General features: G+C 36.0%; 1 protein-coding gene across 1 annotated transcript; it reads left to right on the forward strand.

Annotated features, from left to right (window-relative positions):
• The first annotated feature begins 29,406 nt into the window (after nt 1-29,406).
• LOC131067093 (pentatricopeptide repeat-containing protein At3g12770) lies at nt 29,407-32,076 on the forward strand. Its single transcript, XM_058002027.2, has one exon. The coding sequence runs from the start codon at nt 29,577-29,579 to the stop codon at nt 31,701-31,703; it is 2,127 nt and encodes a 708-aa protein (XP_057858010.2). The 5' UTR covers nt 29,407-29,576; the 3' UTR covers nt 31,704-32,076.
• The last annotated feature ends 40,013 nt before the right edge of the window (nt 32,077-72,089 follow it).

Raw genomic sequence — 72,089 nt, forward strand, 5'->3', positions numbered from 1 at the left:
ATCTAAGAATCATTCTCAAAAACTTACCAATTGTGCTTATTTTTTGGTATTGTTAGCCTTACTATCATTTGTAATGAACTTTCAGTAGTTAGTAGATCTGTAACAATGTTGAACTATGATACAATTAATGCTAATTGGTCAACCTCTATATTTTTCTTTCAAGGTACAACCTAAATGTTGAATACTTCAAAGCCTTCAATTAGATCCCAAACACGAGGTCGATAAGATCTCATCTATACATTCTTTGTTGTAGAAGCATTCCTTACTTGCCTAATTACTAGCTCCAAATCTTCAAAAAGTTTTAACTATTTGACACCCATACATTCAGCAAGGCAAAGTCCTCTAACCAATACTTTGTATTCAACATTATTGTTAGTGTGGGGAAACTGGAATTGAAAGCCTTTTTGGTTTCCTCCTTGCTTGGTGAGACCCTACACCTTGCACCATCAAAGTACATGACCCACAACTTTGGTGCGGAATCTTGCTCACACTTAGGAGCTGCTTCTTTTACTTTTGTGATCTGAGGAATGGGTTGGTCTTCATAAAAAATGACATATATTCCCAAACCAATTGCATGATAATTACCAAAAGGGTCATTATCAGTGAACTGATTTAGTAGGCCTTCTTCCTTCTCATCTCTATCTCCAATAACCTTTTCTTCTTATAACATCTCAACACAATACATTTCACCCTTTGTGATAGATATATGGGCAGGCTCAAAGTTCATCATAGCATCATTCACTATGTGTTCATTATGCAGAGGCTTTGATAATATCTTCATTTTTTACCCATATTTAGTTTTGAGAATCAAATGGGACCAGTCTAATGACATATAACCACCAATTTTAGTTGTAAATCCTCAAGATAAACAAAGGCCAAAAATGGGAGGAATATCAATTATGACCACCACTTAGGGAATAGTAATGTTGGGTAGGAATATAAGTTAAGAGGTAAATTTTAGAATTCCTGAAGTCTGCACCCTTTTGCCATCTAGTTGCTAGATTCCATTATCCAAAGGTTCATATTGCATCTAAAGGATCTCAGCAATTTGCTTAGGCATAACAGTGGTACTAGCCCTTGAATCTATCATGGAATTATGCAGCAGTTTATCCCCAATTAAGAGTTAAGAATAAGGACATTAGTTTTGACTTACCTATCTCTTCCTTCTTTGGGTCTTCACTAGAGTTGACAAAAGGTGGCAGATGGTTGATTCCTACATGAGACACAATGTTTTTTTTCCTTTATCTTTTTCATCATTGCTTTCGGATCAAGCTTGTCTTTCGCAATTCTCTAATGCTTCTTTCAACAAAGACTTCTACTCAAGGATGGCTAAAATATCCTAGAGAGACATATTTGCAGGGGCTCTTTTCAATTGCTCCACCATATTCATCTCCATAGGTACCAGTATTTTGAACACCTCTAATTTACTTTGAAATGTTTCTCACGGCTTCTAAAAAGGTTGAATTGTGATGTTCTCCAAAGGCTTTTCAAAGGTTGCATGGGATTTTGAAATTTGTTGAACGGGTTCTCCGATGAATCTTCTCTTTGACTAGGTATTATAATCTAATTGAACCTGAGGACCCTTAGAGGTAGAGGCTTTATTAGAAAACACAACATCCTCTTCCTTCATCCATGAAAAGAGCGCATGATCAGGGGCAATTTCGCTTTCTTTCTCTAAAGACATACCCTACATTTGCATGGTGAGTATTGCATTATCCACACCTAGGGATGAATAAGAATAATTCATAGGATTTGGTGAGATACCTTGTGCACATTTCTCTACCACCTTTTGTTGCAAATTACCTCATGGGCAATTTCTAGGCATGTGTGCATCATTACACAAGAAACACCAAGAATTTGTATCATCTACATAGTTGTATTGTCTCGCTGCAAGCTCTATGTTATTGTTTGGAGGCACAAATTGCAAGGGATTTGGGACTGCTACAATTTTATTAAAATCTTTCCCTTTCTTATAACCTCAAACTCCTCCATGATTTTGATTCTATTGATGCGATGGTCTTGCCAACTGATAATTCTGAAAAGAATGTCTAGGAGGTGCGGCTTGTTGTCGCTTGATGTTAATTATTTCATTTGAAAAGGTCTGCAGGAGTTTCTTCATGTCATTCATTTCTACAAACAAGGCTAATTGTGTAACTGGGCTAATTGTGTAACCACATGGCCTAGGATCTTCGGGTACACATGCATTGATGGTGGTGTTGAAGATGTTCTCAACTAAGGATCTCCCATTTTTTGGAAAGGGAATTTTGAGAATAGATGTATGGGGAGTCTTGGGGGAAGCTTTCCTATATCAATTAGACTATTCTCTGCTTGTGCCATAATTTTGTATGCTTGAGGTAAGGAATTCCCTCTGAGTGACTAGATCATTACCATGATATTTGAGTTAAAAGCCTTCAATTAAAATACAAAATCCATATCTACTAGTGGTCTGTCAGTAGCCAAAATCATCTGCCAAGTCTTTTGAAATATCATGTTAAAGTCAGAGTTGGCCTCTTGCGGAGCTCACTTGATATTTATCAACTGGTGCAATAAGGAAGAATGATCTCCTTTCTCAATGAAACATGCAAAAACAGGTCCTCAAGTGCATCTCAATCTCTTATGGAGTTTGGGAAAAGGGATTTATACCAATCTAGAGTCTTTCCTTTAAAGAATGTATCAAGCAATCTTAAAGCTACGTCATGTTGGGTCACAAAGTGGACTCGGCATACATTTGCAATGTCTTGAAAGTGTTCTACGAGAGTTTTGCCTTCCTCTCCACTGAATTTAGGCAAGGTTTTCAATGTATATGTGGGGATAGGGTCCCATTGGTCAGATGGGGTAGGAGGCATTAAAGGACTTCCAATATCCCAATTGATAAAATTTTGAGGTGGTCCTAGAAGAGCCATTTGGATCTAATGTTGGATTTGTGCCTAAGAAGCCCTTGTTGCAACATGTCGCAACCAAGGAATATTTACCAGGGGAGGGAGTACTAAGTGTGGGTTACAAGTATATTGTGACCTAGTTACTGACCCTTGTCTCATACAACTCTATTCTAACCTCTAATCAAGCGATTTGGTCCCATGGGGTATGCCAAAAAAAGAAATTATTGATCTTGAAAATTGCTTCTCGAGAAGGTAACCGAATCTTATGGGAATCTTAGCAAATGGGGACCTAGACTTGTGACTTACTAAGAAACCTCCGAGATTTTAGAAGCCATCTCTTCTTTTCTTTTAATTTTTTGAGGAAAAGGGGAAGAAGGAATTCAAAACAACATATAATACTAAGGTTGTTCGCCACAATATTTTGATAACAAGCATCACTACATGATATTTCAAAAGAAGTATAGAATGCCATTACCCCTTCATAAGCTGAGAGAGAGAAAAATGTTTAAGGTTTACGAACATGAAAACTAGATATTTATTTCTCTCAATGGGGATATCTACTAAGACTTGTCAAAAGACACATCATTTATCCATTCATGAATACTAAAAGATGATCTGATCAAATTAGCATGATACAATACCAAAATATCTATCATAAGTAATCAAAAGAGTTAAACAAACATGATTCGATTACTCATACTAGTGAAATCAAAATTATAAGAATTAGAAAGTCATTCATCATTAATCTCATTGACATAAAATTCAACATCAAGATAAAATAGAATGACCATTTGAGCATAATTTATTTATGTCTTTTTTATCAAATAGAAGTCTGAGCATGTATAAAACTATCAGAGTAAAACTTCAAGATCTAATCCCCTTCAAAGAAACCTAGCCTTCCCTATATAAGCTCCCAAAACAAACTATCTAGAAAAAAAATAAAAAATCAACAACCCCCACATGCCTTTAGCATGTCTTTACCTCTCATGATGGTTATTGTAACCATCTACCATTCAGTTTGGTCACGATCATTATTCCTTTTTTGTGCACCTATCAAAGACTTTTGATGTTGCCACTCATTTCTCTTGAATTGGCTCATGATATTGATTCATTCAATAACCTTGTACTATTCATATTTTTTGGATTGACATGACAAGTGTAATTCCTTGGAAAAGATACAGGTTTTGTCCCCACTTCGCCATTCCAAACACATGGCAACCAGGCCTAGATCACAAAATGATCTTCCTTTTGAGGTTTTTAGAAATCTTGCAGGGAAGACACATGGTCATCAAAATAGCTCCTGAAAGTTGATGGGCCCTCCCTTTTGGATTTGAATAGAAGACTTGGCATGCAGTGACATAGTGAAGCTTTTGGGAACACCATACTTGTTAGAAAATAGAATATTGATATCAGTAGAGAAAAAAAAATTTCATATTCTCTTGACATATTCCTACCAATGTCTATAACCATCATCGGCACAATTTTTGGTTCCTTTTCCTACTCCATTGACATGCTACCCTAGCTAGGTAGCCTCTGCTTCACTAAAATCCACCACCAAGCCAACAATACTACCATCCCACCATCCTTATAGTCTTGGGAGGCCCATTTTCATTTACCTAAGGGGGTAATTTTTTAAGGGCATAAATTTTCACTAGGTATCAATTTTTCAAGTTCTTATAGTTATCAAAAGCTTATTCTAAGATCTTTGTATTGGTATAAGTATTTTAGTTTAAATTCAATTTGTTTATCTTACATATCAAAATTTTAGTTAAAATTAAATTTGTTTATTTTGACACACTTCTTGTCCAAGAATTATTAAAATTCATGGTTGATTTGTGCATTGGAGCTATAATTTTATTATTCCTATATTAGGGAGCTTATAATTACTATTAAGGGCTTCGTTTTTTCATTTCATTCTTCAGTAATTATCTTGTAAAGGGAACTATTTAAGAAATGGAGAGATGGTATCTTGGACCAATTTCTTTGGTTTTATATTTCACCATATGGTCTTGTTCCTCAACTAGGTAATTTATAGATAAATTTTGTTTAAAATTATAAAAATGATCATGTCATAGGATTGATTGGTCTAGAAATTGATGATAACACTTGGAGTTCTCTTATGTGTACTAAATGTCCCCATACTCTTTGGACCAAGGGGGGAGATTCACGTAGCCACTTTGGGATAACTTATTTCATATTATTTTGTACCTCTTGATGATTGAAACATCTACCATATGACTATGATAAAAGTCAGGATGTTTCTTCTATAGAAATTCTTTCATGTTTAATGGATTATCATGATTAGGTTTCTTCCTTATCCTTCTCCTTTAGAGAGACTTGTTGATCCTTCACCTTTACTGATTTCTAGTACAAAATTATTGATTGATGCTCTCATTATTCTTTCTTCTTTGTATTTTACTAATGTTTCATCTTCTACCAATTAAGTTCAATAGGATTCTTCTAGTCCTTTAGATTTTTTCTTTGTGGGATGATGTTTCAATAGATATTATGTATTTGTTTAATGATTCATATCCTATAGGCTGAAAAAAATCTTGAGGATATCCATTTTCTCTTTGATGATAGTCACAACACATCTATTATCATATTATCTTTGTCTATGGAATTGTTCTTCATGATTCTTTATAGGTTTTTGGATGGGTTTCGCCTCATTATATTATGATATCCTTTGATTTTTGCATGTAGAAAATTGAGCTATTTTTATAGGAACACATAATGAGGCATCTTCCCTCATCTCTCTTTTAGGAATGTGATTTTCTTCTACATACCCCATAGGATTTGTTTCTTCCGAGGGGGAGAAATATTATTTTCTAATTTTAGACAATCTTTCGTAGTTACATTGCCACACAAGATACTTCTTTGTGGGAGACTTATATAGCCTATATTTCTCTCCTATGCAGGAATATTGATTGTATATTCATGATGGATGTGGTCCTTGGGGGTCATTTTGAGTCCTTTTTTCATCGCTTATACATATTTGTTTACATGTTTTCTCTCATTTGGAGAGGGGTTTCTCCTTATATATTTTCCTCCTTAACTCTATTTATGAAAGAATTTTTGTATATGATATCTCATTAGGATTTTTTGTTGAGATCATTATTTGCATGTTTTCATTTATTTTTTCATCCATAAGTTTCACTTAAAGGGAGGTCTTGGTATGAATGGGGTATATTACCTAGTTAATTCCCATCTTGTTCATATTCACAATTATTTTACTCATGGAAATTTTAGTTAATTTGCTTTGTATGTCTCGTATCATATGATTATGAAACTTCTTCTAATCTCATTTTGTCATGTATTTCACCTTAACTATATAAGAAAGCTTTCCCTTGTACATTATGCATAGGTCATTATATCCTAGATGTATCGTGTATTCATTATATAACTTTACATCCATTTCTTGACATTCTCTTATGGAAGGTTTATTTTAATTATATAGGTGATCTTAGCTACTTGAGTCTTATGTGACTCTTATAGAATATTAAAAAAAAAATATTAAATCTAAATTGGTTCATAAAATATTAAAAAATATATCTTAAATCTAAATTGGTTCACTCATAGTGAGAAGAGTACCAAGATCTATATCTTTCCATGTTGGATATTAGGAAGGCACATCTAAACTGATATAGTGTCTTATAAAAATTTTATAGTATTCATTTTCCTCAAGCCGCCTATGAATCCATTTAGTACGCATGTAAATACCTTCTTCATGAACTAGAAGATAATATAAATAACTGACATCTTGGGGAAGACAAAAATATTCTCAAGCAACAAAATGAAATCCTTGGTTCCCATCACTAAAGGCATAAAGAGTTTCCTTAAGATTGCTTTTATAAATTTTGAAGAGACTTTCAAGGAACCCAAGAAGAATAGTAAACATGTGTAGCAACCAACAATTTAAAACAAATTTGGAAATTTTCAGCCAAATAAAGAGGTCTCTTGATCTATTAATTAAGCTTTTTCCCAATCCTAGCAACAACAACTTGCTAAAGAGAAATGAGAGAAGATTGAAAAGCGAAGGGGTGCTAATAAAATGGAAAAAAATTCCATCATTGATCCATTTTCATTCAATATCTAACCATCTTGGATGATGAAGAAAGGATTGCTTGTAGCACTAGGTAGTTTTTCATTGGATAATTGAGCCAAAGGCATTGCAAAATGTATCAACACAATAAATAGCCTCCTTAATATTATCTTCATATTTACTAATGATAAGAAATTAATCATCAAAAACATGACCATTGACCAACGGATTGGGAGAATTAGGAAGTGAAATCCCTTTCAGCAAGGTTTGAAAAGCCACATGAGATATGTAATGGTGAAAAATTAGTGTTTTCACCACTAGATGTAGTAGAAACCACTAATTTTAGACTTAGGGACCATTATATTAAAGAGGGTTGAACCTAATAGATCTAGCCTCGAGTCAGCAAGGACAGGGCTAAGAAATCCTATTAGATTCGTTGGGTTTTAAATTGATTCTCTCTTTTAAGTTGAATTGTGAAAATGTTGAAATCAAGGTAAATGTGTTGAAATTGAAGTAAAAATGCATAAACAGTAAGTTATTGTTGTTAGATCAATCCATGAACCTGGATCTAAGCAATGTAAGAGTGTTTGGATCCATTCCCAGAAGGTTCTCCTGAAATGTCAAGACCATAATGCTCGTCGCTCTCGACCTCCGCACTTTTCGCCATCTAAAGGAGAGTTTGTTCATCTTTGTGAATAAAGCCAATTCTGAGGATTTCATATCTATACTTCTTCATGTGCATAGTAGAGAAGGTAAATCAGTTGGGAATAGGGGTTTTCCTTAGGTCAAACCATGGTTTTGGAATTAACCATGAAATAGAAAAAAAATATAATTGAATTGCAGTGATGGAAATGATCTCCTTTTAAGGGAGATGCAAAATAATGTTTGAAACACTAATGATGTACCTTTTAATGAAGTTTTGTTTGTCTTCACAAGGAATTAGAATTCATGAAGTCTTCATAAACATATAACATGAATGTGTTAGTAGCAATCAAGAAGGAAGACTAAGAGGGGGGGTGAATCATTCTTCACCAAAATACAGATAATCAAACACCAAAGCATAAACTGATAAACTGCAGTAAATGAAAGATAAGAAAATGAACATCACAACACACAACACCAAGATTTATGATGTGGAAAACTCAATCAAGGGAAAAACCACGGTGGGAACCTACCCACAATAAGATGATACTCTGGAGTAGTATGTAAAAATGTTACAATGGGGAATGCACATGCATTCGTGCACACTGCCTAGGCCCACTGCCAAAAATATATATTCCTGGAAGGTTCCAACCCTCAGGAAAGTCTCACTAACTTACAAAATGAATTGGACTACAATCTAGAAGAAATGAACTGCAATAGTAGCATCTGCATATGCCTGATAATAGTTTCAGTTAAGCACACTTGTCTTCTCTACAACAACAATCTCACCACAACACTTCATTGAATGGTATATCTCTTTTTCGCCCATACAACTCTCTTTGATAATGCAGACATCACATTGACACCTAAATTACATAAGTATATCACCTATATATAAAAATAATCAACCTTGATAGCAAGGTTGGCTAAACCCTCAACCCTCAACTCATCAATACAAAAATTACATTACACGATACAAAGATTGACCACCAGACCAATATTATGATTTATATTACATAGCATGGACCTAATTCAAATTGTCAAACGATCATATCAGTCGTAAATTGTGCCAAGATCAACCACAACACACAAATCATCATCGATTGATGGAAATCACCAGAACTCGCACAACAATAAATGTTGATCACCAAAACAAATAGGACATGATTAGGAGACACCATAAAACATGTTAGAACCATCTGGAACAGTTGCACCAACACCTCAAATCAAATCTTCATCGGTCAATGTCTCAAAGCTCAAGAACACAACCAAACAACAACTGGCACAAAGAAAGATAACTTGCAGGTCACCAAATCATGAACCATCTTAAATAAAGATACACAAGATCATCCCAAACAACATCCCAAAGTCTCAGCACAAGATCTGATCATTCCAGAATATATCGAAGGGAATATCAATTAGAACACCAACGGGAGCACTAAGAACCGATAACCAAAGAACAACAAACCAGATCAGAAAATCTTCACAAGCTCACCGGAAAAACTCATAGGAATATGTTGACATCAATGATAACAACATATCCAAGTCCAACAACCAAATCCAACAAACTACAACAATCTCCCAGAAATCTCAACAACTCAACAATCTCCCCCTTTAGAATTGATGGCAACAGATGAATGTGAAAAACAATCAATGCAAAGAAAGAAGATATCACCAGCAAAACTCCCCCTAAGATCAAGATAATAATGCAATTTTTCACATGATCTCTCCCCCTTTGACAGTAATGCCAAAGCTCTCCAAAAACATAAAACCAAATATATTCTCCCCCTTTGAATATGAAACACATATCTCTCTCCACAAAAACATAGAAACATGAATCTGTCACGACCAAATCAACAGACTACTCCAGCAGAAGGGCAACACATCAATCCGAATAAGAAGAATAAGGCTTTAAAATCCACCGAATCGATGCAATTCAATGCATCTAGTTCTCATCGGGAGGGGTGGTTACCCCTAGCTTATCTCTCAAATAGACAAATGTATCTACAAGCAAAGGCTTAGTAAAAATATCAGCAATTTGTTCCTTTGTACATACATATTCCAGCTTCACCTTCTATTCACTGACTTGCTCCTTCAAGTAATTGAATTTTATTGATATATGCTTAATCGTTGAATGTTGTACCAAATTCTTTGACATGTTTATAGCACCAGAATTATCATAGTATATGACAGTAGGCTCATCATAAATAATTATGATAACTTTCAACATTTGCTTCATCCAAACTATATGAATGCAATTACTAGCAACATCAATGTACTCAGCTTCAACAATAGATAAAGATATTGAGTCTTGTTTCTTGCTATCCCATGAAACCAACTTCTTACCTAAAAAGAATGCTCCACCAGTAGTACTCTTTCGGTCATCTACATCACCTGCCCAATCTGCATCAGTGTAAGCATGCAACATAAAATCATCTTTCTTAGGATACCATAAACTATAATCCACAATTCCCTTTAGATATCTGAATATTCTTTTAACAGCAGTAACATGATTTTCCTTTGGATCGGCTTGATATCTAGCAGTCATACATATAGCATGCATAATGTCAGGCATAGTCTGGGTAAGATATAATAATCCACCAACCATAGATTTGTACAAACTCTGATTATCTCTACGAGATTCATCATTTTTAAACAATTTACAACTAGTCACCATAGGATTTCCAACCGGTTTTGAATCATCTAGTCCAAACTTCTTCAATAATTCCTTCGCATACTTAGTTTGAGATATAAAGATACCTTTCTCTATCTGTGCAATCTGCAAACCTAAGAAAATTTTCATCTCACCAATCATAAACATTTCAAATTCCTTTTGCATATCACCAACAAACTTCATACTCATATCATCATCACCACCAAAAATAATGTCATCAACAAAGACTTCAACAATTAGAATGTTATCATTTTCAATTTTAAAGTACAAATTATTATCAGTAGCACCTTTAGTGAATCCTAATTTCAACAAGTATTTATCTAATCTAGCATACCAGGCTCCAGGAGCTTGTTTTAATCCATAAAGTGCTTTCTTCAACTTGCATACCATATCACCATCATCTGACAGTGGAAATACATCAAGTTGTTCAATGTAGACTTCTTCTTCTAGATTACCATTCAAAAATACAAATTTGACATCCATCTGATATACCTTGAAATATTTATAAGAAGCATAAGCAAGCAATAATCTAACAACTTCAATACTAGCAACCAGAGCAAAAGTTTCTTCATAATCAATTCCTTCTTGTTGTGAATACCCTTTGTAGACCAGTCTAGCTTTATTTCTAACTACTTCACTGGCTTCATTCAATTTGTTTCTAAAAATACATTTAGTACCAATAACATTTTTATCCTTAGGTCTAGGCACAAGTTCCAAAGTATTATTCTTTTCAATCTGATCTAATTCATCTTCCATGGCCCTTATCCAATTCTCATCTTTACAAGCTTCAACAACATATTTAGGTTCAACTTTTGATACCAAACATACCTCTTATGCACCTAACCTTCTTCTAGTCAGCACACTTTTATTCTTATCACCAATAATTTGATTCTCCAGAGTGATTTAATTTAACATACGTCGGAGTCTTCTGATTCTCAGATTCATGCACAACATCACCAGCAGCAACAACATCTGGATTAACAGTCTTTGTCTCTACCAGATAATTCTTCTTAGGTCCTTCAAGCTGAATAGGAGCTAAAACAACATGTTGACCTTCATCATAAGCTTTGATCTCCTTTCCAAGGTTCCCATCCACCTTCTCACATGCACTCTCAACAATCTTTCTCAGTCTCATGTTATAGCATTGGTAGGCTTTACTCTTTGTGGAATATCCCAAAAAGATACCTTCATCACTTCTAGCATCAAACTTTCCAATATCCTCATCTCTCTTGATATAACATTTGCTACCAAAAACTTTGGAATATTTCACAATAGGAAGATGACCAAACCAAATCTCATAAGGGGTCTTATCGGTATAACCTTTGATATGAACTTTGTTAAATGTGTAGACTGCAGTGTTAATGGCTTCTCTCCAGTAGATCTTTAGAACATTCCCTTCAATCAACATAGTCCTTACAGCATCCAAAACAGTACGGTTCTTCCTTTCAACAACTCCATTTTGTTGTGGGGTTCTAGGAGCAGAAAGTTGTCTTTTGATTCCATGCATCTCACAGAAAGAATTGAGCTCACTGGAATAGAATTCTCCACCTCTATCAAATCTCAGACACATCAGCTTCAATCCAGACTCTGTTTCAACTTTAGCTTTGAATATCTTGAATTTCTCAAATGCTTCTAATTTCTCATTCAAAAAGATAACCCACATCATCCTGGAATAATCATCAATTAGCATCATAAAGTATCTATCTCCCTGCACACTTCTAACATTTGTAGGTCCACATAGGTCAGTATGCACAAGATCCACCAATCCATCTGATGTATACCATTTGTTCTTAAAATAAATTCTTGTTTGCTTACCCAACTGACGCTCCTTACATACAGAATAGTAGGTTTAACAATCTTAAGGAGATCTCTAATAGCATGTGTAGAACTAATCTTGATCAGTGAATCAAAGTTTACATGACATGTTCTTCTATGCTATAACCAACTCTCATCTATCTTAGCAATCAAACAACTTTTCTCACTAGCATTCAAATGAAAAATATTACCTTCAGTCTTTGTCCCATATGCAATCTTTATACTAGAGGCATTCAAGATTTTGCATTTACCATCCTTGAATTGTAGATCATAACCCTTGTCAGCCATTTATCCAACACTCAAAAGATTATGCTTCAAATCTTCAACATACAAGACATCATCAATGTTATGCTTTCCATGAAAAGAAATAAAACCTCTGCCATGGATTACACGGGCTTTTTCATCTCCAAATTTGACTATTCCACCATCATACTTTTCCATACTTACAAATTTTCTTTTATCATCAATCATATGATGTGAACAACTGTTGTTAATCACCCATACACTCTTTTCTTCAACAAAACAGCTAGTGGAATCAATAGGCACAAGTCCATCTTCCTTAATGGAAATAAACACAACTTCATCTTCTTTTGATTCTTCATCTGTAACACCTTCATCTGTAGCATAATAACAGTTCTTCTGGTTCCTAAACTTCTAGTTAGACTTATAAGGCTTATCATACTTCTCGTGCTCCTCATATCCATCATTCCTATCATACTTATCAAACTTATCATGTCTATCCTACTTAGGGATTCTCTTCGGACATATAGAAGAAAAATGTCCTATCTTATTGCATGTAAAACATTTCAAAGGCAACTTTCCATCATTCTTACTAGCACCTTTAGGCAATCTTTGGGAAATCAATGCTTCAAGCTCATCAAGCTCTCTCTCTTGCTCTACAATCTCTCTTCTCTCTCTTTCATACCTGGATATCCTACATTCATTGAGATCATACTTCTTTTTACCGGAAATAGATACTGATGCTCTAAATGTTGTCTAAGACTTTCCATGTAATTCTCCAAATTTGCTCAGCTCAAATGCAGCAAGTTTTCCAACCAAAATATCTCTTGTTACTGTAGTTACACTCTAGATCTCATCATATCAACAACCTTATGTTTGTAAGCAGGAGGCAAAGATCTCAACACATTAGCAAAAATATCATCTTCCTCAATCTTTCCACCAGCACATCCAATACCAAGGAGAAGCTCATCTACCTTAGCCATGTATGAATGTATGTTCTCATCATCTCCCATCTTCAATGTCTCATACTTTCCTTTCAATCTCTACAATTTAGCAACTTTCACTTGACTATCACCTTCATACAGGATCTCAAGCTTCATCTAGATCTCATGTGCGGTTTGAAGTTCCATTACATTTGTCATTTTGGAATCAGTCAGGGCATTGAGCAATGCTTCCTTCACTTTGATATTATATTTAGATCCCTTAATTTCATCAGGAGTGGATGGTCCATTCCGAGGAACAACATAAACATTCTTAGTAATCTTCTCCAAGATATTTCAAGTGCACCTCCATCTGATTCTTCCACACAGTATAGTTGCTTCCATCAAACCTCAGACTGTCCTTCTTGAAAAGAATACCTTGAGCTGCCATCCTGGATCTCCTCAAGTGATTAGGATTCTACCAGAGGATCTATCTCTAATACCAATTGTTAGCAGCAATAAAGAAGGAAGACTGAGAGGTGGGGGGAGTGAATCAATCTTCACCGGAACACAAATAATCAAACACCAAAGCATAAACAGATAAACTGCAGCAACTAAAAGATAAGAAAATGAACATCACAACACACAACACCAAGATTTATGACGTGGAAAACTAGGTCAAGGGAAAAACTACGATAGGAACCTACCCACAATAAGATGATACTTTGCAGTAGTATGTGAAAATGTTACAATGCGGAATGCACATGTATTCGGGCACACTGCCTAGGCTCACTGCCAAAAAGATATATGTCTGAAAGGCTCCAATCCTTAGGGAAGTCTCACTGACTTACAAAATGAATTGGACTACAATCTAGAAGAAATGAACTGCAATAGTAGCATCTCTATATACCTGATAACAGTTTTGGTTAAGCACAGTTGTCTGCTCTGCAACATTGATCTCACCACAACACTTCACCGAATGATATCTCTTTTTCACACATACAACTCTCTCTGATAATCCAGACATCACATCAACACCTAAATTACATAAGTATTTTACCTATATATACAAATTATCAACCTTGATAGCAAGGTTGGCTAAACCCTCAACCCTCAACTCATTAATACAAAATTTACATTACACAATACAAAGATCAACCACCAGACCAATATTATAATTTACATTACACAATACAAAGATCGACAACCAGACCAATATTATAATTTACATTACACAATACAAATATCGACCACCAGATCAATATTATAATTTACATTACATAGCATGGACCTAATTTAAATTCCCAAACAATCATATCCACCGGAAATCATGCTAAGATCAACTGCAACACGCATAACACACAAATTATCATCGGTTGATAGAAATCACCAAAACTTGCACAATAATCAATGCAGATTTCAAAAACAAATAGGAGACACTATCAAACACGTTAGAATCATCTGAAACAGTTGCACCAACACCTCAAATCAAATCTTCATCGATCAACGTCTCAAAGCGCAAGAACAAAACCAAACAGCAATTGTCACGAAGAAAGATAACTTGTAGGTCACCAAATCATGAACCATATGAAATGAAGATACACAAGATCATCCCAAACAACCCCCAAAGTCTTAGCATAATATTTGATCATTTCAAAATATACCGGAGGGAATATCAACAGGAACACCAATAGGAGCACCAAGAACCGATAACCAAAGAACAACAAACCGGGTCATAAAATATTCACAAACTCACCAAAAAAACTCATAGGAATATGTTGACATCAATGACAACAACATATCCAAGTCCAACAACCAAATCCAATAGGCTAAAACAATCTCCCAACAATCTCAACAACTCAACAATGTCAACACCAATGCTTGAATCTTGACCTTACTTTTGCTCCAATGCTTGAAAGAAGACTAATTGCTCAAATGCTCACTTTAATTTGAATTTGAATGCTTGATTGCTTGAATTGATGGCAAGAATCTCCTATGTGGTTATTAAATTGAGAGGGGTATACCTCCTTTTATACTTTCTTGTTGCAAAATAATTTAATTTCCAACATAAGCCGACACGGGATTTAGGTCCCTGCCAAAATGATGTTATCATTAAGGGGTCCCAAAATGGGCTCTAATTGGGAGGATGAGTGTTGGGTTCTCTAGTCCCTAAGGACCAAGGAACCAACGTCCTAGTCCTGACCAATCAAGGACCAAGAAAAGAGGGGAAGGAGATGTATATTCTGATAAATTATGAGATATTTGCATGGTGTGAGTAGAATCAGAGCTCCAATCAGGCCTCGAGACACAAACACCAAGGTGAGGGCCCAAATGAGGAAAAAAATGTAAGGGGGTACAATTTAGGGTTCTACATTTAGCCCCCACTTTAGTGGGAGTATGAGACTAAGCATACTCTCAATAAAGTGCAAAGGTTCACATTGAAAATATTTCATCAAGTCATCAAAGAGGCAAGATACACCAAGCCCCCAAAGGAATTTAGGATCTTAATACTTCAATATTAAGATAAAAGGGACATCATAAAAGAGAGAAAGAAAATCATGACTGCTAGCCTAGTAAGTTTTTCTTATTATGAGTCATGAAAAGAAAAAAAACCAAAATTAAAAAGCAAAAGACTAAGTTTGCAAAGTAACTTGAGTATCAAGAAATGTGATAATGTGTGCAAAAAGTGAAACATTGAGCGGAGTGTATTCCCCCATGTTAAAGTGATTTCATAAGACACCATAGGAGAAATTTCTTTAAGGTAGTATGCATCTAAAAGAAAAGTACATTACAACAATGATATGCCCCCAAGAAAGGACAAATGAAAGGATAATGGTCACAAAACACATAAGGGTTCTACTAACTCTAGGTTTAGTATGCTCTTATGATAAATAATGTGTATCATGAAATATATTTTGCATTGAATTGACCTCATCCCCCAAAGGAAATAGAACCACAATGGAAGAAGGGCTTCTGCGTCTTTTGAGTCAAGATGGAAGAGACCAAAAGAGATCCCAACACTTTGCATCTTTCTCAAGTAGAAAACACTAGAGACCTCAAACAAAAGAATTGAGAAGCGAATAGAGGAATATTACAAACAAGCAAGAGAGGAGAGAGAGAGAGAGAGAGAGAGAGAGAGGATCTATGACACAAGTGAAGCTAATCAAGCAAATCATCTGCCTCCCAATCTTGATAAACATTGTTTTGGGAAGGTGAACAATATGCAAGAGGAGCAACTTGAGCATGGTAGATGGAACTATTGCAAGTTCCAAACAAGGACCATGCTCTAATGATGAATCACTTTGTCTATTATTACGAGCTAGGATTAATGCTTTTGAAAATTGTATAGATAAATCATTATCAACATCAAAAAGCTCATATTCATCATTGGAATCATTAGCATCAGCATCATTATCATGAACATCATTTTCATCCATCAGTTCATCAAGATTAATAAAAATAGGATCTTTAACATGAATAGAACATGAACCATCATCTTTCTTAAGCATGTTTAATCTTGGAGATTTAGGTTGAAATTCCTCCCTAGAGTTAGGTGAAGGCTGGACAAATGCGATCATGTCAATATTTGGTGTCTTTGGGGAGGAAATGGGTTGAGAAGAAAGTTCACAAGCCTTAGCACAACATCTACATCGGTGTTCTCTCACACAATAGTTTTATTTAGTTTTAGCAAAGGGTTGTGAAGGTTTAGGATCAATAGACATAGGTTTCTTCTCTTCCTTTAAAGGAGGAATGGGAGAAGGTTTACTAGGTTGAAAGATAGGAGATACCAAACACTTCCCTTTGTAAAATGTAGGAGGCAAAACCGCAACATATAAAGGAGGAATAGAAGGTGTAAGAAAGAAATTGGGTCTATCATGAGGAGGAGGAATAGGTCTAGGATCTCTAGGCTTACTCAAAGATAAGATCATATCATTCTTTCACTTTTGATAAGATTGAAAAAGAGCATCACTATGAGGCTTAAGAGGCTCAAATTGTTTGGGCCAAAAGTAATCAAGGCTAACATCTCCACGCCTCACCGTGGGTTGGTACATGATATGATTAATTGTTATTATCTTGTCATTATGAGAAAATTTTAAGCATTTATGAATAGTAGAAGGAATTGCTTTCATGGAAGAGAGCCAAGGATGTCCCAACTTCACACGAAATTGATCTAATGTAGGAATGATAGCAAAAATGACATCTAAGCACTTAGTACCAACCTCAACAATAAGAGTAACAGAGCCAATAGTAGGGCAAGAGAAACCATCAAAGACCTTAACCACCACATCAGATTTATTGTATGTTACTTGATGCAATTGTAAAGTATAAAGATATTATTTAGTTATCACATTCACCATACATGCTATATCAATGAGAACCCCTCATGAGATTTTGTCTTTGATCTTCGAAATGATATATAGTGGGCCATTAGGTGCATCATTAATCTCACTAGGATCAAAGGTAATGCATGGGTCTTTAGCAAATATAGGTTTATCAACAAGATTCACCAAATTGTTAAACTCAAGGCCAAGGTCATTAGGAGAAAATGCAAGATCCTCATACTCAAACACATTAGGAGAATGGGAAAGCAAAGGATTAGTGAATATTTGAATATTTTGATTAAGAGGAGCTACAAATTTGTTTCCTTTATCATTCACACTAGCTACAAATATGGTATTGTTATCAATAAAATCTTGAATTCTACTCCTTAAATAATAACACTTTTTAGTGTCATGACCGGGTTGACGATGATATTGGAAAAAATATTTGGGACCATGATAAGGTGGCAAGGGTTTGGAGGTATCAATTGGTTTGATGGGAGGAAGTTTCAACATGTTTTTGTTCAACAATTGTGTCATAATGTTATGTAAAGACTTAGAAAGAGGAGTAAATTATTTTCTAAAGTATTTGGATAAAGGAGGCACACCTGTTGTCACGGTTGTTACCTGGATATCGTTGTTCTCATAGAACTTGATGTATCTTGTATTTGGTTTAAACTTTGCAAAATATTGTTTAGCACTTTCAAACTTATCAATCGGAGCCATTGAAGAGGATGATTCAAATTGACTCACTTGAAGCTGATAATTATGAAGCATTGCGCACAACTGCGTAAAGGAAGTAAACTTAGAAAAGAGAAGCTTATCCCTAATATCTTTTTGCAAATTAGAAATAAAAATTATTTGAACATCTTGATCAGGCATAGGATAAAAAATTTGAGAATACAAATGTTTATATCTACCAATAAAATCAGTCACTTTTTCTTTAACACCTTGCTTACAATGAATCAAATCAATAAAAGTAATTTTAGGACCAATATTATTGTAAAATTGTTGAATAAAATCATTAGCTAATTGTTGAAATGGTGTGATAGAATAAGGAGGAAAAGAATAATACCATTGCAAAGCTTTTTCCCTAAAGGTTTGAGTAAACAATATAGCCAAAAGTCTTGATCATGAGCAAAATCACTACACAAAGTTTGAAATGTCTTCACATGAGTCAAGGGATCTCCTTTTCAATTATAAAGCTTGATTTTAGGGATTTCCACATGTTTAGGAGGGACAACAGGAACAATGTCATCGAATAATGGGCTCACTACATAAAATGTGGGCACATTAAACTTGGATTGGGTAATGGAAGCTAGTTGTTGTTGTAAGGATGAAATGGTTTGGGCTAGGTTATTGATGGATTGAAATTGGACATATTTAATTGTGATGGAGGAGTAACATTGTTGTATGTAGGTTGAGGTTGAGAGTAAGGAGGTGGAACACTATGATATGTAGGTATGGGAGATGATTGGGTCACAAATGGAAGACTCACAGAAGGAGGTATAAAATAATTTTGATTAACAAATTTTCCCTCTTGACTAACATGTGTAGGATTAACATTTTGTGTGTAAGTAGTCATGAAAGAAGATGTGAAAGTAGGCACAATAGGCAAGGATGTAGGCATAGGAATAGAATGATTGACTTGACTAGGAGATTGAGTGTAACCAAGGACTTCAGCACAACTTTTCATAGGCATGATATTAGTGTCAACAATATTAGCAAGGTCATGCAATAAATAATACCAATATTATCACTTTGAACAATTCTCTTTAATCCTTCAATCAATGGGATTGCCTCACTTTCTGGGTATTGTTGACTCATCCATTGTTGAAGATTTTCAAATTCAATGTCAATCTTCTCCAATTGATTAACAAAAACCCTAGTTAGTGATTCATCCACTATTGGCAAATGCACACTCCAATGAGAAATTGTAGGTGATTGAAGGTATTGTCATTGATGGCAACCTTACAATCATGTGATACCGGCAAGCAAACACAAGCACCGACACCAACAGACTCTACACCGGCATACAGATCACCGGCACCAAAAAAAATGGAAGATTACTGGCACCATGGCCGACAGGAATTTTATATAAATGTATTTTATAATTAATTGTAAAATCTTTTGTAAGCCGACATGGCGGATTGTAATATGACTCATATATGTATGAGATCATTGTAGATCATTTAAAAAAAGAGAAGAAGTGAAGTATGAAAGGAATATAGAAGACCTAATATGTGAACTATTAGGATAAGGGTTTATGTATATTGCAGAGCTTAAACCAGTACTGAATCTAGCATAGTAGATGTTGATCTGAAGCAGTACAAGACATTGGATTAGTATAATCCAATTTTGTAAGTCATTGTGACTTCTTTTGTAACTGAGTAGTGAGCTCTAGGCACTTGGCCTTCCTGCATGTGAAGGCCCCTATTGTAAACAATAATATTCCCTTATTGGCTAGTAAGCGAATATTGTGGGTCACAAATCCCACCAAGGTTTTTCCCACACCGAGTTTCCTCGTTAAAATATTGTGTTATGGTGTGATTTTCATGTTATGGTTGTTGTTCTTATTTGCTACATTATTTTTGGTTTATCGGTACATAGTTTTAATATGTTTTTCATGTTATAAGTTAAGAAAATTATATAATCGGTTAGATACTGATTCACCCCCCCCCCCCCCCCCCCCTCTTAGTATCTTTGGGAATCCTAACAATTGGTATCTGAGCATGGTCCTCTATTTTCAAAAACCTAAAAGCTTGAGGAAGATCTTAACATCAGTAGAGATGGAAAATCTGAGAAAGCAATTGGAAACAGCTCTTTCAGACTATGATGTTGAAATGGGTGAAGAATATCAAACTTGAAGATGATCTGAAGGTTGCTCGGGATATTATTCAAGGACTTCAAGAGAATTTCACTATTGCAAGGAACAAGAGAAGAGAACTTTGTGAAAAGATGCAGAATGATGAAGATGAAAAAGAAACTCTTAATGATTTGGTAAACAAGCCGAGACATGAAATCGGTACAACAAAGAAGAATGAGATACAGGATATGACTATGAGTTTTTGTAAAGAAATTGAAGATAGAAAGAAGAATGAAGATGATTTGGCTAGAAGACTAAATGATGCTGGAAATGAAAACACAAGACTTAGTCATGAGAATGATATGCTAAAAAATAGATCTAATTCACTTAGAACATGATAAAACTGAACTCATGAGACAGAAGGACTTCTTGGAAAATGAATTGGCTACTGCAAATCAACACAAGGAAAAAATAAAGAAAAGTTCAGAGGAACTTGATGACATGCTGAAGAATCAGAAACCTAATGGTGATACAAATGGCCTTGGCTTTGAAGTTGGTGAAAGCTCTGGTACTGCAAACAAACATGATCATAGCAAACCGATAAGACAACATAATGCTTACAAATTTAATGGGAAATGCTTTAACTGTAACAAGTATGGTCATAGAGAAAATCAGTGTAGATCTAGAAATTATCATAACACTAATACACCCACTGGTCAATGCTCTAAATGCAACAAAGTTGGTCATAATTCAGAAAATTGTCGAATGAATGTAAGATGTTATGTTTGTGGAAGATTTGGACACCTATCTAATCAATGCAGAACACATACTGGCATAGGATACAGGAAAGCTATTCAGAAAAGAAAAAAAAATGTGACTTGTTATGCTTGTAACAAAATTGGACATATTTCTAAATTTTGTAGAAGTAAGGCATCGCCAGCAAATAACAAAGGTCCTCGCCTAAAGGGTAAAGAAAAGGTTGAAGAGGTAAAGCAAGAATTCTCAAAACAATGAATCAGAAAGTCAAATCAGAATGTTGATGATAATACTCCTCCACCAGCAGAACAGAGTAACACTCCACCGGCAGGAGACTCTTCATCTAACTGAAGGAAAATCCTTTGGGGGTTTAGCAAAGAATTCAAAAGCATGCTATTATACCCTCAGTTGATGGTGAGAAGTTGAATTACTTCTTTTTTGGCAGATGAGTTAAGTTGTGACTTAACCAGCAAGCATTAAATGTGGTAGTTGGTGAAAATGACATTATAAAGCAAGTGTTTTGGCTCCTTTTTCATTCACCGAGCATTCAAATCTTTGAGAGTGCGAAAATTCCCGAGCGAAGGCATCCTTAGCAAAGAAGTGAAGCAGTTCATCCAAGCACTCATCCTAAAGGTAGATTGAGGTATTTATAACTATGGCTTCCTCATCCACTCCTGAATTTATAGAAAACCCTACTATGATTGAGGTTATCAAGCGCCCTAGACCCGTATTCAAGCTTATTCCTGAAATAGTGAAGAAAGATGATACCCTAGGTGCATTTTCTCAAATTCCTAAAGGAGTAGTATATGTTGAAGATCCTAGAATATACATACACTGTCATATAGAGGAATTATGAGATGATGAAATGAAGAACATGTATAGAACTGTGATTTGTGATGAAAATGGCAATATTAAATCGGAACACAAGGTAATAGAAACCCTAGGTTTTATGGATATTCTTAGCATTCCTGATTTTCCTGAAGATGTGATAAGAATAGTCCTAAGAAGAGTCCATGGTGAATTCTTTTGGTTGGATTCAATTCATAAGATCACTAAAGAAGCCATTAAAGCAGTAACAGGGTTACCTTCCACCAGTAGCAGACCTGACAGAACTAAAAGGGTCTCAAATGACACAGTGATAGATCTAATCGGCGCAACATTTGACAAAAGGTCTCTAAGGGTAAATGATGTGAAGGACATCAATGTCAGATTTATCAGTATGATTTTAGGCTACAAGCTATGCATGCAAATAGGTTAAACTCAGTATCTAGCTTATGTATTAAAAGTGCATATGACATGGTTAATGATAATGCTAGAATAGATGTGTGTGAATGGCTCAAAAAAAGAATTGATAGACAATCTGAAAAAGATCAAAGGAGGTAAGAAAGGAACCTTTAGATTTGGAAATTTTCTTGTATGTTTAATGTTGTACATTACTAAGCAAGTACCCGATATTGGTAGAGAATATTTTGGCTTTGATATACCGGTAGGAAAGCAACTATTGGATCTATTAAACAACATGGGGGAAAACAGAGAGAAAAACATAAATGAACATTTTCAAGCACTAAAGGCTTGAATGAAGACAAGAATAAGACTGTCACGGGCAATTGTAGATAAATATTAGAAGGAAATATGCTTTGTAATTAAAAAGGATGAAATCTGGATGGAGGCAATTGTCCCTAGGACTATCTGGGTAACTAAAATGGGGTATGAAACAGATGATAACATTATTGAAACTTATGCAAAAGCCCTCCTTGAAGCACCAAAAGAACCCTCTGAGAAATTCTTTGGCAGTGCTGAAACAATAAAAAGTGGTATTCGGTCTAGGAAAGGAGTTAAGAAAGTTGAACAAACAGTAAGGAAAGGCACTAGACAAGCAAAATAACTTATGGAGGATGTATTAAAGCAAACTGGTATCAAACAAAGTGAGTTGGAAGGACTTTTTTCACCGGTTGCAACTTCCTCTGAGAGTGATATGTCGGTGGTATTCAAAAGGGTAGAAAGGAAAAGAAAACCCTCACCGGTACCCTCACCCACACCTAGGAGAACAAGACAAAAGCAACAGGCAGTGAGGCCTCCAGTTAAGAAGTTAACTCCTAAGAAGAAGAAGAAGAAGAAGAAGAAGGTAAAACAAGATATTGCTCCACTGGATAAATTCCTTAGTGAAATAATAGAGCATGCAAAGTTGAAAAACATTAGCAAACTGTACAACACACTTTCCGCTGATGACAAAGAAAGCATAGAAAATAGTGTAATTTTACACTTGGATATTTACAAGAAATTTTTGATGGAAATTGTTGATGAAATACCCAAAGATTTGTATAGAAGACTAGAAGCTAGAAGGGTAGCCATTGTTGAACTGGACAAGAAGATAAAAATTGAAAAATTACTTACAGTGCATCCAATAAACTCACCTGATGAGATACACAAATTAATCAGTGAGGCCAACCGGACAGTATTTTCAACTGCTCACCGGCATGTAGCACTAATGGCAAGGAGAGTGAATGAGATAATAGAAGAAAATGTAGACCAATGGGACATATTCTTTATTGAAAAAGAGAAACAAGAAGAGCTACTAAGACCTAAGACCATCAGGGTATACCAAAAGGACAAGGATAAGGGGAAAGGTAAGGTAGGTGGACCTCCAAGCCTAATGATAACTGATAACTTACCCCCACCTCCTTCGAATACTCCACCGGTAGAAACTAAAGACAATCAACCAGCTACAGTGAGTACAGAAAGAGGATACAAATCTTGAGTCCAAAATTTTGTACACTATGAATATAGACACACAAGAAGTAAATGTTGTGGTTGACGAGAAACCACTGAGGATAAAAGAAAAGATGTGGCTACTGAACCACCGGCTGCAAATGTTGAGGTTGAGGTCAATGATAATGTAAACATAAGCACAGAAAAACCTATTCAAATAGAGCAACCGGTAGAAGACACCACTAGTAAAACATTAGAAGAACTGGTAGATAAAACTGAAAAACAATCAGGAGAACCGGCAATGGACAGTGCAGAGGTACAAACTGAGAAATCGGAAGTGCAAGACTACATCTGAGAAACCGGCAGTTGAGAGCTCAGAGAAACCTTCTAAGACATAGATGGAGAAACCAGAACAGGAGCAGGTTGAGACACAAGTTCAGACCGAGATAGTGCCACCGGCTAAAACTAAAAAGCCTAAACCTTTGCTAATAGAAATGCAAACACAAACTGACCTACCAGAGGTCGAAACAAGCAAGGTTATCACTACAATTGGCAGCATGGATATTGTGAAAATAGTTGAGCAGACATCTGGTACTTCAATAGCAGAATTTTGGCCTACAAATGTGACAGAGGTCTTACTGGACTCAATAAAGAAAATCACAAAGTGTAATGCACAAGCCTATAAGGCTATTGATGACACAATTCCTATTCTCAAATTGGTAGCACCCAAGTGCATTGTGGATAATAAATATTCTTTAGGTCAACTAGACACATTGTCTAAATTCATCACCGGCAACATTTTTGACAGTTGATCAAATAAATGAAGACACATTCAAAGAGAGGATGAATAAGGAGAAAGAGAAATTCTTTGAGGAAATAGTGAAGAAGAATAAGGAACAAACAGAAACCTTATTACCGGCACTGGGAGAAACAATTTTGGATTTCAAGAAACTGTACAGGGATACTTGCAAAACCGACATCTTGACACAAAACATAGATTCAGATATGAGCAAAACACAAACTGAGATTAACAATATTGCTGACAATCTAATAGGCACATTAGATTCATTTTTGGAAAGAGAAAAGAAAATTGCTGATCTTGAAGAGAAAATTGAGAAGTTAGAAAAGGATAAAGAGAAAATAAAGGATAAGGCAAAGAGCTTAAAATGTAAACTTGGTCCTAAACTAGATTACCTCATTTCTTTGAGAAAAGAAGTTGTTGAGGCTTTGGTTCCCAAACTTCAGACACCGGAAGAGAAAATGCACATACTCATCGATACAGTTCAGAGAACACAAGAGGCATTACAGGATAGCAAAAGATTCAGTGACAGTTTAAATTTGGTTTTGGCAGATATTTTCCAGATTGTAACCCACCGGTTACAAAAATCTAGGCAGGAAGCACACTCCTCTGGCAGCGAATGACAACCTTTGTCATTGATGTCAAAGGGGGAGTAGTGAGATGAGAAAAATGCTCAGAACAAGACATCATCAGCTCAGGGGGAGCATACATTTTTTGGCACATGGTTTTGGTAAGACAATTTTGGCAGATTCGTTTTGGACATCATTTTGGACACCTTTTGATTTTTCTCATGAGTGTTGCCATCAATGCCAAAGAGGGAGATTGTTGGCAAATGCACACTAAAATGAGAAATTGTAGGTGATTGAAGGTATTTTCATTGATGGCAACCTTACAATCATGTGATACTGGCAGGCAGACACAGGCATCAACACCGACAAACTCTACACCGGCATACAGATCACGGGCACCAAAAAAAAGGAAGATTAACAGCACCATGGCCGACAGGAATTTTGTATAAATATATTTTGTAATTAATTGTAAAATCTTTTTTAAGCCAACATGGCGGATTGTAATATGACTCATATATGTATGAGATCATTGTAGATCATTTAAAAAAAGAGAAGAAGCGAAGTATGAAAGGAATATAGCAGACCTAATATGCCAACTATTAGGATAAGGGTTTATGTATATTGCAGAGCTTAAACTGGTACTGAATCTAGCATAGCAGATGTTGATCTGAAGCAGTACAAGACATTGTATTAGTATAATCCAATTTTGTAAGTCAGTGTGACTTCTTTTGTAATTGAGCAGTGAGCTCTAGGCACTTGGCCTTCCTGCATGTGCAAGCCCCTATTGTAAACAGTAATATTCCCTTATTGGCCAGTAAGTGAATATTATGGGTCACAAATCCCATCGAGGTTTTTCCCACGCCAGGTTTCCTCATTAAAATATTGTGTTATGGTGTGCTTTTCATGTTATGGTTGTTTTTCTTATTTGCTGCATTATTTATGGTTTACCGATACACAGTTTTAATATGTTTTTCATGTTATAAGTTAAGAAAATTATATAACCGATCAAATACTGATTCACCCCCCCTCTCAGTATCTTTGGGAATCCTAACATCCATATCATGAAAATTCTGGAAATAATGATGATAAATGACATCATTTGTTGAATTAGAGGAACCACCAACATTCTCATGAAATAAGTTATCCAAATTAGGCTCCATATCCTTAGTAATTAAACCTTGGGAAGCCTTGATTCCACAACTTCTTCCCATGGGAATATTGTAGGTAGGACTAATGGTAGTAAAACTCATGCACAAAGGAGGGAAATTTGAATTTTCAATTTCAAAATTGTGGTTAAACAATGCAAAATTTTATTAAAATGATTGATTAACCAGTTAATTGAGCAATTTGATTTGTGAATTTGAAAGAAAATGCATCAATATCATTGCATACCATAAATATCAAATCTGAAAATTGATTTGAAAAATTATGCAACCCACATGTAATTTTTAGAATTATAAATTAGGGTTTTTGTAAATTCAGCCACTAAATTAATGTAATTCAATTTGAAAATGAGATCTAGGAGGGAAAATTTAAATTTTAAATTACTTGTAAATTTGAATTTTAAATACATAAACACTTAGATCTGAGAATATAAATCAGAAAGTGAAAGTGTAAGATGTCGAGTTCATGAAAATGTAATGGTGAAAAATTAGGTTTCCACCATTAGATGTAGTAGAAACCACTAATTTTAGACTTAGGAAACATTACATTAAAGAGGGGTGAACCTAATATATCTAGCCTCAAATCAACATGGCTAGGGCTAAGAAATCCTATTAGATTCACTGGGTTTTGATTTGATCCTCTTTTATGTTAAATTGTGAAAATGTTGAATTCAAGGTAAATGTGTTGAAATTGAAGTAAAAACACATAAACAATGAGTAATTGTCATTAGATTGAGCCATGAACTTGGATCTGAGCTATGTGAGAGTGTTCGGATCTATTCCCAAAAAGAGCTCCTGAAATTTCAAGACTAGAATGCTTGTTTCTCTGGTCCTCTGCACTTTTCGTCGTCCAAAGGGGAATATGTTCGTTTCTATGAATAAAACCAATTATGAAGATCACAACTCCATACATGTTCCTACACACAGTAGAGAAGGGAAATGGGTTGGGATTAGGGTTTTGCCTTAGGTCAAACCTCAGTTTTAGAATTAACTATGAAATAGAAATGAAATGTAATTGAATTGCAATGATGGAAATGATCTCCCTTTGAGGGAGATGTTAAATAATGTTTGAAACACTAATGATGTACCTTTTAATGGAGTTTTGTTTGTCTCCACAAGGAATTGGGTTTTTATAAAGTCTTCATAAACATAGAACACGAATTTCAACTCCACTGCTTGAATCTTGACCTTACTTTTACTCAAATGCTTGAAAGAAGACTAATCGTTTGCTCACTTGAATTTGAATGCTTGATTGCTTGAATTGATTGCATGAATCTCTTATGTGATTATCGAAATGAGAGGGGTAGACCTCCTTTCATACTTTCTTGTCAAAAAACAATTTAATTTTCCAACATGAGCCGACATGGGCCTTGATTGGGAGGACCAGAGTGTTGGGGGCTCTAGTCCCTGAGGACCAGGGTGCCAGCACCCTAGTCTTGACCAATCAGGGACCAAGAAAAGAGGGGCAAGAGATGAGCATTTTGAAAATTATGAGATATTTGCATGCTGTGAGCAAAATCAAGGCTCCAATCAAGCCTCGAGACACGAACACCAAGGTGAGGGCCCAAATGAGGACAAAATTGTAAGGGAGTACAATTTAGAATAGCCAAAGCCTTCTATTGTAACAACATAAAGAGCTAGAGAAAGAGAGCATCCTTAACAAATGGATCAAAAAAGTCGAAATGGCTTGGATTGCTAACCATTAATGATCATATAGGCTAAACAAACCAAACAAAATGAAGACCAAAGCCAAGTGCTTAAAACGTAGCAAGAACAAGAGATCACTCAATACAATCGTAAGCCTTGGCAAAATCAATTTTAATAAAAATGTTAGATTGTTGACATAATCAAGCCCATAACATTCCTTTCCAAACAACAATTCTATGTTTGATAAATTATATATGATAAAACCAATTTGTTTAAGGTGAACAATTTGAGGAAGAATACACCTAATCTTAAGAGTTGGAGCTTTGTCAATAATCTTGTATGAGGTAGTTCATAAAGTGATAATTGTTGCAAATTTCTTTAAGGTCTTTAAATTTAAGTATGAATTTGATATTCCTTTTATTAATTAAATTTTATAGGGATTTAGAATGAAAGGCTTTGAGATAGACCTTATAAAGATCATCACCCTACATCCTAAAAGGCTTTGCAAAATTCACATTGAAATCCATCCAAATTAGGAGTTTTGTCATTAGATGATGCAAAAATAACCTCCCTCAAATCTTCTTTAGTGAGAAGTTGATCACAAATAATATTTTGGGAATCATAAACAAAGTCTTGTAGAATGTTACGAAGCTCATTAAGAAAATGCTAACATTCCTTGATTTGCCTAATGGTTTGAGATGTGCGAGTAGAACACAAATGCTATAAGAACTATTTTGAAACCTTATCTCCAATATAAAGCCAATGAAGTTGAGCTTTAATTTGAAGTCCATATGCAATGTGAGCATCTACAACCTTTTCTAGTAATGAACCTTAGTTACATGAGGCTAAGTGACCAAATCAAAAGATTATGCCTCCAAAATCTAAGTTAGTGGCCTTATATGATCGGTGATGAAAACAAACTTATGCCTCCAAAATCTAAGTTAGTGGCCTTATATGATCGGTGATGAAAACAAACTTATGCCTCCAAAATCTAAGTTAGTGGCCTTATATGATCGGTGATGAAAACAAACTAACAGATGTCCATAGAGAAATCGAGAAGTGCTAATGATGGCATCATTCCACAAAATTATCCATTCTCTCTTATGCATAGGATGTGGCTCTAGATTCCAAACTCATTGAATATAAGTAAACATCACCTTGTAATTGAACAATAATATCTTAGAAAGAACTAAATCTTTATAACCTTGAATTTGACAAATTACCATCCTCCGTCATTTGTTATTTACTATCATAACAAATTGATTGAACCTTTGTTAGACCTTAATCCTTTCAAATACATGTATATTGAAACCATAAATACATTTTCTAGGAACACCTCCAAATCAATTTCAAATTCTTAACAAAACCTTATCCCTAGTTATACCTTAGGGACAGAAGTGATATAAAATTTTAAAAGTCGACTGCATATGAATTCTTTAAAATTAAAAAAATTAGTTTTGAAGACATGATCAATCAATTTCATTTGAAATCCAAAAAAGCATTTCCCTACCACAGACTTCTGCAAACAATACAAGGAAAGAAAAATTTATGTCGCAAACAACTTTGGCGACGAAACGACATGCATATGCCTGACAAATGAAATTGTTTAGGCAAAGCCTTGCTCACAAGTTCCGGAATGGCATCCAACTAATGCAAACACAGAGTGCACAAAACCATTCAGATATTTCCCTCAATCCCAATATATTTGCTTCTCTCTTGCAAGAATGTTCACATGTCAAATCAGTTGAGCAGCTACACACCCAAATCTTGATAACTGGACTTCACCAAAACCATCATTTGGCAACAAAACTTGTAAGTATTTACGCCAAGCATGGGTTTATGGAGATTGCACGTCAACTGTTTGACAAAATTCCTACGCGAGATAATCTTTTATGGAACGTAATGATCAAAGGATATGCTATCAATGGTATATGTGATGAATCCCTTCATCTCTTTTACAAAATGAAGGAGGAAAATTTACAGCCCGATAGGTATACGTTCTCCTTCGTGCTTAAGGCGTGTGCATATTTGTCGGCTTTACAGGAGGGGAAGGAGATATGTGATGAGGTAGTCAGTGCTGGATTAGCATTGGATGCTTCTGTTGGAGTTTCTGTTATATCAATGTACGCGAAATGTGGAAGAGTTGACGACGCACGCCAAGTGTTTGACAATATATCTGAACGAAATGTGGTATCATGGAATGCTATGATTTCTGGGTATGTGTGGAATGGACGTGCCAATGAGGCTCTGGAAGTCTACCACCAAATGCAAAAGGAAAATGTGAAACCCAACAGAAACACCTTTGTAAGCATTCTTCGTGCGTGTGTCGACTCAAAGAATGTCGAACAGGGGAAAAAGATACACGAGGAAATTCGTAAAAGTGAAGTTGAGCTGGATGTTGTATTGAGTACGGTGCTTATAGATATGTATTCTAAATGTAAAAACATGGAATTTGCACGCGAAATGTTTGACAAAATGTATCGGAGAGATATGGTGTTGTGGAGTGCAATGATTATGGGGTATGCTCATAGTGGACATGCAAATGAGGCCTTGAGGTTTTTTAATCAGATGCTACAGGAAGATTTTAAGCCGGACTTGATCACGATGTCAAGTGCTCTTGCAGCTTGTGCTCATTTATCAGCTTTAAGAGGAGGTAAATCAATACATGGTTACATTGTTAGAAGTGAATTGAAAGCAGATGCTTTTGTCAGCACTGCCACTGCTCTTATAGATATGTATGCTAAATGTGGGAGTTTAGAACTTGCACGCCATGTGTTTGAAATAATGCCTAAAAGAAATACTGTCTCATGGAATGTAATGATTAGGGGTTATGGAATGCATGGGTATGGTGAGAATGCCCTTGAGCTGTATCTCCAGATGCAGGAGAATGGCATGAAGCCGGATGAGGTTACTTTTACAAATCTCTTGTCTGCATGCAGTCATGCAGGCCTTGTGTCTGAGGGCCGCAAACAGTTTGATAGCATGGTTCAAGATTATTGTATCACTCCCAGGGAGGAGCACTATACTTGCATGGTAGACCTATTTGGCCGTGCTGGACATCTGGATGAGGCACTTGACTTTATTCAAAGGATGCCAATAGAACCTTCTATTAGTGTGTGGGGAGCTTTGCTCGGTGCTTGTAGAATTCATGGCAATATTGAATTAGGAGAGTGCATAGCAGAACGCCTTTTCAATTTAGATCCTAAAAACACTGGACGTTATGTACTCTTGTCAAATATGTATGCAGCAGCTGGCCGGTGGGATGGTGTGCTAAAAGTTAGAGCAATGGTGAAAGAAAGGGGGCTGAAAAGGACTCAGGGATGCAGCTATATTGAGTTAAATAATAGAGTTCATGCATTTGTCATGGGAGACAGATCACATCCTCAATCTGAGAAAATCTATTCAACATTGGAAGCCTTGTCTAAAGAGATGGAGAAGGCAGGGTATGTGCCTGACACAAACTTTGTGCTGCATGATGTGGAGGAAGAGATGAAAGAAAGTATGCTTTCTAGTCATAGTGAGAAGCTGGCAATTGCTTTTGGGCTGATCAATACAAGTCCTGGAGTAACTATCAGAATTACCAAAAACCTTCGCATCTGTGGTGACTGCCATATTGCTTCTAAATTCATCTCCAAAATCGTGGGGCGAGAAATTATTATGAGGGATGCAAACCGTTTCCATCATTTCAGGGATGGATTGTGTTCTTGCAGGGATTACTGGTGATGCCAATCCAAACAAACAAAATAATATTCTTGATTAAAACTTTTGTACAGTACTTGCATTTGGATGACAGCCAATGTGAAACTATTGCTTTGTCTATTTTGTAACATAACAAGTTAGATTATGTCACAACATATGGTTTTAGAATCAAGGTGTAATGATGTGGTGATGTTTTAGGCTTAGATTATGTCTATAATAGTATATGAAAGCCAAAGGTACGGTAAGCTGAAGTCTTGAAGCAGATGCCAAAAAGTTACATGATACTAAGTTACATCTATTGGGTTGTCTATTTTTAAGCTCCAATGGAAAGCTTGAGACTTTCTCTGCAGTATTCTGCAAACAATTGTTTTAATGGAATTTTGGGTTAAAGCGGGACGTGGAGTGTGGTTCAATTCAAGTTCATCTGAAGGTTTAAGGGAAAAAAAAAACCTATCGAGATTTTTCTCTCTGATTGACATTGACTTATAGTCACAAGACTGGTACTTGGCAACAACTTTTTCTTGATGGTGAGCACTAAATCTAGGTAGAATGCTTAAAAACTAAACATTTCTAGTACAACGCCAAATTGAAATTACATCTCGAGACTTAAGGTCATTTATGCAACCATTGATAAAGGGAACAACTACAAACCACCTCTCTGTTGCATTCATGAATCACGCAAGACTAATAAATTAAAAATCACAAGACAGTTGGCTCCATAGCTATTTTCCTACACACATATTCTTTGTCAAACTAATGGCAAGGACACAAATAACACTTTTTACATGTTTAATCTTCATGTGTATGTACAACAAAAACAATACAATGGGAAGTGCATGGGAAGAATAGTAGTGTCGATTGTCAACGTTGCCACAAATTACACTCCAAATAATCCACATAAATTAGAACAAGTAAAACAACTAGTATATTAATCTAGGAACAATGGAATATAGGTAGTCATTATCTTATTTTTACTTTTGGTTAATAATGTAAAATATAATTAAAAAAATAGGCACCTCAAAAATTAGTATTTCAATCTAGGAAAAATGCAGTACATATAGTCATTTTCAAGAGATATCCTTTTTTAGGCTATTACACTTTTGTGTAAAATATTAATTAAAGAAATAGACACCTCAAAAAGAGTATCTCTACATATACATACATACACACATGTATATATTATGTATGTATGTATATGTGTGTTAGTAGCATCTATTGCCCAACATGTAAAACATTAAATGAATTAGGACTAGAGTAATGGTTAGACATTGAACTAGGGAGATAGAATAAGGTTAGGATTAGGGTTAGTGTTAGAATTAGGGTTAAGGTTAGGGTAAGGGTTAGAATTAGAGATAGAGATAAGGTTAGAGGTAGAATTGATGTCAGGTTAATGAGAGATAAAATTGGTGTTAGGGTTAGGATAAGAGTTATGGTTATAGATAGAATTAAGATTAGAGTTAGAATTCAAATGATTTGGATGTTGCTCCAATTCTTCAAATTATAGTAGTTTAATCTACGAGAGAATTTTGTAAGAGCTCTAAATTGCCCAAACACAATGTATTGTTTCAAATCTAAAACAAAAACTTGAAATGAATTAGTTGAATGCCTACCTAAATGGAGGAATAAACAAACTTAAAAAAAAATTGTATGAGAATTATATGTGTAAATATCAGTCAAAGTCTATTAAAGATCTTTTTCATGTATGCTACCTATTTAAATATAGAAAATATAAGATTGAAAAGATTTAAATTACTAGTTTTATAATTAAAGATAGTTTTTGTTAAACATATATGTTGCATTTAAATGAAACAAATATTGTTGAATTCATAGTTTTACCAAAAAAATTTTAAAGTGTTTGTTTGTATTTTGCTCAAAAAGCTTCTTACAATGGAAAACCTTCAAGGGATTGAAGTTAATATTGTTTGTGTGAATGCAAATCTAAACAAGATCTAGAAAATAATTCTACTCTATGCAAGTATATATGAAATTTGTTAAAGAAAATAAATTTAAACAAATGCATCAAAATCAGAGAATTGAATATAAAACTTAACAATATTTTCAAAAATTACATTGTGTCTCAGGAAGGCTTCTCAACCTTTGATGTCTCCAGTTTCCATTAACAATTTTTTGAACCTTTTTGTTATTGAAACCACAAATCTCAATGCCCTAAATATAGTACAATGCAAATTCTACTTGACCATAACTAACACATAACTTGATTAGATACCCAATGTAGAAGCAAGACTGACCAAACAGAGTGAAATTATAGTGTAAGGATTTTCTTGCCTATAAGCATTGTTCAAAATATATTTTTTGTTATCGTTATTGTTGCCATTTTCACATATGTTGGTTTTACAACATAATTCATTTGAATCAAAAGGTTTATCTGGCTAAATTTCCTTATCAAAGGTTTTCCTATAACTCAATCAGATTAAACAAAGATTTATTCATACAAAGAGTTCAATCAAACAATAAAAGAGGTTGCATGCTCACAAACATTTCTTTTGATGGGTTGGATAGGTGGGGTAGGCACTAATTTGATCATAGTAAACTACGCATTTTTTATTCACAAATAAATTTCAAACTAGTAAGAAACCTTCACATGATTCGAATAGTGGATTTGAATTAAATATGTTGATAAAATAAATTTTGAAGGCTAAAATAAAAGTGATTATGGATAAAAGCATATTTTGGCCTTATATTCATATAAAAATAAAACTTGTCCAGCTTGTTGTTGTTATCTAGATCTAGGCCTAACTAAAATCTATATTTATTTAACTCACCTAAAACATTTGGTAGTCACAAGTTGGTACGCACACATGATGCATCCTACAACAATGGCCCATGATGTTATGAATAATTGTAATGATGGTGTATGTCCTATAATGGATGTGCACGAAGATAACACAATGGTCATGTTGCTCATGGTGGGAAAAATGTGGTCATAGAAAAATTCCAATTGACCTACCATATGAAAGGCCTATCGTAGATGACTAGGTTTGAACAACTCACATTAAGCTACTTTGACCACTTATGTGGTAGATGTGGGCCTATTTTTGTCACCAATATCTATTCTTGATCCTATTCAACTTCTACTCATGTTAATTTAAAATCTAAACTATTCCTACTCAAAATCCTAGCGAGTGCATTTGATCACGTTAAACTAGAAATTAGTTATTGAAGCAAGGTAGATTATTCTCTCACAAATGTGAGAAATGTATTTGAAGAAAAATAAAAACAAAAATGGTTGTTGTAGTGGTGACATTGGGAGATTTGGACCAATGTATTGACAACCATCAAATCATAATTGAAGAGGATTATTGTTGGTTATTAAAGTTAGAAATGCTCTGGTAGACATGTATGCAAAATGTGGAAGCATAGACAAGGCACGTGAAGCATAAAGTTATCTTTTTCCACATCCTTTGAGTTTGGGCTAATAGGTGTGTAATTAGTTTTAATGGATCGATCTGCAATAATTTCCTTCACTTTTTCTTATTTGTGTCATGCATTTGCCATTCTTTTTGTGGTTCATGGATCAACTTATTCTTCAACCAAAAAAACATAAAGCGAGCAATTGTGTAATTCCCCACCATGAAACCCATGAGACATTAGCCAAGAAAAAATAGAAATTTCGTTTTGAAATAATAACTTAAAACAACTATGACATGCTAGAAAAACTATGCACAAGTACTAAAACTCATGATTTCCCATTGTAACATAATGTCACACAAGTGAAAGACTACTACTCCACAACACCCTTGAACATTAGAGGAATTTTATAGATAACTTAATAAACACAAAAAGGGGTTTTAACCTTGATAATACCTCACAAGGCTAGGTGGAAATTCTCCCCAATCCTAGGTTTTACAATCAAACAACCTTGGGAAAAGACATGCAACTTAATGCAAAATATGTCATTTTTTTTATTGACAACAATTATGGATGTGATCTAAAATTCTCTAGACTCCCAAGGCCAAAGGGAGAAACTTTAATTCATGAATTTTTTTTCATTTGAGGCTTGAAAAATTTCATTGTTCGATGTATGGGAGGACTATAGCACTCTCTAAGGACAACACCCAACTTGGACACTAGCACCTAGGCACTAGTGTCCCATTCTAGCACTAGTGTCTAGTTCTAGCACTAGAGTTTATTTTTCACATTGTAGTCCTTCCTAGGCATTGCAACTCAATCTAAGCACTAGAGTCATGGCCAGTGGGAAATGTTGAATTAGTGATTGATCTCCATGACACACTAAGCACAAAGGGACCACCTAGAAGGGTCTACAACACACTATGAATACTAAAATGTTAAAACAATCAAGGAAGAATAAGGAAATTGGTTCCCCTAGGTGTTAGACATCATTAACACATGAAAGGAGATGGTAGGAATGATAGTTAGGGTCTTATCGATACTTCTACATGTTTCCCTAGGCTTAATAACACAAGGATAGAGAAATACAACAGCTTTCAACTTTTACAAGACTTCTACATGTTCCTACATTCATTTTACCTTCATAACACATAAACAAGAAAGTAAATCACAATACAATCGTGTTTGATTTCAACATTGAGTTATGTAACTAAGTTTAATTCTAGTATTATACACCTTTTTCAATAATATTTCATCTCCAAGAGAGGTTCAATAAAAATTGAAACATTTACATGATTCTAGGACTAAAATGTCCTACTATAATACAAGGATTTGAATAAAAACTAATCTAACTATACGAAGTAAAATTGTGAATAGAAGGGTCCAATGATTGATCTAAATCCTTGCTCCTTTGGTTGCCAATAGTGGTTCCACACAACCCAATTTTGTGATACTCATAGATTTAGCCCACCATGCTAGGAGGTAATCACAAGGACCAAAAACACACATGTAGGACACATGGAGAGAAGGTCATACACACACAAGACTTAAAGAATACATGACATCTGAGTATGAAACAAAGTCAATGACAAAATGGAAAGGAATCTAATACCTATGATCTAAGCTCATCAAATTCTCCAACGAATGTGGCAAGCAAAATAATGCTCAATTTACATTATGCAATAAAATTCACATGTTTCCAATAGATTTGCTTTGACATTTCACAAAGTAAACATTTGTTCTCCATTTCAAAACATCATAATTCATTCAAAATATTTAAATTTTCCACATTTTCAATTTACCAAAGGCTATTTTTTTTTCAAAATCACCATTAAAATGCCTTGAAAATTAATTAAATTCAAAATTCAAAAAACTAAAATACCCTTTGGTGCAAAAAGTTCCCAACACCCATTCTACACTCTTAAAATCAATTTTTGTTCAATCTAAAGAATTTGGGCATTATAACAACATTTTGGGGGAAAATATTCAAAAATTTCTAAAAACAATTTATACGCAATGAAAACTGAAATGTAAATGTTTTGGAAGCTTTTGACACTTCACTAATTCTATTCCAAGCATTCAAAATGAAAAACAATGATCAAATGAAAAGAAATCGTAGAATTACCTCAAATTTAGCCAAATTTTTGTATGAAGAACACTTCAAACCCACTTTACGAATACACAAATCCAATTGCATGCACAATCCCACCCAAATTCCTATCTACTACTTCAAATATCACTCAAATTACTTCACAATTGCTCCCCAAATTGCCAAAATCAGAATTTTCCAAAAAGAGGGTTTTTGTACACACCATTTCTTCACAAAACAAAATTATGAAAAGAAAGAACACTTTTTCAAATTTCTAAATGAAAAATAATATAAATTTATTTCCTTTTTAATTTAATTGCATTTACCCCTCATTTCACCCAAGCCTAATAATATATTTAAATACATCACTAGTTAATAAACCAACATTTAAATCTATGATTTAAATCTATATGAGCATATTTTTTTAAATATGATTTATGAAAACTGGAATTTAAGCAAATATCAAATCACATAGTCAGTAGGAATTCACATAAGGTATGATTTCATTTAAATCATGCCAACAATGGTATCTAGTTCAACACTAGTGAATATAATAGGGAATCACACTCAAATTGAGTACGATAGATAAGGCAAAATAATTATGGCCAATACAACATCTAGCATATAATTACCACCGACGAATAACTTAGAATTGAAAATCAAGTGGAGGAATACCTTGTACTTATAACCACTCAACTCACATGTCAAGAACATCTACTCAATATATAAATAGTTGAATCATACCAAAATCACTAAACAAAGTACAACATCATATACATAAGTTCATCACATTCAGATGATAGAATCATGATAACATTTTCTTACAACATAAATATTGATGCACATGCTCATGAAGTGAAACATAATTATAATTTAGGCGTACAATCATCTCATATGAATCTCAAAAAATACCACTACAATATAATGCATCTAGTCCTCACAAGGAACTTGGCACAACAACATACATGCATCTCAAAGCAAAAAATACCTATAAATTGACATGTTGAGGAACCTCTAAACCTAAAATATCTAGGTGGTCCAAACACATCAAGCAAAGAAAGAACATAAATCACAAAAAACCCTCATAAATAAAATAGTGAAGTTGAGTCATCGACCACACCTCTCAAGGTTGCAAACGGGAAGGTCATTACATCTTCCCCCACTAATATTAGGCTTACTCTGAGAATCTTGCACAAGCCAAGAATAGCATACCCTAGTATTCAATCACATAGCACAACAAAACTCACAAGATCCATCTTCTAGACTCTCACCAAGTCTAGACCTCAAATTCACAACATGGACATCTCTCAAAGTGTACATGTTAAGTGACTACAAACTACTAGGTGTACAACCCCCTTAGAGATAGGAACACTTCACTTATAGCTACCACTATAATTGAGGGATAGGATCACTACAACGTCCAACCAACAACAAGAAACCAAATCCCTACTATAGAATTTGTCATGCCTTGCACATCTACCCATCATTTCCTTTGGCATGAAAATGCGGGTCCCCCTCGCTTTTCCTGTCTTTTGGTTTTCTTTCTTTTTTGCCTTCTTGTGTTTTTGCTTTGGGAGCCTCGGAACCCCAAAACTCCAAAGTTCCAAGGTGCCCTTTTTGTTTGTTTTTTCTTTGCTTCGGAACCCTAGAACCCGGGAGTTCCGAAGCGTTCTTTTTTTGCCTTTGTTTTTTTGTCAAGACCACATAACTTCAAAACCCTAAAGTCCCGAAGTCTTTTTTGCGTTGTTTTGTTGAATACCTCGAAACCCCAAAGTTCCAAAACCTTCTTTTCTTTGTTGTGTGGAAGCCTCAAAATTTCAAAATTTTAGAATCTCGAGTTCTTCATGTTTTGTCGTGTCTTTGTTTGAGCTTCGAGATTTCAGAACCCCAAAATCCCAATCTCGTCTTGTGTTTTGCTTTAGAACTTTGAAACCCCAGAGTCCCGAAGCATCTTTTGTGTGGGCCTCGGAACCCCAAAACCCCGGAGTTCCGAGCTTCTCTTTGTTGTGTCTCGAGATCCCGGAACCCCGAAATCCCGAGGTCATGTTTAGTGAGGTTGTACGGACACCAAATGGGGGGGTATAAATAGGGTCGAATGGATGATTTTCATTCATTTTTGCACTCCTCTACAATGAAATTCAAGCTCTCTCTCTCTGTGTTCCGCCTCCTCGCTCATCTGTGTTTTCCGCATTACCACCTTTCCAGGTTGGTTCGTTTGTTTTGCTTTTGTGTCTTTTAGGTTAGGTTAGATTAAATTTTACATGTTTTTTAATAAATTGGTCGATCTGATATTCTTTTTGTGAAACCCTACATTTCGGCATTTTGGGGTTTCTGAACCTCAGAATTACGAAATGCCTAAGTTATACCCAATCCAGCACTTCGGAACCCCAAAACCCCAGAGTTATGAAGTGCTCTTAAATCACACAGACGTGGTTCTGTCAGACACATACGTTTCTGAGATTTTGTAAATGCAATGTTGTTCAAAAGACAGACGTTGTTCTACCCTTCACAGATGCAATTATATGACACAGATGCGGTTCTGTCAGACACAGACGCGTTTCTAAAAACTTTATGCAATTTTCCGAATGTGTGAAGTTGCTTGTTGTGACCAAATTTGAATTTTTTGACTGTTTTTCGTGACAAGATGACACAGTGTTGATGAGGACACAATGTTTGCACATGTTTAGACTCAAAATGACTCAAAGAAAAGTGTTTTGTTTGATGTAAAATTGTTTTGCATACACTTGAAGACACAATGTTTTAATGTTTGGTCTTGAATGTTTGATTGTTCAAAATAAGACAAGCAAAATTCTTATGGTTGGCCAAGACAATAGTTGTTGATTCCCACATGAGGCTACGCTATTCAGAGCGGATACTTAGATGCTTGACCCCACTGGCTCCACCCTCAGCACTCACTTCTCGAGGCAGCCAAGCATCAGTCCCCACGAAAACTCCTCATGGTGAACTTTGTATCTCTATTAAGAACCGTATGTGTGTGGGCCGCTCCAAAGGTCCGACCTCCTACCCCAACAACTAGAAGGATTTTGGCTTCTAAAACAAAAAGGTGCTAGTAAGGGCATCCGCTCATGTGGCCATACATGCGGCACTTTCAGCTCTGTAAATACAGAAGGCTCCCAGCCGGTAGGGGTTACGCCCTACAAATGATCAAATAAATTTGATCAAATGGGTTTATGGGGAGACATAGTGTCGGTATGAACTAATCAGCACACGTTATCCATCGTTTTCACCATGGATATAGTTGTTTATAGTGGTTCAGAAGAGGTGGGTTTTCCTCGCTACCACTTGGGTCGTTCTCTCCTCACTAGTAGTCCTAATGACCACACGAGGAGACAAGCCCTCTAGAGATCAAACAAAAAGAGTCTATTGCTCAAGACACAAAAGACACTGGTTCAATTTTAGTGCACCAATTGAAGTGTTTGCTATTCTATGAAAATAAGGCACACAATAAAGATCAAAAACCCTTGCTAAGATCCTGCAACAAAAATTCGTTAGTAGTTTGGATTTCTTTCAAATGATCACCCCTTCTTGCAAGCACACAAGTTAGGTAAATTTTAGATCCAAAAGACTTTGTGAAATAGGGGCCTTCGACAAAACGATTTTGCTTTCAAGACAAGCTGCACCACTTTTGTTAGCCAGATCTGAAAATGTTAGCTCACTATAAACCAAACCTGAAATCCGAATGTCAAAAAACCGAATCAAAGAAGTCAAAATGCAACAACTGAACACAAACGCAGTTATAAGTAACACAAATGCTATATAAAGGTGTAGACGTTGTTAGATCTGACACAGATGCGGTTTCTAAACACATACACAGTTTCTGAACACAGACGCGTCTGGAGACCTCACAGACGCGAATAGGGAACACAGACGTGTTTCTCAGAATCTGCAACGAAAATAAATAAATTACTGTCGAGGCGCAAACACGATTCCAGATGTCACAGACGTGGCAAAAAATCAAAAATGCGATCCGAATGCACGCAGACGTGAAAATATCAAAATGTTGTCGTAAATGTCAGATCTGCAACTTAAAAACATAAAATCTGCAGCAAAAGATGTTAAATGCAAAAGGGCCAAGAGTCTCACTGGGCATGCCAAAATGTATACAGTGAAAATGGATAACAACAATATTGAAAGGCTAAATAGATTCAACCATAAAACCCTAGCCTAACAACAACAAAGATCCACCATAATATATAGAGATTACCTAAGACAATGCAAATCAAATGAAATCACAAAGATTATACCATCACATGTCCAATAGGGTTTGAATCTCTGTTCTTCCTATCTCCATTGATCTTGCCTGATATATTTGCTCTCAGATTTTATATGTGCACAAGAGCTCAACAAACAACGGAAATGTGGTTGCAAGTAGGCTTGATCGCATATGAAAGTTCGAAAGCGTAGTGTAGTCGGATAGTCAGCAGGGGGTGTTGATAATGAAGGAAGCATCTCCTTATATAGAAGACACCATAAGAAATGGAGGGATAAGATTAAGAGGTGTAAAAGATAAATGGTCAGCTATGATTAGAGGGTAGGTAGAGAAAATAAGAAAATAATGAGAGGGTAGGTAGTGTATGAATTAAGAGATGAATGACATGTGTCAGGGGTAGAAAAGGCTAATGAATTAATTAAATAAATAAAAATTTATTTAATTAATAGAAGAAGTGGGATGATTAAATAAATAAAAGTATTTATTTAATTTAGGAAAAGGGGAATTTAAATAAATAAGAGTATTTATTTAAATGAGAAATAAGGCTAGAAGAGGATAAATTAATTAATTAAATAAATAAAGATTTATTTAATTAATAGAAGAATTAAGCTCAAATAATTAAATAAATAAAGATATTTATTTAATTAGACATGACAATTTTAAGTGCCTATAATTTGCATTGTCTTAGGTAATCTTCATATGTTATGGTGGATCTTTGTTGTTGTTAGGCTAGGGTTTGGTGGTTGAATCTTTATGGTTTTACAATAGTTTATCATCACTTTTCACCATTAAAATTTTGGCATGCCCAGTGGGACATGGATTTTTTTTAGATAGATCTATTTTTTTGCGGGTTTTTCTAACCCTATATTGTTGTTTTGTAAAACAATTTGGAGAATAACCTTGTGCGGCTAGGGTTTTGGACACAAGATTAAGATCTTGGAGAGATTTTATCCAATCTCACAAACAGCTTAAAATATTTGCATCAAATTTTGTCTTCTTGTTAAGGATGGTATCAAGAGCTCTCAATCCTAAATTTAGAATTTTTGGAGCATATTTGAATTTATTATGATTTTTTATTTAAAAAAAAAAATTGAAAGCAAATGAGCAAATTTTTCGGATTTTTTTACAGTTTTTGAAAGTTCTCAGAATTCTATAGTGGGTATATTTTTTGTGATTTAAATTTTGATGTAAAATATTTCATAAAAACTTGGATTTTTAAAATTAGGGTTTTTCATTATTTTGATCAGATCTCATAAAAAGCTTTGAAGTTTTGCATAAATGTTTTTTTGCAGGGCAATAATAGTATCAGAAGTACTCAATAAAAAAATCAGATTTTTTGGAGCATATTTGAATTTTCTATGAAATTTTTATGTATTTTCATAAAAAATTAATTTTGAGAGCAAATGAGCGAATTTTTTGGATTTTCTTACAGTTTTGGAAATTTCTCAGAATTATACATAGGATTTGTTCTTTGTGATTTTGATTTTGATGCAAAATATTTCATTAAAAATCGGATCTTTAAAAATTAAGGTTTTACATTATTTTGATCATATCTCACAAACTGCTTGGAATTTTTGCAAGACTTTTTTTATACAGGTTAAGGATATCAAGATTTTCCAGTAAAAAATTCATATTTTTTGGATCAATTTCGCATTTTCTATGAATTGTTTATGATTTTTCATAAAAAAAAATAAAAATAAAAAATTGGGAGCAAATTAGAAAAAAAAATTGGATTTTCTTACATTTCTGGAAATGTTTTGAAATTTTACAAGTGTTATGTTTTTAATGATGTAAAATAACTCGTGGATAATCAGATCTTTGAATCTATCAAAAAACGTCTTGTCGGAGGCCCCTATTTCACAAAGTCTTTTGGATCTAAAATTTACCTAACTTGTGTTCTTGCAGGAGGGGTATTATTTCAAAACTACTAATAATCTTCGTGTAGGAACTTTGGCAAAGATTTAATTTTAATATTGCTTTCTTTTCCTTCTTAGTCTAGCAAACACTTCAATTGGTGCACTAAAATTGAAAAAATTGAACTAGTGTTTTTCGTGTTTTGAGAATTAGGCTCTTTTATGTTTATCTTTAGAGGCCCAGCCTCCCCGTGTGGTCACTAGGACTACTAGTGAGGAGGGAATGACCCAAGTGAGTACGGCTAAAACCCAAGCATTCCAACTCACTATAATAAATAGGCCTCTTGGGATGAAAATTTCAGAGGTTGGAGCTATCTGAGATTTATCTCGTATCAAGCACTTTGTAGGGCCCTTGAGGTCTAAATCATGCTTGTGTGACTACTAAAGTGTTTGATACTTTGTTGGGATATAGGCCTCAATCGTGCTTGCGCAACTTCAAAGGATAGTCTCCTAAGGAAAACCCTTACTAGCACCTTTTTGTTTTAGAAAGACCAAAAACCTTCTAGTTGTTGGCTCAAATGGTCAGACCTCTGAAGCGGCTCACATTTTTACGGTTCTTAGTAGAGATACAAAGTTCGCCACAAGGAGTTTTTGTGGGGACTGGTGCTTGGCTACCCCAGAGAAGTGAGTGTTGAGGGTGGAGCCAGTGGGGTCAAGTACCTAAGTATCCGCTTGGAATTGTGTACCTCAGGGGAAAATCCACGTGAGATTCAACAACTATTGTCCCGACCAGCCCTAGGATTTGTGCTTGCATGATCAAAAACTCAAATATTTTTAAACAAAACAAAGAAACATTGTGTCTATCGTGTTTTCAATTGTATGCAAAAATATTTCACATAACATTTCACATTTGGAAACATTTTTTATCCTTTGGACAAAAACACCTTCACACATTGGGTCTTCACTATTTTGTCGTGTTTTCTTGCCACAAAAAGTCAAAATATTGAGATTTGGTTACATTCAACAACTTTACAATTGGACAGAATTGTAAAACATTTTCAAAATCATGTCTGGGTTTGTTAAAACTGTGTCTGCATTCATAGTTGAGAGATTACAAGAAAACTCTTGAGAACAATAAGGACTTAAGTTTTCAGATCTAAAGAGCTTCTAAGGTTGCTTCCTATAGGGCTTCATTCTTTAGTCAACCTGTCTTGGTCACACATAGTCAATCATTTTCCTTCACTTGCATTGCCCTCATACATATCTTCCTATTTTGAGTCAAAAGGTTACTTTGCTTGTCCTCATCAAACTTTGTGAACCTACTACAACACAACACTAGGTGATTCTCGTATCAAGATCCATCATCTTAGGGTCTCATTTGGTCTTCTTGAGTCAAGGTCAACTTACCTCATCAAGAGATCCATCATCTCTTTGGAAGCCACACCTTGCTCTCAAACATACATACCTGGAGTCAAGGTCAACTTACCTCATCAAGAGATCCATCATCTCTTTGGAAGCCACACTTTGCTCTCAAACATACATACCTAGAGTCAAGGTCAACTTACCTCATCAAGAGATCCATTATCTTTTTGGAAGCCACACCTTACTCTCACACATACATACTTTGGTCTTACACTCTTGGACATTGAAAGTTTACCTTAGATTCATCTACACTTCGTACACCTCTTGGTCTTCCACAGTCTTTGCATTTTCATCCTACCTTTCATTTTGGTCAAGACTTTAGTCCATGGTTGAAACTCGTTCACAAAGGTCTAGAATGGAAGCCGAAGAAGCTTTAAGGTCTTTGAACATGAGTACATATGAGTTTGATGGAGATGAATTCTACAATCCATTTGAACACCGCAGTAATATACCAAACAATGACAACAATGACAATAACAATGGAAATGATAATGGCAACGACAATGCATATGTGTATTCTACAGAAGTTGAGGAAACTATCATGGATCCCCATTTTAATAAATTGGTTCAAGAAATCATGAAAAGGGATAGACATTATTTCCTACAAGTCATGGCACAAAGTGGGACAAGAATACCTCATGGATTTGATATGTCACAGATTTTGGAGGATGATCCAAATCAAGCAAATCAAGTTAACACAAGACAAAGGATGCCCAATAGTGGTGGTAAGAGAGAGCATCTCGTGCTTGAGTCACCTTCATCCCTATTTCAAAAACCTGAGATTTCAAACACATACACTCATTCTCATGCCAGTTATGATAGAACCTCTCATGAGCAACCCCGCAGTAGTCCTTTCCCATGGAGAATAACTACCACCACACATGCTCATGATGATACCCAAGATAATACCAATGCATATAGCTACACTCAATTTAACATTCAAAATCATAACACGAGGAGACCCTATGTCAAATTTGGGGCCAATATCCAAGATCATTTTTATGACACATCCTATCCCCATGGTCATGACATGTATCAACCTAGACCTAGTGCTCCTCACTATAATACCATACCAAGTGGTCCATATGCAAGCTATAATTATATCCATCCTCCATACGAACACATCTATGATCAATACCATCCATATATGCATTATATCCCTCCTCCTCCGCCCGGTGGCTCGGGAATGGGACTAGATAAAATAAAAAAGACACCACCCAAGAATGACTTGCAATAGCAGATAAAGGACTTACAAAAGCAAATTGTGGACATGAGTACACCAAAGCAACAACACATAATGAAGGACATATTTCCTTACCCATTTGATAGAAGTATTCCAATGCCTCCATTCCCTCCATATTTCGTAACACCAAAGTTTGATAAGTACAAAGGCAAAGGGGATCCTAAGGCACACATAAGACAATTTTTCATAGCTTGCATTGAGGTAGCAGCAGAAGAAATATACTTGATGAGATTGTTTCCACAAAGCTTAGGTGAACAAGTTATGGAATGGTTCTCCCAACTTCCACCTGGAATTAAGTCATGGGATGATCTAGCAGAGGCTTTCATACAACATTGAAACAGATGTGTCAGTAGCCACCTTATGCAATACCAAGCAGAAACATGGGGAATCTTTCTCTTCATTTTTACAGTGATGGAGAGGTCTTGCTAGTCGATGCTCTTGTGATAGACCACAAAAACAAATGGTAGAAATGTTCACACAAAATGTCAACGAGGGTATTGGATAAGAGCTAAGAAAAGCTTGTTTGTCTACCTTCAAAGAGGTCGTTGAGAAACGAATGGCAATAGAAATAGTCCTTATTGAACAAGGTATCATCAAGATATATAAAGAGAACAAAGAGGAATCAAATGGGAAAGACAAACCTCACTTTTGAAACAAGAATAAGAATATAGTCAATGACCTTGCATCGGGGGTGGGAGGCCTCTACAATTTGGCTGGGATTGATAGAGATGATTCAAAGAGCTTGTTAGATTCTATACGTAACATGCTAGCCACTAAAGTTCTTTCAAAATCCCGCCCTCATTATTACTATTGGAAAGCTGGCAAAGATAGCGTTCGGCTCTCCTTTTCGCTAGCGAAGTTGAAGTGAGCTCACCCCCAATGAACCGGTCGATTACTCACTTATCCACTATCCACCCACTACTATTCTAAGGGGTGGCATATTTTGACTTACGGAGGAAAGGCTGCTTTGGGAGAAAGCAGCAAAGATGGAAGCAATTGGAAAGGCAGAGAAGTAAGCGAAGAGAGCAGAGCGCAGCCCTGAGCAATATTCTAAGGGGTCCACCAATCACGAGAGCCCTACTATTCTATGGGCGTGACCTAGCTTTCTTTAGCAACCCTTTAGAATAGTAGGGCACTCCTTTTACTTTGCCTAGCACATACTTGTTGGCATATGTGCAAAGTATGTTGACATGATGATATTGTGTTGTCATTGATGTCAATATGCTGAAGAGAGAACCGGTAATATACTGAAGAGTGAACCAGCAATATGTTGAAGAGTGAACCGGTTTATTGAAGTTAAGCAACTGGCAAAGTGAACCGGTATAATGTTGTGAACCGGCATATGTGCAAAAGGTGAAGCAGTACGTTTGTCCAAGTGAACCGGTATATGGAATGTTTTCTATCAAGGTTTAATATGGTATGACTGCTGTTTGGTAGTCCTAGCCTCAAGGTTTCCAGTTGAAGTGTTTTGAGCCTGTGTGACTCAACCAATGGCATTATGTGATGAGTTAGCATTGTAATGGAGATCAGATCGTGTTGCCACATCAGCCTCGTGTGCGTGAAGGATCTTGCATGAAGGGGATTGATCCTATCTACCTCAGGAATGTGCGAAGTCCCTACAAATGGTGAAGAACGCGTGATGGGTTATCGCCTCCAAGAAGCGGTGAAGAACGAATGATGGAGAATGTCTTGAGATCTGCTCAAGACCATTGTATTCAAATGCAAAGTGTTCAATGGTCAGGATTGAATTGAATGAATTGCTCAACCTACATGTTTAGGGTTTAGGGTTTATGCTACCAACCTATCTGTTTCCTATAAGGTTGATGTTGTGTTTCTTGTTGAGGTTGTTGGCAAATGTTATGTGTGTATCTAAGTGCAAAGATACATGATTCTTGCCAGACCAAATAAGAGAATTGATACCTACAAAGTGTGTGTGCAGAAGGAAGGAACTAAAATGGATCTGCATTGGCATTGAGTGCTATTACCAAATCATTATAATACCCATTGATCTCTAATCACTTCAACAGTTGGAGAATCCCTTGACAGGGTAGCTTTAACCAGCTTGTTGTAAATAATTTAATAGGGTGACTCAAAGTCATTGAGTTCATAAAATCCTCTAACAAGGTAACCTTTAACAGGGTTCAACCCTTAATCGGGTATTCTAGCCATCCCTTAACTAGGTGATCCCTAACAGGATCGGTTCCTAACAAAACCCGTTGTAACAGTCTTTAATCAGACTAGGCTCCTAACAGAGCGGACTTCTAAAGAGTTCAAAAATAGCTTGTGGGTATTCATCCCAACCGTGGTTTTTCCCAGTTGGGTTTCCATGTGAAAAATATGTGTGTCATGTGTGATGCCTCTGTCATGTGATGTTTTTCTATTTCTTGTTTAGTGGTGAATCATGTTGTTCTAGTGAATTATTGTATCTCTGATGATAGATTATTTGCTTATGCATAAGGATGAAGTGGAAATGAGGGAGTAGATTGTATGGAAAGCTAAGTGTTGTCGGTTTATGGCTTTCACAGTCTCATTATGTTTAACCGGTAGTAATCTGGTTTAGACCGGTATTAGTGTTTGTCTATCAAGTGCACTGTTTGCAATCAAACCGGTTCAGGAAAAGTTTTTGTGCCTGTGCTGAGTCACCCCCCCTCTCAGTACTGGTTTGGTACTCATTGTTCATCATTGAGTTATCAATACTATGATGAGCTACTCTCACTGGAACATTTTGATTGGCCATTTTGCTTACTAGGGAAGGAAAACGCTTGTGAGGGGGGTGGCATCCGATCCTTAACGCCCATGGAACCAGGTCTTCTCCTCTAGAACTAGTAGAAGAGCAAGTAGAAAGAAAGCCAGTAAGTTTTCTTGTTTCTCAAGGCAAGCTCTCCTTCCCATACAAATCGAGAGTCTTTCGTCAATGAAACGATAAGGAAAGTCATCAATTCAACAATTCAACTGGTGTCTTCAATTCTAGGGCCCTACTCATTTTCTTTCAAATCTTTCAGCTGTTCTTTTCTATTTTGTTCAAAATGGCTGGCTCTGAAACAACTACCATAGAATTGTATGGGCCCCCCTACCCAAATTGATTGCTTTTCCTAATAACTACTACCATAGAATAGTAGGGGGGGGGCACCCTAGAAGGGGCCCTCCATCTCATTACGAAGGTCAAATGAGAGGCGGATAATCTAATAGGAGAATAACCTTCCCTACAATTATATGGGGTGAAGTTCCGATAGCCCTACTATTCTTTGGTGAGCAAGTATCTTGTTCCAATGATAACTCTTGGTTCGAGAGCACATCTAGATATGGATCCGAATGAAAGGCCGGCCAATATAAAGGTAGGGGATCTCAATCATGGAGATCAGAATCATAAGCTTGATTTCAATCGTTAGGGTATGATGGGTAAACTAAATATGCTTGTGGATGCTATGGGTAAACAATTGGCTCTGCTACTAGTGCACATGCCCCTCCCTGGAGAATATGGAACTGGATCTCCTTCTTTTACCCCATCAACTCAATATCGATTCAGTACTACTTCCCTTGCTTCTGCCCAAATAGGTTCTTCTGCTATCAGGGTACTAGAATTGGCATCTCCAATTAGAGTGGGCGGACAATGAATGGGTCACTTTTCCAATCATATGATCCATACTTTTGATCGACGAAAGAGATGGCAGGGGTGGGTGGGAGGAGATAGGAAATTGTCTGCGATCCTAAAGATCAATTGGCAACTCCCCACCTATTGTTTCTTTAGGGCTAATGGCATCTCAAGATTCTCTACATAACATGGTTGGAGTGGGAGGGAGGAAGCATGGTTGGGGTGGGAGGGGAGAAGAAGTGGGTATGGGCTGGTTCTGTCAATAGAGAAAAGGTAGGTAAGAAAAGGTAGAAGACATTACTCGCTACTGCGATCCCTTTCATGCTAGGGGGGACGAAAAAAAGAGCCCCACCGTAGTTGCAGGGGCAGGATTCGAACCTTCAGTCTTCAGGTCATGAGCTTGACGAGTTGACCAATTACTCTACCCCTCTTGTAGGCATATAGTTCACTCTTGGCTAGATTCTATACGTAACATGCATCCCTAAGGGGCAGGTTGGCAACAGGATAGTTCGACAGCCCTACTATTCTAAAGGCTTGATTCTATACGCAGCTTCTATCTCCCCCCACCCACCAATCAAGCCCCTACAATTTTGCTGGTAAAAAGATTAATGACACCTACTAGAATAAGATACAATAAGCCCCTACAATTTTTTCTAGAATTTCGACATAATAAGGGGGGGCATAGTTATTAAGTGGGAGGGAATTTTAGTTAGTAGGGGGAAACTTGTTATAGATTGTTTCTTGATTTTATACGTAACATGTCCCCTTATTCTATCTCCCTTAGAATAGTAGGGCTTGCGATTACAAACTACAATTCCCACCCACCCCCCTTACCCCCCTCGATATTATGTTGTAGGGCTAGCCCCCTACCCCTACACCCTGATAGTTTGAATGGGCATCAGCCGCCAATCTCGATCTGGTACTTCTGCGCCAAGCCCCTACCTATACGACTGGGCCCTATTCATATCCTCTGCTCGCTACGATATAGGCATGGCATTGGAGTTGCTATTGTTGTTCCCATGGAAGTGTTTACGAGTATGGGGCAGTCATAGATTCGTACATTCACACCAGCTGGATGACTCGCCATCATGATTGGTCTTGGGCCCTTCGGGGGCAAAAGAGATTGGAGCGAACCCAACCTGTGATTCGTATCATAGTCCATATAGTGCCCCAGCTAGATAGTAGGGCTTCTCATGATTGGATCAGCTGGGGCATGTGTGGGGCAGTAGGATGGGGGGTTATATTGCAACTAGGAATAACTGGGAGATTCCTGGAACCCGAATATGGGTAGTAGACGCAAATATTGTGAAACCTAAGATAACTTTCCCCGGTGCAAGTTCTTTTAACTCAAACAATCAAGTGAACAATCAAAGGCAATCAAAACCTCATAGAAAATACACCCCATTGGGAGAACCAATTGAAACCACATTCAAGAAGTTAGTGGCAAACAAGCTCATAACACTACCAAATAATCCACCATATGAGCCAAAAGTGAAACCAAATTGGTGGAATGATGATGAATATTGTGAATATCACAAGAACAAAGGACATATTACTAGCAACTACCACATATTGAAGAATATCATACAGGATCTCATTGACAGAGGTGACATAGAGGTTGATGGACATACATGTTTAAGGAGCCATTTCCTAAACATGACAAGGGAAAAGAAAAAACTATCGATAATCAAGCCAATTATACCAAGACGACTTATGACTATGATTCTATAATTAATCACATTTCAACGGATAGCCATGTTTCACCCATCATCATCAAGTATAAAACTCCTGAAGGTCCTACCCAAAGGAGTAAGGTTGTCCTAAAAGGCATTGGACCATCTTCCTCATCTTCTAAAAATGAAACCTTTGAATGTAATGTCACAACTTGTCAAGTCAAAGTCACCTTGCATGGCGTTCCATCCAAGCCCACAACTTCTTCATCCACAAAGAATGAGTATGACCTTGTAGACCAGTTAGGGAAGATTCCCGCCCTCATTTCCATCCTTGAGCTTTTACGCATATCCCCCCCACATAAGGCCATCCTTGATAAAACTTTGAGAGAGACCTTTGTACCCACTGATCTGAACGTGGACTAGTTTCAAACCATGATGAGATACCTTTTCGTTCTACATAGCCTCACATTTATAGAATCCAATGACGCATATCTCACCCAACCTCATAATGCACCTCTACATATTGAAGCCTTTATCTATAAAAACCGCATCAAATGAGTCCTGATAGATGGAGGAGCAAGTCTGAACATTTGTGCATTGAGCACTATTAAACAATTGGGATATTCTAAAAAGGCTATGAATTCTACACATGCAATCACCATAAAAGCATATGATGATGAAGAGCACTCATCCAAGGGCACAGTCACCTTACCTCTTAGAGTTGGGCCAGTCGCGAAGAATGTGGTGTATCAAGTCATTGGTTGAGATCTCACATACAACATACTTTTGGGACATCCATGGATTCATGAAATGAGAGCCATTCCCTCAACATATCACCAATGTATCAAGTTTCCACACAATAGAATTGAAGTGACCATCAAAGGTGATCCAAATCCATTCATATATTGCAATAACCTACAATCAAATTTAGAAATAAAAATACCAGTCAATCGAGAAGCTATTCCATCATCAGCATATGTTGATCCAAAATCATTGAAAGCTTCTACATCAAAACAAGCAAAGCTCAAAGAAAAATTCAAGGTTAAAGACATGGGATGTGGTGAGTATATCTTTCATGTTGATTAACTCCCACTATCTCCTAAGGTATTCAATCGATAGGAACAGCCTACAAACAATTTGCAATATCAAGGAATTGAGTGTGAACCACTTAGTATTGTGGCTACTAAGTCTAAATTCAAATCTCCTCTAGTGGTGCAAGCAACTCTTGATATCAATAGTCCTAAGAGTGGTTCCAGCGAAGAATCTATTGAGCATATCGCAAGCCCTCTTGAGAACTCACATACCTTTACCATTTCATCCATTCATTCTATTTCCACTCTTCTCCCAAACTTGGATCAACAAGAATCACAAAAGCCCTTACTTATTGGGGATCAAAAATCAAGCTTTGAAAAGAAAAATCTAAAAGTCAAAAATAAAGAAAAGTCCTTTAGTCCAAATCAAAATCAAAAGCTATTGGACTCTACAAAAATCAAGGTCAAGGATTAAAATCTTATAAAAGAAATATAGCAAGAGTTGATCTCCCCTAATATCAAAATAACTGGGGGTAAAAGTTCTAAAATTTCAATTCAAAAAGAATACTTGCCGATCCTAATTCTCCATCATGTCATGATACTTTCACTTCTTTTTCGCAATCATAAGCCTTCATCACTCATCCACTTGTTCTGCACATCCTTTCCCTTCTAGTGATACATCATGGACCTTTAATGGAACTTCCTCGAAGGACTTTGTTATCAGGGATGCCCAAACTTCTTTAGGTGACACGTATATGGGCCTGTGTAGTCCACATACTAGTAATTCTATCATAGTTCCTTCATCAAGGAAGACAGTCACTCAAGCCACATACCATTCAGTTTAGGAACATCGAAGCTACAATCATAAGGTAAAGCCTCGCACTATCTCAACACCAGATGGAGAACCTTTGGATAATCTGATCAACATCATGCACCTTTGCAGGTTTTACACATAGCTTCTCAGAATATCCTAATTCAAAAATACAATATATATATATATATATATATATAATACAAAAAATATATATATAAAAAATACAAAAAAATCATTAAAAAAAAAATTGTTACTTAGTGAAAACCTGGAAAACAAGTGCCTTGTGACACACAAAAAATCAAAAATCAAAAAAAAGTAACGAGAAATAAATTCGTCCAACAGTGAAAACCCACTTCGGTGGCGCCCCGGGCAAGTACCATGGTGAAAACTGAGTTACTGGCTCCATGTGTAGAGACATTGCTCCTCCCTCCTTCAAGATTCAATCTCATCCTTTCACTTTGCACACACTCATAGCCTATCCATCCATCCATAATAAACTTACCCATTCTCATCATGGCTTGTTATTGATCTACCTAAGATTGGATAGCCATTCATAATAAACCTCCCTTTTCACCCTTTTCCTTCCATAATAGATCAGGTCCAATCTGCAACTAGGGCAAAAAATCCTAAATCTAGTGATGAAAGTGGTACACTGAGCATCGCATGTTTTGAGGAGCATCGTCTTTTCATTCCTCCTCCTTTTCGCGCACAGTCCATAGTAAAAAGATCATTTGCATCACCAATCCGCCATAAAGTACCATTCTTCTTTGCAATAAAGTATCAGTTTCATGGATTCAGTTAGTTTCAGATGAGACACAAGCAGTAGTGGGATTTCAACAAATAAAATCTTTCAGTAGACTTTGGCAGCAACATGGTTTTCAACATTATTAGTCCTTTATCAGGATGACAACATTGTGACCAAATCAAACATGTTAGCATATGTTGCAAGAAACACAAATAACTTGAGGATTTCATTGTGTGTTGGTGTCAAGTCTTGGTTTTCTTTTGATTTTGTCTTTTGGTGACATGTCTTTTAGCTTTTATGGGATGTCTCTAACTAGAGATTCTATCTCCAGGATGTCTTTGAAAGGCGAAGATGGGATATGTTCACCTATTGTTTTGTTGTCTGTGGATTCTCTCTTAGTAATGCTATGACTTGTCCAAGGATATGAGGATGTTGTGAGTCTAGTGTGAACTGGGGCATTCCTTGTTTGTGACTATCTGATCTCCATGCAAACGGGTACAATGACGTTCTGGGTCGAACCTATACCTCGATTGTCATGACCTATTTGTCATGATAAAGCTCAATGATGATAAATCACAAGAATCTCTTTCACTTCCACATCTTCTACCTTCCATCCCCCTTTCTTGATTGACCTCCATCGTTCTTCCTTGAGTCCATGTAGCCCATTATAACATAAGTATAATGACACGCCAAAAATATATGTATTTCATGTAGTTTGTACTTGCATCATCACATGATAGCATATCTCATTTCATACATACATATAGATATCACAATCGCATCGCATCTTGCATATAACATTGGTTAGTATATGCATTCTCACATATAAAATATAAAATGCCAAAATAATAACACATCATGCATCTCATCCTATAAATAATCATATCGTATCATTACCATCTACTCATCTACATATAAACCCATAAAAGAACAAAAATATAATGCATTTCATCACGTACATATTTGCATCCATATCATAAGCATCATAAAAACATCATAAAGCATATAGAAACATAAACACATATAACACATGCATATAGTTGTTGCAAGGATGGATCATCTCATCTCATATATATCAAAATAATAAAGTGTCATGATACAATGATGTCAAAATCATATGGCTACAAAATCACTCGAAGGTGTCTACAACATCATATAAAAAATGGTACAAAAAACTGATACATAGGGAGCCATCTAAGGCTATGATGAATTCCCTCCCTCAGAGCCATATGGCCTTGATGGAGTCTGATCCTTGGAAATCCCTACCCCAGAATCATCTCTCTTGCCCCCTCTATCTGGTGGTGATGGAGGACCCATGACTCTACCACTAGACACCTATCTCCTGTCTCTCCCTCCAGTGGTCGTCGTAGTCCGTGATGATCTTCGAAAGCTCCTATCTCGCTGATCAGGTGACACAACTCCATAATATAGGTCTCTCCAATAGGTTATCTCCTCCCCTGCTCGTAGAACATAGGCATATCTGGCCCTAGTATCCTTTGTCACTTGCCTACCTGCCCTAAATGCCTCCTCAACCTCTGTGTAGCATTGAATAGCTTGATCCCTCTTCGGCTCAGTGTCCCACAACTATATCCTAAGCCTAGCTACATCCCTCTCTAGATCTTAAATCCCATTAACCTGTCCTTGGCAAATCCCTCTCAAGGATAGTAGCTCATCCTCCTCCTCTCCTCCCTCCTCACCTTGTCCCTATCCCTATCCCTGTCTCTGTCCTTGGCACCTGTAAAGGTAGTCCACCTCTACCTCTGACTACATACGCCTATCTCTCCTCTCCTCCATCTCTCCTCTCCTCCATCTCTCCTCTGAGCTACCCTCCTCTCTACTACTATACCTTGCCTCCGTCGTCTTCCTCTGCCTCCACCATCCCCACTATCATCTCCACCATCCCCACCATTACCCTCTATCAACTCTCCTCGATCTGTCGATCATAGGAATGGATGCTCTGCCCAATATACATTATACTCGACATCCATCCCTGCGTCCTCCACATCTGCCCAAATATCCCAAGGCATGGGAACCATCTCCTGCATTTGTGCCACTACCTAATCATAAGACAGTAATGAACCTAAATGTGGCTAATCTCTCACTGTCCGCGTATACATCCCTGAGCTACGTGGCATCCGTTGTCTCCTGTCGAATTGCCTGCATACTCTATCAATCAACTACCGCTCAATAACATATGGTGTCTGCTCAATCAGATACCTACTCCTAAACACATATGGTATATCGACTGCGTCATCCTCCCACTCCCCACAATCTCGATAAGGCCTCCATACCACATTGTCTACCTCATCAATCACTCAACGCCAATACTATAACCTCCCAATCCATGGTTGGGAAGTAATCATATCATACAAATGTACATAAATGCGCCCATGTCCCCTGCCTCTAAAGTGTATCGGTTGTGTCACCGGGAGATGCTCGTATGCCCATACCTGCAATAATGTCACTCCACACCCTAATCCTACTGGTCCATGATACACAAACTGATGCAGCTCATAATACAAGTGTGCCAGCAGACATGGCCCCTATGCAAACCTGGTGTGCTCGGTCACCAATGTATCCATAGTATCTTGTACACATCCTCTAAAGTGACTATCACCTCACCCATCAGAAAATGAAATGTGCATGTCTCTGAGTGCCATCTCTCAGCTAATGCAGTTAGCAACCCCATGTTTGCCTAAAACTCAGGCATATCCATAATATATCATAATCTCATGGCCTCAACTATTTCTCTATCCTCCAATGTCAACTCTGGTCATAATCCCTGAGTCTAAGGGTATCTCTCCCGTGACTCTAGCATCGGTAGGTTCTCCTGTAGCCAAGAAAATCAACTATGTCAATCCTAGTAGTACTCACTGTTCATCGCAAAGTGCTGCTTTTTTTTATCCTAGTGCTTATATTTATCATATGGCATTCTATCCTAGTAGTACTCCTTGTTCATCACAAAGTGTTTCTCTTATCTTATCTTTTAGGGCACCTACTTGAGTGCATCCTCTTGAGTAGTTTATCCAATTGACAATGTATGTTCTATCACAGAATTATCAATTTCAGCCTAATCCAATTGGCAACATATATTTTATCACAGAACTATCAATTTCTATGGTACTCCTTGTTCATCACAAAGTGCCTCGCTCTATCATATCCTAGGACCTCTGCTTGAGTGTATCTTCTTGAGTAGTTTCCTGATTGGCAACGTATGTCCTATCACATAATTGTCAACCCTATCCCTATTTGTTATCCTAGTCTTCCCTAGATGACCTGTTTGAGTGTATCCTCTCAAAAGCTTATCCAATCGAGAGTGTATGTTTATCACAGAATTATCAATTTGACCTTGAAGACATAAACGTGTCTGCTCAACATAGATGTGCTCACATCTGGGATAAATGCCTTTCAAATCATAGACATGTTTAACCTAGACATAGACACGCCTATCCTTCCCTGACACGCGTGGCACCAACACAGACGTGTCTGTGCCTTAACATTTTTTTCCCCCGCTTGGAATTTTCTATCCCTACCTAACATGCATTTATGACAACAATTACTGCACCAAAGTACAAGGAGGTTTTGTGGTACTCATCGGCTCTCCTACATCTACTGGCCTTTGATATCGACGAATACAGTCGAATCTGTGCACCAATGCCATCTTTCCTAACTTCTCTGCTCTTTTCTCTTTTTGCACTTTGATCTCTTCGATGTGTGGATGACAATGAGGATGTTTTCCCTCGTAGTCTATCTTATAGACTACCCTATCCCTAGTCTCCTGTGTCAGTCTTCTTTATCTCGTGACTCTGTCACTCTATCCTATCTTGTCAGTCCTTTCTAGCCTTTCTTTCTTATCCAGAGATTGTCTGTGATCTTTTCAGACATTTTCATCCAATCTCTCGAGGGGGCATATCATTCATGTCTTGGGGAAACTTTGTATCAATTCGTCTTATCTTCTTTGAAACAACGCAACAAGTTGCATTGTCTCAAAGAGGGGTAAAATATAGACAACTAAAATTGTCTTGTCTAATTAAATAAATATTTTTATTTATTTAATTATTTAAGCCTAATTCTTCTATTAATTAAATAATTTTTTGTTTATTTAATTAATTCATTAATCTTCTTCTAAGCCTTTCCTCATTTAAATAAATACTTTTATTTATTTAAATTATCTCTTTCCTAAATTAAATAAATATTTTTATTTATTTAATTGATCTCACTTCTTCTATTAATTAAATGAATCTTTATTTATTTAATTAATTCATTAGCCTTTTCTACCTATGACACATGTCATTCATCTCTTAATTTCTTCTACCTACCCTTTTATCATTTTATTATTTCTTCTACCTACCCTTTAATCCTAGCCGAGCATTTATCTTTTACACTTCTTAATCTCATCCCTCCATTTCCTACAGTGTCTTCTATATAAGAGGATGCTTCTTTCATTATCAAACCTCCTAAGCATTCTATTCAGCTAATGAGCACTATAATCAGCTAATGAGCATTCTAATCAATCTTATGCAATCAAGCCTTCTTGCGATCAAGATATCAACCACATTTTCGTTCTTTGTTGAGCTCTTGTGCACACATAAAATTAGAGAGAAAATATATCAAGCAATATCAATGGAGATAGGAAGAATGAAGATTCAAACCCTAGTGGATATGTGATGGTATAATCTTTTTTATTTTGTTGATTTGCATTGTCTTAGGTAATCTTCATATGTTATGGTGGATCTTTGTTGTTGTTAGGCTAGGGTTTTGTGGTTGAATCTTTATGGTTTTACAATAGTTTAGCATCACTTTTCACCATATACAAATATCAATGACAAACATCAATGCAACACATAATCAATTCCTCCAAATTACCAATCTCCCCCTTTGGCATTGATGGCAACACTAGATGTGAAAAACATCCAAGTGCCAATAAATACCAAACAAATCTCCCACAATGGAAGACAACCAACAATCTCCCACAAAATGATATGACAATGAGATTCAGAAAGAAATGTATCTGTACCAATTAACCATCCATAGACCTTAACCAAACTCCCCCAATGGGATACAACCAATCTGAAATTGTGTTCCTTCTCCTTGTGCCAATAATCTCCCCCTTAGACTGATAACTCTGTTAAGCTCTATATTTCACATAAGTATCTCTCCCCTTAATGTATATAATCCTTATGTTTTTCACATGAATATCTCTCCCCGTTTGACATCAATGCCATAAATTTGACATAAATATCAAAGCAAAATCATAAACTACTGAATCACAAAACTAACTACTCCCCCTCAGTAGTAGCATCACCACATCAATCCAAAATGAATAATAGCTCTGATAATGCATATCGGACAGATGCCAATCAGCATCACTCAGGTCTCTACCTGAGGGGCATAAAACCTCAACCTGTCTCTCAAATGCTCAAATGATTCCTCAAACCAATCTTTCTTCATTTGCTTCCACCTACTCCTTCAAGAAATTATACTTGATAGAAATACCAGAAATAGCAGCAGAGTTATTACAATGAATAACTATCGATATATTACAATCCAACTATATATCCTTCAACATATGCTCCATCCATAGAACCTGTGTACAGTTAGTAGCAGCAACAACATACTTAGCTTCAGCAGTAGATGAAGAATTACATGACTGCTTCAGCTGATCCACGAACCAACTTTCTTTCCAAGAAAGAAAGCTTAACCAGATGAGCCTATGTGGTTGCCTATATCTCTAGCCCAATTCGCATCAATAATTGATGTCAGTACAATTAAAAAAATTAAGCATACCTCATCAGCTGCCAACCTTCTTCTTGTCCAATTATTTGATCTTCTAAATGTTTCGGCCTTACATACCTAGGAGTCTTCTGACTCTCAGTTCCTCTTCCCTAATCTTCAGTTACTATAGAATTTTCTGATACTGCTAGAGTAACTGGTTCAGCATTTTGTTCTAGTAAAGGTGTTACGGGTTCAGTTAAGACCATTTCCACTGTCGGTTCTTGCTCATAAATTCTAATTTGACTTTTATTCAGCTCATCCACCTTGACATTAGCGCTCTCCACAATTCTCTGCAATCTTTTGCTATAACATATATGCTTTTCTTTCATTAGAATAACCAAGAGATAATCCTTCATCACATCTAGGATCAAACTTGCCAATGAATCATCTCTCTTGATATAACAATTACTACCAAAGATACTTAACTGTAGATGTATGACCAAACCATAACTCATAAAGTGACTTACCGGTAAACCAAACTAGATCCAAGATCCAACAAATATTTGTTAGTTAACCTTCAAACTGACTTCCAAAGATTTGAAACAGGCTTTCAGACCACTACCAGAGGTAATTCAAGATATGTCATCAATTTGCCTCCCCCTAAGCCAAATGCCTTAGTTGTCGGATGAGTTTCATGCCAGTGCTGGAACATTCTGCTCCGTCGGTTGAGTAACCAGGGTATATCCTTCAACCAAATGAACATTTGGGGCAATTTATTATGTTGGTTGAGCCTCAGACTTCATAACCCACTTCTTCTCACTCTCCTTCCAAGTGTCATCAACCTTCTCATTAGATTTATCACTTCCTGTCAATGGGTTCTTGCTTTTGCAAAATTTAGCAATATGTCCTACTTCGTTGCATGCATAACAAGTGACATTATTCTTCTGAATTGCCTTACTGTAACCTTGACCATTCCTTGACCTGCATTCATTAGCCAATATGTCCTAACTTTCCACATGCATGACATTTCACACTCATTCTACAATCTTTTGTCTTATGACCATACTTCTTACAATTTGAACATTGACTGGGAACTGCATTATTATTTTGATTTGCTCTATTTCTACAATGTCTTGCCATATGACCAAATTTATTACAAACAAAGCATCTACCATTAAATTTATTAGCATTGAGTTTCCTTAACAGTGACCTTTGATTCCGGTTGACCTTCTGATCTTCATTTGTAGTACCGGAGCTTTCTCCATGCTCAAATCCAAGACCTCTAGTGTCTCCAATGTCCCTTTTATCCTTCAATAATTCATCAAGCTTAGCAGAACTAACCTTGAACTTATCTTTGTATTAATTTGCAATACTCAAATCATCTCTTAGGATTGTTACCATTCTTTCCAATTCTTGCTCATTGTTCTGTGTATGCACCAATTCAGTTCTCAACAAATCATTTTCATGAACCAACCTAATGCATTCCTCAGATCTGTCTTTCAGAGATATAGCAACATTTTCTTCATTCTTCTTTTGGTCTTCAATCTCCTTTGACATCCTCATAGTTAGGGCTTGCATTTCATTCTTCATGACCATATTCTCCTGACTCAACTTCTAACATTGTTCATTAAGGGCATCCTTCTCTTCATCATCCTGATTTTGTAAAAGTTCCTTCCTTTTAGCTTGGGTAGATGACAACCTCTCCTATAGAGTAAAAATGAATTCCTTCATAGATATCAACTCATCTTACATCTTCATGTTCCTCAATCTTTCAGCATCATAGTCTTCAAGTGCTACTTGAAGTTCCTTCCTTAAACTTATCTCCATAGATTTCAGAAACAGGATCTTCCTCAAGCTGTTAGACTTACTCTGAGGCACCAAGCTCTGATACCAATTGTTGGGATTCAAGAACACTGAGAGGTGGGGTGAATCGGTGTTCTACCGGAATGGAGAAATTTAACCTTATTAATATAACAACTCATAAACCGGTAAACATAAAAGCATATAACAATAAGAAACAATGCAACCACAAAGATGAACACCATAACACCATAGATTTATACGTGGAAAACCTCAAAGAGGAAAAACCACGATGGGATTGAAGACCCACAATATCTATCCATTGATCAAATGAATAAATATTACAATAAGGGGTTTGCACGTGCAGGAAGGCCAACAGCCTGTAGCACACTGCTCATCACAAAAGGAGTCTCACTGAATACATAAATCATCGGACAATAATCCGGAATGAAGATTGAACTGCAAGTATAGCATCTCCCATGCCTAAGTATGGTTACGGTTAAGCTCAATACTGAAGGCCTTAAAACTCTTCCACAATCCCAATTCGATCACCTATGATCGACCAAATCCTCTATATGAATGATTGTTACATTATTCGCTTACATACATAATATCCTATGATCTACAAAGAGATCTTACATCATATTTATACCAACCTGGGACCTAAACAATTAGTTCGGCCACCTAAAAGATAATACAATAAATTTATATTTTAAACCCGCAATCTAATGATCAACCAAGTTGGCTTAGGTTGAAAATAATATAAACCAATCCTTAAATCCCATCGGTAACGCATCAAGAACATCAACCCATACATTACATAAACTGGTCCATAACCTAGATAACATAACCTAGAATAGAATAGGTCTGCTGCAAATTGCAACACCACCGATCAACTGGAACACGAACATGATAATCATCAGCATCCCGAATCCCTACTATAAGTCGCACCAACACCACTTATCGGATTCATCAAAAGATCTTCAACAAAGCTCTGTCGATGAAACCCTCACCGGTAACCAAAAGGCTTACTAGAACAAGTGATAGCTTTTGGATCATCAAATCTCGAACCAACTGAATGTGATACACATCAGGAACATAGGAATAACCAATCCAAACCAATTCCATAGACCAAAGCATACCGGAGCATACCAGATCAACATAATCTCACCAACCAGAAACCAATCATCCTACCGAGACCAACCAAATACCGGTAAACAGCCAAAGCAGGTAATGTTGACATCGATGCAATACATAATCAATTCCTCCAAATTGCAAATAGATTCATCAATCACTGATCATCAGAATGATTTCAACACACTAGTAAGAAATTTGGCTTCAATGGGAGTGAAAATGGAAGAAGAAGAAGATAAGGTAGCAATAGTATTATGGTCATTGGCTGAATCTTGGGATCAACTGGTTATGGCTCTTAGTAACTTAGCACCGAGTAAAAAGTTGGTATTTGATGTTATGGTAGTTATAGTAATCATTAAAGTCTGAAGGCAAAAGACATATCAAGGATATTCTTCAAACAAAGCCTTAATTGCAAGAGGCAAAACTCAAGAAAGAGGAAATATTGATCTTAGACAAACCAAGTCCAAATCGAAGGGGCGAAAAAAAGTAAAATGTTTGAACTATGGCAAAAATAAACATGTCAAAAAGGATTGCAGACTACCAAAAGAAAGCAAAGAGAATCCTATCTCACAAGAATCTGAGGCGAACATAGTAGAAATTGAAACACCATTGGATGGTGAAGAGGTATAAACTGCTAATCTAATAGACTCTTTACTTCATATTTAGATTCTTGATTATGGTGCCTCTTTTCATATGACTCCACATAGGGACTAGTTTTCTATTTATTAGTCACGTGATGGAGTTATCATTTATATGGGAAATGATAACCCATCAAAAGCTACTGGTTAAGGCGAGGTAAGAATCAAGATGTTTAATAAAGTTGTAAAAATTATTCAACATGCCAGACATGTAACAAGATTAAAGAAAAATTTGTTGCCTCTTGGAATTTTTGATGAAAAAATATTAGCGAATTAGTAGACAAAACAATTGTCTCAAGGTAAAAAAGGGTGTGTTGGTTGTGCTAAAGGGAGAAAATGTGGGCAATCTTAATAGGCTAGTTGGAAAAACTAGTAGTGGAGAGGTTGCAATGGTAATTGATGCAAAAATGGACTCAACATCAACCTAGCATCAACGGCTAGACCATGTGACTGAGCATGGTCTCAATGTACTACTAGATAGAAATATTCTCCCAGGTGCCACAATTTTCCCTCCTAGGAAAGGTAAAATAAATTACTTTTTACATGTACAAGCCTACACATGTGTGATGTTCGCCCTTGCAAGTGTGATGTCATTATATGTAGGTTGCACACTTGTAGAAAACTACCAACAAACCACCAACAAAATATTCAATCCAACAAATATTTTGTTTCATATGCTTTTTTCATTAACTGTATGCTACCACTATCAGTTTGTGCTAGTAGAGGAATATACGGCTTTCTAGGAATATATCTACAAAAGTACACCATTGACTTGCTTCATAAGTTTCATATGGGTGATAGTAATACCATGCCTACACCATTTTAGTTTGGTGTCACTTTGACTACCACTTGAATAAAACCTATTATTGATGCGAGTTCATGTAAATAGTTAATTGGTAGTCTTTTGTATTTGACCCTTACTTATCCTAATATCACATTCGTTGTTGGGATTGTCTCTCATATTTCACATGACCCTCATAAGAGTCAAGTATCCAAACATTTTTTGAGGTATATTTGTGGCACCACTCATTCTGGTGTTTGGTACACACTAGGGGCCTCACAAATAGTACGCTTCACCAAATCAGATTGGGTAGGAGTTGTTGATTCTTGAAAGTTTACTTTTGACTTTATTTTTTGCCTTGGTTTTTGTCAAGTTGCATAGTCTTTCAAGAAGCAAATTGTTATTGCATTATCATCCATTGAGGCTGTGTATTGAGGAGTAGTTCTTTCTAGCCAAGAAGTTTTATGACTTTGACAGTATATGATAGAATTTGGTCATCTACCTAATCATCCTACTATACCTTGGTGTGATAACCAAAGTGACACATATTTCATGCAACCCAGTTGAGCATCAAAAGACAAAGCACATCAAGATTTATATACACTGCATTCAAAATCTTATCTATGATGGTATTATATGCTTAGAGAATTTGCACACTAAGGATCAGACTGCAAACATCTTCACTAAACCTTTAGCATCACCTCACTATCTTGTATTGCATCAATTTCTTGGGGTGAAATAAGTTGTCTTTGGGAGGTCTTGAGTCCTCTTTTCTTTGTATATAGTTATCCTTTTTGAAGAGGAGTTGTTTCCCATTGGGTTTTCTCCTATACTCTATTTGTGAGAGACTTTTATTTTGCACATGAATACCTAGCATGGCCTAGTAGTTGGGACTCATTATCATTGCATACATTACTCCCTAAGGTGCACTTAAGGGGGAGCATTAATGTAAATAGAGTCATTATAAAACTATATATCTAATCATCTTTCTAAGATTGACCTATTCACACCTAGTTTAAGTTTTCTTACACTTTTTCATGCTTGTCTCACTTAATAGAATTGAGACATGTGTCCTCATCACTTGAGACACCTAGTGCATTCATATTTGACATTTGCTTACATACTTGTCAAGTGAGCTCACAAGTGTTGCACCTTTGAACGGATAGTCATATTTTCACTCCTACCTTCTCACATCCTCATCCTTTCCTATACATGCAAGGTTGATCATTACATTGTATAATCTTTATCGGTATATGATAGATATACTATTGTACTCATTCTTTCTTTTTTTGAAGGTTATCATTTTGTGCTTCCAAATCTTAGCTAATTCCAAAATATATACTTTACCCTCCAAATCCTTTAATCTTTGTTTGGGATTTCATCATTGTTGAAGGATGTTCTTAGCAATTTCTATATTGTAATGGATTATTTTTCCTCGTTGATGTGTGACTATTGCTTTTATCCATCAAACTTGCAAGGATCATTCACTTGATATCTTGGTGATTTATGTTAATATTGATGGTGATTTGAAGTTGATTATTCTAATATATATTTGATGATGGCTCAATTTGTGTGTTGATATCATTATTGGTTACATAACTGTAACTTTTAACAATGTTGTCGAATTTTTCATGTTAGACCTATGCAAGAGTGTTAGCAGCACTAACCAAGTGTTCTCGATCCATTGTCAATGCCTTTTCACATCATACTCATAAAGTATTTGTGGTAGATTCTAGTTGTTATTTCATGTCAATGGGTGTTGTTTTGGGGTTGATGTATGTCACTATTGTTATCATATTTGCTTCAGCATTGCAATTGGTTGCAGGACTCTTCATTAGAAGCATTTTATTGTTGTTTTACTTGATATGAAGTTAATGCATTTTTTTTCAATTTGGGAAATAAAAGCACAATGCTATTAACATTAAAACTTAATTATAATACTTGTATCAGCCATTAATAACAAAGATCCTCTTTGGGAAATGGAGAGTGGGAGAGCGAGAGAGGAAGCGGGAGGGGTTTCGTGCGAAGGAGTTGCAGAAGATGGGGAAGATGGTGCTATAGATGAGGATGATTTCCTCCCTCTCCTCCTTTCACCTTCCATGTCGCGACTGTCTGATGGGGCTCTTCGTGGCTCTTCTTTGTTGGATTGGTGGGTGGAGGAGTTTGGTGCAGAGGAAGGAGTGGAGGTTGTGGCAATGATGGAAGCGTTTTGGCATGGGTTTTTTGTGGCCTCTATTTTTGGTCTTCAGGGGTGTGCGGTGGTTCCTGTCAATGGCCTTTTTTCTGCTCTTTCTTTGGTGGGTGGTGTTCTCCTGCCTGTGTCTGGGATGGTGTTTGGGAATATCTAGGACCCTGGTGGATCTCTTGTGGAGAGGCTCTTTGTGTTCTCTCCTTTCCTCTATGCTGAGGATTTTTTGATGTTTTGGCCTTTGGTGCTCTGATTCTTCGAAGGAGCTTCTTTTTTTTGTTCTTCTTTGTTGGGCTACTCTCCTATTGAGGTGGAGAGTTGTCTTTGGTGTAAACATTTGAGAGGAGTTTCTTGGCTCTTTTTCTTTTCCCCTCCTTGTCTGTTAGAGGTGACCATATTTCCTATGGAGGTGGATATTTGGTGGAGGGGAAAGGGTTGGTTTCTGCTTGCTATTGGAGAGTGTTGGTTGTTGTCTTTCTGCTTCATTCTTCATCCTGTAGAGGTGGAGATCTTTCCTATTGAGGTGGAGAGATGGAATATGGTGATTTTCGACTTTTGGTGCTCCTCTTATTGTTGGCTTTGGATGCATGTTTCTTCTCTCAAAGGTGTCTCCTTGGGTGGGTCTGGAAGTTCTTTTTCCCAGACTCCCAGCTTGTCTCCTGGACTGGTTCCTTTTTGTTATTTCTTGGTTTGGCCTCCTTACTGCTGGTTTTTGGGGTCTTTATTCCCCCTTTTTCTAGTGGTGGGTTCCTGGTTTATCTCACAGGCAGGTCGGTTGCTATTAGTCTTAAAGGGCCTAGTCGGTCTTTTTGTTGTCTTTGGTTTGGGGAAAATATTGTGTCTAGTGTTCTAAGCTCATTATTTAAGGTTGAGGGTGCCTGGAAAAACCCCTGGTTGCTGGTTTTGGGTTCCATTTTAAAACCCAGTTTGAAGGTTGAGGGAGCCTTTCAAAACCCCTACTGGCCAGATTCAAATTGTATGAATATCTGTTGTAATCTGGTGTTGTTATTGAAGGTTAGGGGTACCTTTCAAAACCCTGAAAGTTGGTTGAGGGTGCTTGTTATACCCTCGATTATTACTTTTATGTGCTATAGTTTGGAGCTGTAACTTTGTTGGGTGTGGCGTGACTATGCTGGTTGTTGCTGGTTTTAGTCATCTTTGCTGGATTTTGGCTGTGGTTTTTCATTGTTTATTTCTTTTAGCAACCTGCTTTGTTGGGTTCTAGATCCTGGTAAAATCTATTGGGTTTCGGGTCCCTCCAAAACCTATTGTATGGGGCTTTGGGTCCCCTCAAAACCTACTTTTCCTCTAATCAAAAACAAAGATCCTCTTTGTTGATGTTGTTCTAATGTTGAGTCTTGTATTGCCCTAAAATTTAAGAAAAATAAAGGGATGTTCTTATAAAAATATTTTGATTCTCATACATACACAATAGCATGGAACCTTCTAGATTTTGAGGCATATAGATTTCACTATCTTCATCAATTGCACACATTCTTCAATCAAAAAGTTAAGCAATCTCTATTCATTTATTACTATTTATAGCATGATTCTATTTTTTCTCTAATATTACTTGATCCAATCCACTCTACTCCATAAACCCAATTTAATCTAGGTTGATTGTTGCCTAATGGTGTATTTAATCAATTAAATAAAATTACACTTTAAGAAATGGTATTTTCCTTCCTTATTTTGGTGAACCCAAAAAAACTACTATAGTTGCATCCAAAATTTTAGATCTAACATAGCTCTAATATTCTCAAATTCATTATATATCTTAATCTCGGTTATTCTTTCATCTCATGTTTAAGGCTTAGGGTTACATCATGAAGCTTAGCTTTCCAACCCTCAAGTTATATAAGATCGGAATACCTCCTAACGTTTCTTATTTAGCTAATTTGGATGTATTCATTTTAATTGTTGATATGTTCCTTTTCATTTATTTATCAAATCACACTTATGGTTGTAATTCGTTCATGCAATTATATGGGCTTGTACATGGATGTCATCCTAATGGTGGTTTTATTTTATTGCATCTTACACGATTTCACGTTGGTCCTTTTCCTTGTTACATTGATGATCATTGTTCTAGTAAGGATCTAACTATGCCTTACCCATAGATGACACTCACTTGCCTTCGAATGACTCATTCTTACGATGTTATGACAACCTAGATATTTGTAATCTATATTATTTAACTTATTTTATACATGATGTTGAGCCTTATGATGATGATTCTATTACTCATCATGTTTCACATAATTATATCTGTATTAATAATAATATATTAGTTGATCATGTTGGATGTGTGATACATCATTTCCTTTACACAATGATATACACATAGATGTTGACACTTTATTGATGAGAAAGTTTAGATTTCACTTACGTGGTAGAGATTTAAACTAGATTTGATTCATTTTGCTACAATATCATGCATTTTCCAAATTATCTCATGTTTTCATTGACTATTTCTCTAGTATGAGTTCACTCAAGAGAATCATGGATTTAGCTAGAGTGGTTTATCTTTTGATTCTTGTTACATTAAAAAATACTTCTCATCAACACAAGGATATCCTAAGCATAGAGACATCGCATTCCAACATGAAATTTAAAAATGTATGAGAGGGAAGATAAACATTTTTATTTTATTTTTTTTAAAAGAGAAGTGACACAATAAGAGATGAATTTACTGCTTATATATCATTTATCTCTCTTTTGTCTTGTCCCTTTTGGGATGCCTATAGCTTCTTTATATGTTTCTCCACTTGGGAGGATATGTTATTTGTTTGATCTTTATGTGTAATCTAAATTTTTTAAACCTCATTCATGGGCATGTTATATTTTTTTCTCTCTCTTGATGGGTTATGTCTTAAATCTCAATCTATTTTTTTCTCTTATCATTATCATATTTTTATCTCATAATAATTATCTTTTACATATCTTTACAATTTCTTATCTTGTCTACTTAATTATCTTTTGACTTGCTCTTGTTTCTTAATCCTTTATCTATTATGTTTTGATCCTTGGCTCTTATCCTATTATTATCATGATGATTTGCTTCACATGTGTTCTTACACTATTTTATCTAGCTTCATAGAGTATTTCCTTATTTAATACATTTCTCTATAATTGTTATCTAGCTATCTTGAGCATTTGTGTCCATGATTTATCATACTTTTGAGCATCTTATATATGATTCATCAAGGTCATATCCTACATTATCATTATCTGACTATCATGATCATATTTTATATGATTTAATTGTTATAACCAACTACATTCCACATTATATCTATGATATATCTTGTTGATGGAAGCATGCTATCCATTATTGGTCATCTATGATCTCTCACTATCTTATCTCGTTGTCAAGAGCATGTTATTTATGATCAATAATTGTTATCTTACCAATTTGTGTGCATCGTTACTATATTGAATATCTATATTGATCTAACATTGTTACATCTTGTTATGCCTTAGAACATTTCATATGATCTTATTGTTATATCTTTCTTTATATCAAGAATGCATCTTGAGTCTACATTGTCCTATTTGACTTCTAGAGTAATATCATTAAATGTTCTACTTGTTGAACTTATCACATTATATCTTGTCTTCTCTAGGACATGTTTGCATTAGGGAGATTCGTGTTATCCCCCTTGTCTATTTGAGCTATCATTGATCTATTATGTGTGCCAATGGCATAATGTTATTCCCCCATGTCTATTTGAGTTGATTTTATCATACATATTGATCTTTATTAATATAGTTTACTTGTGTGATCATGTCTTTATACATATATTGGTTTGACTTGGCAACATCTTGTCTTACCCCTTCTCAACTTGATCTCCACTATCATATATGTGATTATTTATATTCATGTAACTTATCGTGCTACATATAATGATCGCCCCCTTATTAGTCTAGTATCATTTATTATGTCTAGACTATCTTATTGATCATGTTGGGTCATGCACCCTTATCTCAACTTTACGTCAATATAATCCTATATTATGTAATATGTGCTCATGCTCACGGATGTTACATTGGGTCTCCTATTTTTTGTGGAAGTTTTTATTTATTTAGGGGCACATCATCGTTGTCTTGATCCTATCGTACATGTGTTCATGCTCTTATATGGTGCATTGAGCATTTTCCTATACTTTCATATGTATTTGTGGTGTTTGTAAGCCACATCACCATTACTTTATCCATGTTGGAGGTAGTGATTCTATCTTTGATCTTATCTGGAAGCCTTTTTTTTCTTTTTTTTGGCTAAATGATACTTTTATTCAAGGAAAAAATAAATACAAATACACCAAATAGATTTCTAGCAGTTATAGCCATCATAGTAGTCAACAAAAGGAGGAATCCATTGTGAATTCCTACAATACCACCCAACATAATACTTAGAAAAGCTTGAAATCTAACCAAGACATACCTTCCCCATAAATGACAACCATAAATCACTCCACCTAATCATCATGAATAAACTAAAGAATTTGCCAAGATTTCTCCAAGACCAAATCTCCCCAATATACAACATTCCAATTACACATCCCTTCAATGGCCCATTTAACTAAACAATCAACCACCTTATTCCATTATCTGAGAATGCAAACAAAAAAAACTGTCAAAAATTGTGGCCAAATAGAGAACCTACTTAACCACCAAAGCCAATCTCCATAAAGGCTTCAAATTTCTTTTATTCAAAAGGGAAACCAAAATCTTGAAATTAGTTTCACATATAACATTCCCCATAAATGACAATCCTAAATCACTCCACCTAATCATCATGAATAAGCTAATGAATATGTTGAGATTTCTCCAAGGCCAAATCTTTCCAATCTACAACATTCCAATTACACATCCCTTCAAAATCTCATTTAGCTAAACAATCAACCACCTTCCATTCTCTAGGAATACAAACAAAAAAATGAGAAATTTGTAGCCAAATGAAGAACCCACTTAACCACCAAAGCCAATCTCCATGAAGGTTCCAAAAAAAAATTTATTCAAAAGGGAAACCAAAACCATGAAATCAGTTTCAAATATAACCTTCCTCCATCCCATCACACAAGCTCTTTTTGAAGCCTTGACAATGACCTGAGCCTCTATTTGATTATTAGAATGTGATATCATTAGTTGATTAGTAGAATGTGATATCATGTGAGAAGAGAAAAGAAAATGAACCAAGCCTTCGCTATCATGAACCATTTCACCAATCCCCATAGCACCCAAGTTGCCCCAACAAGAACCATGCATATTAATTTTAAAGAAACCACAAGGAGAAGAAGCCCACTTGCCTAACTCTTAGACCAGGACTAGCCTATGAGCCTTAAAAAGCAGACAATTCTAAGATAGCAATATGTGTATCAATTTAGAGTTAATAGGATCCTCCATACTAAATTTGGCCTCAATAATCTCTTTTAAGCATACACCTAATATTCCACCAAACTTGTATAATTATACTTTTGACACACTTCAAAAATTCAACAATTCCACTCCAACCAAATCTACCAAAAAATGAGGCCACCAAAAAGAAGGACGTTGAAGCAAGGGTGCAGCTGAAACTAACCCAAAACTTTTAGAAGTAACATTAACTAGCACTTGCACCTCAATGAGGTGCAATGGTTACGCTAATAGGAAGAAATATTTTGTATCTATATTTTGGAAATGTTAGGCCAAATTAATAATTATGGCAGAAGAAAATCAATAAAGAAAATGTACAAGATACCAGTTCAATATAAGTGAAAAATGCATTGTTCAAATAAGCGAATTTGCAATATGCATATATCTAAACAAACACATACATATTGTTATAATTGTTCATATCGAATGTACTCGACATAGATATAATATAAGAGATTTTTTGTGTAAAAGAGTACATGTTTCCAAATAGCTTGATACACGCAAGTGCAACATAACCTTCAAGAAAACATTAAAAAAATGTGCTAACCTAGTCTCCATGATGAATTCAGGCATGAATGATCAGCTATTTGATAATTTTGTTATCCTTTTGGGGAAGGTCTTATACCAAACCCACTGAATTAAGTCAATAGGGGTGAGATATTTTTAGTTAAGGATTG

This window comes from Cryptomeria japonica, chromosome 8 (assembly GCF_030272615.1).
Source record: "Cryptomeria japonica chromosome 8, Sugi_1.0, whole genome shotgun sequence".
Lineage (NCBI taxonomy): Eukaryota > Viridiplantae > Streptophyta > Pinopsida > Cupressales > Cupressaceae > Cryptomeria > Cryptomeria japonica.

Excerpts from the sequence above, each read along its gene's own strand:
- LOC131067093 (XM_058002027.2), top strand. The coding sequence starts at position 29,577 with ATGAAATTGTTTAGGCAAAGCCTTGCTCACAAGTTCCGGAATGGCATC.